The 72,089-nt window shown below is 42.7% G+C and overlaps 1 protein-coding gene across 1 annotated transcript; it reads left to right on the forward strand.

Moving 5' to 3' along the window:
* The first annotated feature begins 14,388 nt into the window (after positions 1-14,388).
* On the forward strand, positions 14,389-50,585 carry cpne7 (copine VII). Its single transcript, XM_048263076.1, has 16 exons — positions 14,389-14,524; positions 15,834-16,518; positions 22,681-22,863; positions 23,215-23,289; positions 26,444-26,518; positions 30,411-30,494; positions 31,616-31,705; positions 32,008-32,106; positions 32,494-32,580; positions 33,302-33,361; positions 34,525-34,658; positions 46,152-46,206; positions 47,214-47,265; positions 47,631-47,761; positions 48,291-48,527; positions 49,230-50,585. Exons 2-16 carry the CDS (start codon positions 16,342-16,344, stop codon positions 49,365-49,367), a joined length of 1,677 nt encoding a protein of 558 aa, XP_048119033.1. The 5' UTR covers positions 14,389-14,524; positions 15,834-16,341; the 3' UTR covers positions 49,368-50,585.
* Positions 50,586-72,089: the final 21,504 nt, after the last annotated feature.

Genomic DNA, 72,089 nt, shown 5'->3' on the forward strand with positions numbered 1-72,089 from the left:
TATAACCTGGCTGTAGAAGTGCAATCCCAGACAAAGTTTAAGTCGTGTTAATTCCACTGTTCCCATCGATATTCAGGCTGTCTTCCTCAGTCATCTCCATGGTCAATCTGAAACAACAAAAAATAAACATGAGCCATTTATTCCTTTTTGAAAATAGTTTAAGTCACAATTACACTCGTTTTTTTTATCATCAGTGATCCTGTTGGCGTTAGCTGTTACCAAAATAGGCTAGTTATTGTGATGGCTGTTTTGCTCAAGCTAAGCTAGTAGCCTAGCCTATATTGCTGGAAAATAATAGTATAACCTTACAGTAAAGTTATCAATCACTTCGTTTGCTTATTGTTGTCTCTGAATAAACCAACAGAGATAAAAAAAGAAAAGCAGAGCCTACCTTGAAAAGTTGGGCTGTCCTAGTCCAGGCTGGCAAATCATGTCAAAAGATTGACAGTGAGCAAACCAAAGATCCTTGATTAACGTTACTGCTTGGACTTCTGCATGCGTGGCAAGAATATGGGGTTGTCTCATAGCACTGTTTGATCTGACACAAACAACAATTGACTACTTTTACCACTGCTAGGTAATAATAAAAATAATGAAACGAGCATATGATCAATATTGAGCCAACTATATCTTCTTTTCCAGCCTTACTGTAGAAATGAAGTGGCCATGGGAACATAGTGCACCCCCATGGTTTCTAAATTTGTGCCATTCCAAAATACCTTTTTTTTCCTTTAGCAGCCAGTTGACAATGAAGTAGGGAAAGGTCAATTTAGTAGAATCAGCACCTTAATTAATATCATTACCACCTGGGTCTGCTGTGAACAAATGGTCCTTCGGCTCATATCCGTATCACAGGTTTGGGCCAAATCGGTGTTTTGTATTTTAAACGCATCTCCTGACTTCCAGTTGAGTTGCGGAAATTAGACCTGGGACAAATCTGTAAACCGGTGATAAAACAGCATTGCCAGCAGAGCTGAAACCTGTATCAGGAGCAGACCTGGCCCACAGTCAGATACCGTATGTCCGCTACAGGTGGATCTAATGGCTTTTATGCGGATCCGGCCCAAAGGAAATTGCTATCTGGGGGAGTGCTGACAGGTATGGTTTAAACCAGAGAATGTCTAATAAGGGGAGAACTGCCACTCTCGGAAAACTTCCGGTTTCTGAACTGGTTGCAGTTCCTTCTGTGGTTCCACATGAGGGCGCTCGTCCACGAGTGCAGAATGCATGGAGGTCTATGGAGCTGTACCCCTCAACTTTTCTCGGGATATAATTTTTTTTCAAGTAATTTGAGTATTGTATTCGAAAGGGGAGGCAAAGAAAATACACTTGGTTGAGTATTATATTTTTTAAAGTCACTTAATTGTTCTAAAAATCCTTTAAAATGTGTCAATGACGTCATTCATTAGCACGCTAGCGTGTTATGTGCAACAACGACCCAACCTGTAAGAAATCAAAAGGACATAAGTACTCGTTCATTCAACTTTTGACCTATAACCCACGTTGAAGTTAAACTACAATCAAATCTGAGATTTGTCAACGACAATCAGGTGAAAGAGACAAATTTAGCCGTCTAGCTCCATTGACTCCCATTCATTCTGCACTCATGGCGATCGCCCCCAGTGGAACTCTGGTGGAACTGCATCCAAAATTCGGTACAATGGGACTTAATACGGAGTGGCAAGGCTCTCCGTAGACGGGCTCTGGTTTAAACACTCCAACTTTTCAGGTAGCCGACAGGCTAACCTTTAGCATTTCCGACATTGTATGTCATTACATAATGCAGCTAACATTAGCCTACATGCTGCAACACAAGTATGAAATATATTATGTTTTAGGGGGTGAAAAAAAGGGGTGAAAGCCACTTTAAATCGGGTCAGTTTGTGGGTTTTGTAAGGGCTAGCATGAGGGACAAGACCTACAAAGTTGTGGTGAGTTAAGCAGGGAGGTTGGTAACGTTAATGCTGCTAGCAGTGCTAGTTAACATTAGCTAGGCTACTGTAACCTTCATACTGTATGATTCATATCAATCATTAACCTAGGAATACTTTGTGCATTTAATGAACATTTTGTGTAATAATTCACGGCAAATTAATAAACTGAATATGGTGGTCCAAGAGCAGACCATGCACCAGTCCATGCATCAGCCCGACTGAGCAGTGATGAAAGCATAGGATGAGACATTACGAAGCACTGCCGTTAATGTTAACCGCTTTCACACACACACGATATAAAATACACGGATAAATATAAAATTCAATATCAAAACACTATTATTTACACGATTACTCCTGAAATAACTGCTACTAACTGCACAATCACTATATAAAAATCACTGTTTGGAGGAAAGGGTTCGCGTGCTGTCGCCGGTTGGAAATGGCAAAATAATCGCGCTGATTTTGCCTATATTATTCAGTGAGGCAGCGGTGGTTTATGGGATGAGTAGTTCCTTCGCTCGGAAATGAAAATATGTACACAGTCTTGTACCTTTGACTTTTTTTGGATTTTCTCTTCGTTTTTTCACTCGAAATGATATGTTGTATGCTTATGAGTTATGCCGTAGCTGGTTTACATGCTGTAAAACTCGGATACGGATTTTTCCAAACGTCAATGAGACAAATGAATGGGAATCTTACATCCGGCACCTAACCGCATTTTGGCTGTGGGCGGGACTGTGCAGCTCTATTTGCTCATGATTAGCCAAAACATTGACTTTTGGTTTGCCTTGTAGGCTAGTGACAATGGCCCCACATTTCTGAGATACCCCTACCGGAGGTAGAACCAACAATGTTTTTCCTCATCTCTAAGGTCTCCCATATATGAAATGGATTCTTGGCTAAAAATATTTCACTGCTAAGATTGTTAAATTAACAGATATTGTTATACACCCCAAAACCAAAAAAGGACTAAAATATAGCCTGTCCGTATGGGAGTTAAGGCATATAAACTAGTGCAGATCAATCACACAAGCTCTGAGAACTTTGAAACTTGGCATGTTTATAGTCAGGAAGTTGCTTTACCTACTAGAAAAGACTGGATGTGAATATCTTGATGTATGGAATGAATAGAGACATGTAAACACATACCTAAAATAAGCGGACATGCAAAAAATGAATATCTATGCAGAATGTTTTCATTTACTTTGTGGCTGCTTTATCATAGAAACACATATGATGGCTTGTTGGAAAGGTGGGGTTGTTCTGAATCCAACAATACCAAATATCTACATATAGTATGACGAATTAGGGTGTTCTGTCACTCAATGTATGAGGTGTCCAAAATGAAAGAAAACGGAACACTGGCAAAATACAGTCTTTATTTTCAAATTAAGTTATAATAATAATAATAATAAATTAAATTTAAGTTCAAATCACATTATCAGTGGTGAGAAGAATGTTGACATTCATTGTTACTGCAAGGTAAGTTACATAAGGTAAGTGCTGCTCTATATTTACATTTAATAATGATACATTTCAGTATTAAACAATTCATATGAAACACAGATCCAATTGAATCAGGTTAACATTGGGATGGAACACCTTTATTAAAATATTTATATTCACTTGAATTTTGTTTTGGTCAAGTCATTACTGAATAATGTAAAATAATATTGTTAGCTTTTGTCTGTCCAGACCAGCAATGGACAGTAGAGCCTACACTGCTTACTTCACCCCTAAGTAGCTAAACAGTTGTAGAAACTACTTTCCCTAGCTAAGAAAGTATAAGTATAAGTATATATGCTCTTTTGATCCCGTGAGGGAAATTTGGTCTCTGCATTTATCCCAATCCGTGAATTAGTGAAACACACACAGCACACAGTGTACACACAGTGACGTGAAGCACACACTAATCCCGGCGCAGTGAGCTGCCTGCAACAACAGCGGCGCTCGGGGAGCAGTGAGGGGTTTCTGCCTTGCTCAAGGGCACTTCAGCCATGCCTACTGGTTGGGGTTCGACCAGTAGGCATGCTCAAGGGCACCGTGGATGTGGGCATGGGAGAGCAGTGCTCAACCACTTCCCCTGCCTTTTTTCCTTCTGGGTAGGAGATCGAATCGGTAACTCTTCGGTTACATGCCCGAACCCCTAACCAGTAGGCCACGGCTGTCTCCAGTACCAGAGACGAGGTCCTTCGGGCAGCTTCTTAAAGGCTTGATGAAGATGTACATCTTCAAATTCTTTCATGCCCAGATCTCTTTGCATATGATGCCAAATACCATAAAATGTGCCTTGTACATTACTGTACATATCTAAACGAAATATAACAGCAGCCATAGAAAAGAATAAAAAAAGCAGACCAATGTCTATAACAAAGCCTTTATTAAGCTCACTGAAGACATTGATTAGTATTGTCCAAAGATATGAAAGTGAGGACTCAATTCTTCGACTCATACTAAAGACCATTGCTGAGCAAGAAGGTGTGTCCATAGTTCAACACAAGAAATATAGATCCTGGAAACTAAAGGAAAAGCTGATACAGCACAAAGACAGGCTTGCATTTGTTCCAGGTCCAAGACAGTCAGATCTGATTTGCTCAGATAGTATGACCATATTGTGTACTGAGGGAAGCTGCTAAACTCACAGACATAAAATCCAAATATTACACAGGGCTGCAGACATATTGAGGAAAAGCATGGATCAGGTAGAGTATGACAGTGAGTAATATGTCAACAGTGACTGTCTACTATGTTTCCAATGCAGCAAATATGTACCCAACATCCTGTATGACTTTGTGAATTGGTGTGTTGATTACTGTAACATGCCCACAGAGATTACCAAACGTGATGATGACCCAGCTTCAAAGGAGAATCTGTGTGTTATCGCAATTTGTCATGATCTCATTGAACAGAGCTGTCACATCCATACGCCAATCACACTGGGACTTCCCATTTTGATACATCATGAGTTTGGTAGTAAGACAGTCATCTGACAGACAGCTAATTTGTAATTTGTATTTTAGTATATTTTTATATATTGTATTTAAGTGTTAGTTAGTATAATTTGTATTTTAGTATATTTAGCATGTTCTTTATCTTCTACTGTCCTTATTGCTTAGTTGTGTTTTTATATTATATACTTTAATTACTCTTTCTGCTGTTAAAGAATGTGTTTGTGTTGTCTGTATGCTGCTGAGACCTTGAATTTTCCCCTGGGGATCAATAAAGTATCTATCTATCTATCTATCTATCTATCTATCTGTGGCACTGTGTTTCCTATACAGACATCAGGCACTTCTCACATCTGTTGCAGCAGACCAGATATCAAGGACAAAGAGTGGTGTCTACTGTACATCCCAACTGGCCTCACTGGAGTTGCTGAACATGGAATTTTTGATGCAGCCATCAGCAACTTTGACCAAAATGAAGACACCCTGGATGTGAAGAATGGACAAAAGAATGGACAAAATGTACCTTTAAACTTTATCTCCATTCATATCAAACATGTTTGAGGTGGTGAGGGACCTCTGTGGAACCTGTGCTATAGGCATTTATCTGCTGTGGAGACTTGGCCTCTTCGGAACACAACGACGCCATAACATGAGTTGTATGCTTTTTTTCTTTTCTATGGCTTCTGCTATATTTCATTTAGATATGTAGTGTGCAAGGCATTTTATGGTATTTGGTATCATATGCAAAGAGATCTGGGCATGAAAGAATTCAAAGATGTACATCTTCATCATCTTTGGTTCATCATCTTTGGTTTTGACTCTGAAGAAGACGCATGGGCGTCGAAACGTTAGTCAGTTTGCACTAATAAAAATCACTTTAAGCATTGAGTGCTCTGGTCCTGCTCATTGGCTCTTGTTAGACCTTGGATCTCCCTTTTTATCTTCATCAAGCCTTTCAGAAGCCGCCCGAAGAACCATGTCTCTGGTACTTGCGCCTGTTCCAGTTGAAATTGCTGTCAGAGGTTCTGGTTTAGAGCTGGCCTTCCCACAAATGAAACAATCTCTCCATATTTGAAATTATGTTGTGTCAGCCCTACTCAACATTTGCAACTTGCTACTGCTCACTGATTTTTGTTTTACTGCAGTAGTTCGCTCTACATGATATGAAACTTTGATTTTGGAGGAAATATCATTTGTATATGGAGTTTTGTGGACATCACCATATCTCTCTCTGCTAAGCAAGGGTAAGTATGTGTTGGAGGCCTTCTACTGTGGGGTTTTGGACATAGGGATCTTTTTCCAAATATTTTCCACAAATGATACAAAGCTGTGGATGCAATGTCTGTAAGAAATTCTCCATAATTCAAGAGACTAGTGAAAAGGAAAAATGATATACATTTCAGATATTTCATTGAAATGCAAATCAAGTTGAATTACACATGCAACATTAGTCAGAGGGCTTAGTACTCTCTTAGCTAGGGAAAGTAGTTTCTACAACTAACTGTTTAGCTACTTATGGGTGAAGTAAGCAGTGTAGGCTCTACTGTCCACTGCTGGTCTGGACAGACAAAAGCTAACAATATTATTTTCCATTATTCAGCAATGACATGACCAAAACAAAATTCAAGTGAATGTAAATACTTTAATAAGGGTGTTTCATTCCAATGTTAACCTGATTCACAGATTGGATCTGTGTTACATATGAAATGTATCATTATTAAATGTAGATATAGATCAGCACTTACCTTGCAGTAACAATGAATTTGTCAACATTCTTCTCACCACTGATAATGTGATTTGAACTTGAGACTATATTTTGCCAGTGTTCTGTTTTCTTTAATTTTGGACACCTCATACATTGAGTGACAGAACACCCTGATTTGTCATACTACTGGTATTGTTGGATTCAGTACAACCCCACCTTTCCAACAAGCCATCATATGTGTTTCTATGATAATCCCTGGCAAAGCAGCCACAAAGTAAATGAAAACATTCTGCATAGATATTCATTTTTTGCATGTCCGCTTATTTTAGGTATGTGTTTACATGTCTCTATTCATTCCATACATCAAGATATTCACATCCAGTCTTTTCTAGTAGGTACAACAACTTCCTGACTATAAACATGCCAAGTTTCAAAGGTCTCAGAGCTTGTGTGGTGATTGTCGGCACTAATTTATATGCCTTAACTCCAATACAGACAGGCTATATTTTAGTCCTTTTTTGGTTTTGTGGTGTATAACAATATCTGTTAATTTAACAATCTTAGCAGTAAAATATTTTTAGCCAAGAATCCATTTCATATATGGGAGACCTTAGAGATGAGGAAAAACATTGTTGGGTTTAGTTCTACCTCTGGTAGGGGTATCTCAAAAACTAAGCCCTTTCTGACCATTTGTCACTAGCCTATTGAGCAGTGATAGCTTTTAGTGCATGGGGTTGAGGACCAGATAACTTTCAGAACAGATAGGCCTACACAAAACCTCTATTTCCTCCACTTTAAACATTGTTCAGTGTTGATCCAACCATGTAGACTAATCATAGCTTACCTTTAACTAGCACTCATCAGCCTTATATGAAACTGTATTCTCATAAAGACCTCTGAAGTTCGCCTACAAAAAAGCTGCTTCTCAAAATCTTTGAGATCCGGTATCTGACGATTTTTCCAATGGGAAAATAACATGGGGAATTTGAATTGGCCTATCGCACCTGTTAAACTCTCGCTGGGATGAAAAAGTCTGAAATGCAGACGTTTTCCTGAACACACTTTTGCCCTCTGCCTTTGAGTGGATACTGTCAGAGAATGTCTACTAGTAGACGGGCTCTGATACTGTGGTCTCCGGTAAGTGTAGACGGCACACTTTGTTTTTTTTTTACCCCAGAGCTAACTTGCAATGCAACTTGGTAGGCCTAGTTAGCTTCAATTAACACCCGGATCTACTTATTTATATGGGCAAAGATGGCCGTTTTGGTTTGGTAGGCGAACTTCAGCAGTAGGCCTACAGAGGTCCAATGTCACTGTGAGAGCTGGACAGTTCTTCAGTCAGCAGGTGGTGCTAGAAGCTCACTTATGCAGTATAGATGTTGTAAGACAGCCACTCTGGAGATGGTTCTCATTTTACATGAGTTGAGTTGAATCAATGTGAATGTGATTTATTACCCCCACCAAGGTGCACATGTTTCCAATTCGGTTTGTTTGTCAGCAGGATTACATATAAAACTACCAGGGCAATTTTCATGATACTTGGTGGAGAGGTGTAGCATGCACTGAGGAAAAACCCATTACATTTTTTATTTGAATCGGGTGAATTATTTTTCTCTTTCCTTAACATTGCAGCATAAAGCATTCGTCGTTGGTGGAGTTATGCGCTGTCCAAGTGCCCTTTAAGTTGATCGTATTATTTTTCCCATTTTATCCATTTAAAATGTAGGCTAGGCCTAGCTATAAACCAGAATGGTCAATCGGGACTGTGGTTTTCAAGAATGTAATGTTATTTTGATTTAAAAGCTTTGCGCACACATTGCGCAGTAGTAACAAGTGTCCATATAGGCCTATTTTGTTTTTCATTTCTATAAATAAGAATCCGTTTTGCCACAGGATGTAGCCTAGACCACATTTTGGGTTCTGAATACTTACCTTGACCATTGGTCATCACCACGGAAACTGCGCTGCTGTGTTTTCGTGGGTAAATGTCAGAAGCGGGAGATATTAGTTGGTCTATCAGATGGAAGGTCTTCATTCCTATGGCAAACATAATATTAAAACAAGCTGTTTGCAATGAGGAACCCTGGAAATGTCAGACATTTATAAGCCTGTATGAATTTTGCAGCTTAGCTACTCCTTTATGGGAGTGTTATAAAATTATCTTTTACTTGGACAAAGACGTTCGTTGTTTTCATTTCATTTAGCCTCTGAGAAGGGACTCCAGAGACCTGAAATGTTTGTGGGTCCATAATGCAAAGCTCATATTTTCATTCAGTGTTCACTATTTGAAGAGGATATATTCTCTGTATCCATTTTTAAATCCTAGATGTTAGCCTTGAAAAGACGTAGCCTGGCTGACACTAGAGCAAATTTGAATGTGATTCAAAAAGATTCATCTTGTCTCCAGGCTACAGAAGAGGGGCATTTTATATCAGAAGCAGTGTAATTTCTGATGTCTGACATGCATTTACTTGTGTTTTTTTTTTGTCTTTTCTTTTAGGATTAGATATTCAGCACCTTGGGGGTTTTTTACCCATATGCAATGCAGTGCATCTTTACTTGGGATCCTCAGAAGCCACATGTTGAGTGCACTCTACAGGCCCTGACCTTTCTGTGTCACCTTTCTTTTTCTCCCCATGCAGAATGTCTTCGCCATCAGGCACTGATGTACCTTATTTTTCTCCCCAAGCAGAATCTTTTCCCTATCGCAACACTTCATGAAACCCTGCCTAAATCTGTAAGAAAACAAGTGTCACACATTTTGAAAAGCACACAACTGATGCTGATGTGCTAGCTTTTCACAACCTGTATCAGTTTAATAACCTTGCAGTAGCCTGATTTCATGCATCAAGTCTATTATAGCTTCCTGAGAGTATATCAAAACACAATTTCTTCATGACTATATTAATCCTAAGTGACATGAAAGGAAAAATGCTGAAAAATTTCAGACTGCTTTAGGTGAAATGATAACAGGTTCAATGTCAGGAATCTGGAAGCAGATCAAGGAGGTTTGGCAGATACTGCTTTGCTAATACTAATAATAGTTTGAAGTGGAAACTTTAGATAACAAATCAGTTGGGTCAAAACAAGTCCAAGAGTTCTTTGTTGCCTTGAAATATTTATTTTTGTTCCACCATACTTTGCACTGCAGTAGCCTACATCTGATTGCACGGAACGGGAAAGATCAGGTAGGTGTTGCACTGCTTTGCTTTTATGCTACTTGCAACAAGCAGGGGAAAACTTAGAGCCACTTGATACATACAAATGCACCTTTAATGTAATAAATACAAAAAATAACAGAAAAGTGACTGCAAAGAGCTTCCCTTGCAGCAGAAGGAAGTGTCTAGTCGCAGGCTCAGTAGCACAGAAATTCATCTCCTACTGTCGATAAGTAGCAAAATCAATCACAATACTTAAGGTCAGTGAGAAGTAAAAGAGTCACCCTCACGAGAGGTCAACACCAGTAATACTGATGGCCCAGTAGACTACCTCTGATCAGCTGTCAGTTGAGTGGCAGATAACCTGCTCAGTGGCTAGAGCTGTGACCTCATCTGTGAAGTTGTGTGGAGTAGCACACAGGGGCAATGGGGTGACCGTGAAGGGCATTGAATCCTCAGCTGTGAATTCAAGAAACCACAGTGAAATCCAATTCTGTCCAACAGAGGTAGCTGACATAGATTTCTGTGTTTAGCAGAGGGACCATTACCACTGGAAAACAGTCTGGAATCAATGAGGCATTGGGATCATTGCCCAAAAAACCCCACATGTAAATCAATTTGGCAGAAATATCTAGGCACATGGGAACAAGGCATGGACAGAGTTACATATGAGATTATATATATATATATATATGTCCGCCCTATTTTCCCATTGTCCTCCTCTTCACAATTTATGAATGAGATTTGTCATTTTGGATAAGTAGATATGCTAAATTGGCACCCACATATAAATTTAAGTAAGGCACAAAAATGATTCAATGAGATGATTCAAACAGGTTGTTTTTGCTCTAGTATTGTATATTTTGTTGTTTGATGATCTTGATATCTCAATCTGCCAGTTAAGTCACAACTATTCAGGGTCATAGTGCTTTTAATACCCAAGTGGGTCATGTGTGACTGGCATAAATGTAGATCTGCACAGCCCCACACACACACACTCTGGAGGGTTCCCCCACACACACACTCTGGAGGGTTCCCCCCCCACACACACACACACACTCTGGAGGGTTCCTTTAATCTGTGGCCTTTGTGCTCCTGTTCTGTGCTTTCTGGGTATGAGAGGTGCTACAGAAATGGATGCATAGTCAAAGCTGCCGATCAGTGTGTGTGTGTGTGTGTGTGTGTGTTGTTTGTGTGCCACCTCAGTGGATATGCCAGATGGTTGTGGTTAAGGGGTGCAGTTTGAGGGAGCTCAGGTGGTCCGCCTCGAGCGCTGAAGCTTTCCACTGCTGTCACATTCCCATGTTGGAGTAATGAGCTGAGGTTGCTTTTTAAGTTTGAGTGCAGTGAAGTGGAGTAATGGGGGGTTGTTTTTATTTTTAAACCTAAAACTATTAGATGTTTATACTCAAACAGTGTCATATTGCAAGCACGTATGTAGAGTGTACTGTGGGTCTTTTGTCTGATATCAGTTTCTTTTTCTTTCACCTGTAAAGCATTACAGATTATATCCATTATGGTGATTCAACTGTTTTAGTAATATGCCATTCTAGTTTTCATTTCCATGCTGTTGACTGTTCTGTTGTCACAGGACTGTTCTCTGTCACTGCTGTTTTTGAGGTGCAGGTGTCTGTGATCTGCTTGCAGGCTCTTATACCAACTGACAGCTGAAGCACAGACATAGCCAGGAGGTTTATTCGTGCATCTTTGCAGTCCTAGGCTTGTATGCCTGTGACCCTGCTCATCTAAACCCCCATAGTACGTCATCACTCTCCTGGTGGTGGAAATGACTCTGTGTCAACTGCAGACCTTTGCTTTATTTATCTCTGAGGGCAATGAGCTTCAAACCCAATGTTGATGGCTTCTTACCTACAAGACACAAGACATGAGCTGTAAAAACATGTGTCCAGTTGGAGGTGAGTGTCCAGTTAGTAAATGAACAAACCTGGCTGTGTGTGCAGGAAGGAGGCTGTACAGGAAGAAGAAAAGGAGTCTGCGTTGTGCTGAAGCAAAGCTGTGCTATTTCCCTTCCACGAAGCCAAATGTGTTGAACAGGGGAATAAAAAACAGTTCACTAAAGCAGATAATTAAACACTTCACATTGGAGCTAACATTTGACAATGAGGGGCGGTTTAAGTGACTAACCAAGTCTGCCTGCAAAGCACCGATTGGTTCACATCATTGCTGATACCAGAAGCCATCAGCAGTGGGCTTTCACTTTGCATTGTAAGAGCCACTTAACACACATGGTAGAGAGGAGGACCCCTTGAATTAGCAAAGCCTGCATGAAATCAGCAGCACTGCCCAGTGGCCACAATAAATGCTTTTTTCCTCTGTTCAGTGTTTTTTTGTCTAAAACTAACAAGCTACTAGTGAACAAGTTTGCACTGGCCAAACACAGTTACAATGAGAAAAACTAACTTACTTGCCAATAGATGTATTACAGGGGATATGACCGATGGCATCCTCCTGCTCCTCTTATATTTCCACAGGATATATGAGCATATACAAGTGACAAAATGAAATTGAGTTTTAAAAATTACTTAACACCAAAAACATACCTTTGTCTTGCCAGTAACGGACATACAAAAATGCATGACGTGGCTTTATAAAGAGGTTTTGTATATGGGTATGAATGGAAGCACATGCTTATTCTGAGCTGGGTCTATTGATGTGCTCTACACACATTTCATCCACCCTCTTTTTACAGGGAAACTGGATGAGATCAACCTATGGACAGACACTTTCCTGAGACTATGGCTCCAGGTCATATACTGCATATATATACTGTATATACTGTGTGGTGTGTCATGCACTGACCATCCACACACATGGAAATGCAGGAAAGAGTGAAGGATGCATTTGTGTTATGTAACTTGGTCAGATTGTATGATCCCCGAGATGCTCAGTGGGTGGACTGCAAAAGACTAAGCAGAAACATGCCTGGCTTTCAGCACGCATGTGTGGGTGTTTCCAACGAGGTGCTTGAAACCAGCCAGAATGTAGTTTTCCGAACAGTGATGCTGCTGTAATCAGAGGCAATTGTTAATTTTATTTGGTTCCTGGCCAAACGTGTCACTTCGCTAGAGGAAGAGATGTGCACTTGAATTCTGACGAGCGTGCTGGAATAATTGGTGCTTTGCAAGGTTTCTGTGGATCTGTATGCTGTTGAGATAAGAGCAGAAATATCTTGGAGTAGAGTGGTGGAAATTACTTATTTGCATTTCCCAAGTTCCTTGTTTTTACATGGGTCAAACTCTGGGCACACACAGACACACACACACACACACACACATACAAAAATCCTTTGTCTAATTCCCCTCTTCTCCCCTAACACTCTGCAGGAGGATGCCCAGCTGTCTTGACTGGCACATTAAGGATTTCACACCAGGAGCCTGTTGAACTATCATGGGAGGATAACCTGTCCAAATCCATCTTCGTATAAAGTCGGGATGAAATATCTTACCCTGCTTCCTGACCATTGCCACAATCTTTCGTACCAGAACTTCAATGTCAAATTCCATTGAATCAGGTTGCGTTCTTGGAGAACTTCCATTCAGATCTTACCAGCTCCTCAGAGCAGTGCTGACTTCTCTGTGACCCACCAGAACCATGCACTACTCAGTCAAAATTACCATCATGGAAAGCACTGAGCTATGGTCTTTTTTTCTGTTGAAAAAGCACGACTACCATTCACTGATCAGATGAGAAACTCTTGATTTATCAACTATCTATCTCAATTGTTTGGATTGTGATAGTCGAGGTTTGGCATGGCTGTACTATATATGCCAGGGTGAAAACATAATTTAGTTGATACATTGTTTCCCAACCTTAGAGTCGGGATCCCGTGTGGGGTCGCCTGAAATTCAAATGGGGTTGGCTGAGATATTGGGTACCTTAAAATTTACCAGTACATTACATAAGAATATACATTGAATCAAATATCAAAAACCTCATAAAACTAGGGATCCTTCATTACAATCTAGTTATGTAGGTTGGATTGATTTAATCATGCTTGAAAATCAACGGACCCGACTGGGTGTTAACAGCAGAGATGAGATGCGGGCTCTCACAACATGTTGTGAATGATTGGGGCCAATGTTTTGTGACATCAAAATAGGGTCACCTGCCAAAAAAGGCTTCAGAGTTAGTTGGTATATCAACTGAATGTAAAATGTAGAAATGAAATGATAGCATGTAATATCATCACATCACACACAAAATAGTTCTTGAATCACCTTCAGACACAGACGGAATTTCCCTTTTGCACATTGAAATCAACTGTGAAGACAGTGAGAAGTGGAGACGTTTGCTTTGGTCACTCATCTCCACTATTCAAGCAATGTAGACTAAAACCCATAGGGTTGTACATCACTATCTCAGCACAGGATGACCTTTAGGTAACCCCTTCTTTAGCATTCCTATGTGTCTGAATAAGCACGATTACAAGGTTTTATTGGCAATTTTATGCTGCTAAATATTTAAGCCCTAAGCGAAAACGTTTCCATATATTTTGAACATTTTGTCCTTTATTCAGACTAATGCGTAGCTGATATGGCATTGTCAACGCAATCTCAACGTTGCCCTCCAGCGAAGCATGACGACAGAGGCATCATCATCACCACCCTACCACCACTGTGGATGCATCTCACTCCCAGGCTTCGGTTTTGTCACACACCCCTTTCTCCTTTTCTCCTCTTCCCTACTGAGTTTCTGCATTATCACAGGGCTGTTGGAAAGCTCTTAAACAAGTGCAAGTTGTGGAGACGGCAGCAGGTAAGCACTGTTTGGAAACTTCTACATGGAGATCATAATAGCCTTTATTCAAAATGAGCGTTGGTGCTCAACGTTACTGTAATTGTTAATAAATCTGTTGATTATTAAGAAGCGAACGAACGGTCATTATGTTTGAATTACAATTCCACTTACTCAAGGCGGTATGTCCTACTGATGTGTTTTAATTCTGGAATGAAATATCGTGCAGTTGAGAGGCATACATTGTAGATGCTTTTATACAATGTCACTGTAAACCACTTATGCAGGACTTTGACTAGGGTGCATGAAAGGCTATATAGTCAGCAGGTCTCTCGACTAAAATAACCAGGAACTTGATGATGTTGAAATGAATCTAGAAAGTGTTTCGCAGTCAAGGATTTTTGTTTCTTCAGGTTATATCCAACTATGCAAAGAAGGTTTGTAGGCTACACATGCCATCATCCATTTCGTTGACTTAGGCTATGACTTAAATTACCCACCGCTGTTCAGGAACGCTAAATGCAATCATACAGCCGTCCTTTAGGCTACTACAAAAGTTTTCTTCCTTCGTCAAACGATAAGTTTTAATCGAGTTTAATCGACAGTTATACTCAATGCATTTTGGCTGGGCACAACGTTCAGGTTCACGCATGTGGCTCTGGCTTGTAGTATCAATGTGGGTTACATATTGCAAGAGCTGTAGGCTGCATTCAGAATACAAAGTGGCATTTCTGTTTCTGTCTGATTTAAACTAGATTAAGTTCTCATTTGACATACCATGGTGGGCAGAGGGGAATCATATAACATTAACCCATGGGCAGTGCTCAGATAAAGACTTTTAGCACTGAGGCAGTGATGGGAGCTGTCTACCCGTAGGGTGCTGAAATAGCGATAACGCCCTCTCCAATTCGCCTGTAGGTCTAGGGTGGCTTTGACTACTATTTTGGAAATGTGTATAGGCGTATCGCAAGTAAACAGGTTGTTTTATTTTTTTATGTACTGCAGATGTGTAGCCTTCACATGTTTACTGAGCGAGAGGGTGGTTAGCCCTTACGCCTGCTTTTAAATGTGATTGATTTCAGCAGTTTTGCACGTAGGCTATGCCTAATACCCTCGTGTCAACTATGGCTCACGTAAAGAAAATGTTAATTATGCTAAATATACGGCAATCCGTGTCAAAGATACAGATTATTTAACATATTATTTTTTGGGGTGAAAAGGTTTCTTTTTGCTTGTTGAAAACACGAATTAAATGTAAATAAGACGTTCTTTATAACCATCCTTAACAAGCCGATGCCTGTTTTGTTTTTGTACATGAATGAATGTTCAGGTCCCATCTGTGGATTCAGTCCAAGGAGAATACCCATTATTAGGCTTCATGGAGCCTTTTCCTTTTGTCTTGCCAATAACGGATATCTGAGTTCCCAAAACTGGCAGAAGGTTTGCTGCTAATCTGAGATTCTTGTTGTCATCATTGCTTTGCATTTGCTGAACCCAAGACCACTCTCTACTTTAAATGATTGACTTTTAAATTAAGCGTCAACAGACATGACACCTGTTTGCCATCCTGGTGAATGACTTCAATGAAGACTAATACCTCTTTGGAAGATTCAAATTAACAACATTCTCCCTTGCCTCCATTAAGCAATTGATTTTTGCCCCCTTTAAACTCTGTGGATCTTTCTGCATGTAAGTCAGTGAAGTTTCCTCAGCCTCTAGCCTATCAGTGAACCGGCTCCCTACTAGATCCCTTGTAGCCCCTGAGTGGAGCTCTCCGTTACACAACACTGAGCCTCTCAGCCCCCGCTGGACCGTTCCTCCACCCTGCCTGATCCAGGATGAGTGACTCACCGGATGCCACCTCCCCTGGCGCTGCGCTCACCGGCGTCCCCTCCGCCGTCGTGTCCAAAGTAGAGCTGCGGGTCTCCTGCAAAGCCCTGCTCGACCGGGACACCCTCAACAAGTCTGATCCTTGTGTCATCATCATGGTTCAGAACCAGGGGCAGTGGACAGAGGTGAGTGAGGGTATATGCTCAAATATGTTGAACATTTGGCCTGTGGCAGCAGAAATTAGGTGTCTACATTATGCAGAACTGTGTAATTCATGAGTAACATTGATATTAACATAATGTGCATGAGTGGGTGAGTGGCGACCCACTCATTCCCCTAAGTAGATGCCAGTTTATGCCATTGTCACTTGGCTTAGTCGGCAGTCTCATGGTGGAAGTGGGTTGCTCATATTTTGTTGTGCCATGTCAGAGCAGTCACAACGTTCTCGAGGCGTGCTGTCTGCACTCTGTGCTGCGGTGGATAACAGACAGCACTGAGATTTGGAGTGCGAGCCCGTCTGCGAGGCACGTCAGACTGAAGGATGAAGTCTTAATCCTACTCCCATTATTTTAGCAGCTGTGCCTTGTTCCATAGTGCACAGAAAACATGGTGGAACCGTGGACAAGTGGCAGCCAGCTCGGGCTTGAAGGAATGCCCACTTATCTCCGCAAATTCATACTTCCCAAAAGTGATGCACCTAACTCAGTCAGCAAAGTGGCACAGCAGTTTGCCTATTGTCAGCCAGGTTTACAAAGCCGGTTAAATCTCCGGTTTGGTTCACCTCGCCTGGCTTGAGTTGGAGCCCGGTGGCAATTACAATGTCTTTGTTTTTCTTCCTCTCTTTCTCACTGTCCGTCTTTCTTTTTCTCTGGCCACTTCATCCCACTCTCTGTTTCTCTCTCTCTCCTTTCCTCTCTCTCTGAATACATATTCTTTCCTCTCACTCAAAAAGCACTCACTGAAATGCCCATTTTGCACACATCTCTAAATATACTCATTTGCAAATCAAAGGACCCTTCAGAATGCATTGAAGATGACCACATTCAGTCTTTCTCTATCAGTGGTGTCCTTCAAGTTTATGCAGATATACTTCTCCATTGACATTTTAAGCTTCGACATTTCAAGTGAGGACATTCTGAAGTTGTGAGAGTCAGGCAGTGGTCATCCTTTATATGCTTTCCAAATGGACACCCTGGGTGGGGGATAAGTATATCTCTCTGATGTCTCCCTGGAAATACATCACAACTGCAATTAATTGAACAACAGAGCCATCACCACCACCCCTGCCCCCATCTCAGACACTCCAGTAACCCCCATCACTTGTCGAATGAATATTAAGTAGTTCCTTAACGAGAAATGGCTTAACAATGGCTTAGCAATAGTCTTACGTCAGTATCATGAATAACAAACAGATTGGTTGTTCTCTGTAAGTTTCCTTCGTATAACACTATAACTAAGTCTGAACAGTAGGCATGCTCCATAATTTGTCACTATACCTGATTATACAACACGCAGTAGTTTCCCCTGGGAATGCCATAGGCTGTCACTTTCCTGTGCTCCCACTTGGAATATCTGGGCCCCACAGACTGGCTTTGTTCCTCTAACCTCTATCTACATCTCAAACAAGATGAATTGCAATGTGTGTCTCAATATTCAATTAATTGGGCCATGTTTCAGGTAGAGCAGCATGTATGTAAATCGGCATGGTTTGGACGGAGAGAGATAATGAGCCGTGGCAATTAGTGGGCTCCCAACAGTTAGGTTTCAAAAAGCAACGTCTGCTGAGGAATGTAGCTTGGGGATTAGCTCTGACCAATAGCTGGAGTTTGTGGGGGTCTTTTTTCCAAACCTAGAACTTCTATGTTTTAATGAATTTAAATGAGCAAGGGCTCTGAGGGAGAATTGTGAACGAAAGTCTCCTAGTGCATTGTGGGATGAGTAATGACTTCATTCTATATTCGCTTGATGATAATAAGACTCCCAACATGACGAAATGGAGAAAATGAACCTGTAAGCAAACAAAATAGACAATGTGGCAATTCAGTGGAGCAACGCTTGTCAGCCGAGCAGGATAATCAGATTCCAGGAGCCACCTGGCCCCATTCTAAAGAACCTCCAATCACTGCCACAGATGTATTTGCTCATTTCCAACCCTTACCTGTCTATATAAACACATTTTCTTTTCAAATTAGCATATGCTTTCCAGAAGATAATTAAAAAAACAGTTCAACTGGTAGGGCCACCCCCCTCCCACGACTGATTTGATATTTCATGGCATAACTGAATGTCAGGTAGTGGGGCGGGTCACATGAGGCTGGTGAGCCTGTGGTCTTTCCTCTCCACTGAGCAGTAACACATCTGATTACAACCAATTAATCATGTGAAGCCTGCGATCAGCTGACTAAATGACTGGAGTCAGGTGTGTGTCTGAGCGCCTGAGCAACCTCCTGTCCCATCCACTGATTTGCATGTAACACTGTCCACTGATGAGATAAATGGCAGTCTATGCACCCTCTGTTGAGTAGGCGATGCAGTTAACTATGAAAACACCAGTGATGATAAAGACGATGTGTAGATAATGATTTACAAAAGCACGCAGTTGGAACTGGAGTGGGTGATGTGCCGCTGTAACAGGTGCATATTTAAGGCAGCGGAGTTCGGGCAGAGGTTCGTGTAAGTGTAATGGCCGGGTGTGTGATTATCGTTAAAGGAATTGCTGCCTTGTGGTGCTGAGAGTTCCGAATCGAACAGCGTGAGAGTGCCAAGATCATCTTTCGCTCACTCGCTCCCTCACTCACTCCCTCACTCGCTCGCATTTCCCCTCCTCTCCGCTCTGCACTCTCTATACAGCATGGCCACTCTCATAACCCTGTGCAAGAGCTCTCAAGGGATTACTGAAATAAGACTTGAGTATCTCAGCAGCTCTGTACACAGTGCTATTGCACAGTTTGTCCTCAGAATTCTGCTATTAACAAGCATTCACTGGTGTTTTTGCATTCAATTGATTATGCAGAGGCTTGGTGGATATGTGTGGATGTCTTTTCCTATACTGTAAAACACTGAAGAAGGAGAATCAGAGAGAAATTAATTTAAGGCTGAGAGGGAGTTATGCTTGGGGCTTTGGCAAATTCCCAGCTGAGGGCAGAGGAGCCTTCAGTCAAAGTTATTGAACATCATTTTAATGGCATTTGATGGCTGTTATTGTAGCTGAGCAACATGTGTGCATCTACAGTATATGGTGCAAGTTGGAAACACAGTGAAAGTGTCCGTTAATCTCTGTGTTAAAGCAGACGGGCGTTTTATATCTGTGATATCCTGAAGCTGACTGAAGAGAACATGCTGAGATAAATATGTGTAGTGAATATGGTGTGTGTTTGTGTGGGGGTGGTTTGTGAGTTTGTGTGTATGTGTGTGTGTGTGTGCATGTGTGTATCTGTATATTGTATGTGAATCTGTTGTGTGTTTATGTATGAATGTGAATGTCTGTGTTTCCACTGGGATTGCAAGAACAACACAAGCTTCACAGTCGTATGCTTTGTTTCACTGTTCCACTTGGCACTGTTGTTGTGATGTAAATGACTGAATCAAGTTTAAAAAGAGAGAGAAAGAGAGAGCTGTGTCTCTAAGCTGTCTCTGCCGTATCTGATCGCTTTTCCTTCTTTTGTCTTTGTAGTCACTTTCGTCAGCAGCATAGCTTTAGTCTTCTGACGTGACTCTCCTCATTAAACCCTCTCAACTGACACCACTCAGCTCTGTAAACTTCCGTCAGACCCCCACAAGCCCCTGCAATGCACCCCGCCCCTCCCCCCAAAAAGACCGAATTGGATTCCTCTCGGCCATGTGCCCTTCTTTAATGACTTATCCAGAGACACACACAAAAACGAGGCTGCCGCGTTTGAAGTCGCCAGTGGGACGGCGAACGTGAGCCGATTCACATGGACCCCTGAGGTTCCAACCCGCGTCAGCCACACATACACACACACACACACACACACACACACACACACACACACACACACACACACACACACACACACACACACACACACACACACACACACACACACACACACACACACACACACACACACACACACACACACACACCCTTCCCTGCTGCTGTTGCCACCCGCGGGCTGCAGGCTTCACAGAGCCGCTTATGCCAGCTTGGACATCACACAGACATGACTGTGGAGTTACAATGGGTTTGGTGGTTGGCAGAGAGAGGGGAGAGAGAGAGAGAGAGAGAGAGAGAGATCATTCATGTTTTCTCTGATGTCAACACACCTTTCACACCACTTTTCCCCTCCTCTGGTTTCCAGTTCAGGATCTCAGTTTCCATCCTTGCCTGGATCTTCGGCTATTTTGATACATGTGGTGGAAATGGGAAAAAAAGCTACCGGTGTCTGAAGAAGCCTCTCACTGGTGACTGGTGACAAAAAAGTCCTCTAATAAAGTTTAAGGGTATTCAAGCGGATGTGTGCAAGAAAAGCAATTATCCTCAGAAACATAACAGATGTGGGCGGAAGAATTTGGTCTCCGATGATGCCAGTTCTCTAATTAAAATGCAGAATCAAAGTGATTTTTTTTTAATCACCGCCTACTTCCACTGTAGCATATCCAGTGCAAACATGTCCTGTTTGATAACAGGGCAGAGCACCCTCCAGGCTGTGTCAGTGCAGCGTCCGTGCTCCAAACACACAAGCTACTCAGGGTGAGCAACCTTCTCTTGTGCTACTGACATGAGTTCAGTTAGAAATTGGGCATTCTATTGCACAACATACACACACACACACACACACACACACACACACACACACACACACACACACACACACACACGCACACATTCACAGACACACACACTCACACACACACACACACACATTCACAGACACACACACAGTTTTGCATCCTCGCACACAGTGTATACTGAACACTATACTGTCCAATTATGAAACTGGGAGAAATAATACTGTAGCGCTCAAATACAGTCGAGCCTCTATTGGAGAGAGCCATGTATGGGGCACACTGCGTAGTCCAGAGAGGCTGCTGTGACCACTGACAGGTGTGATGGAGGAGACTCATTCTTCTTGATGCCAGTTAAAGAGAGTCGTTGGGGATTTGATGGTGTAGCAGTCATGCCGTTAGTGAGATGAATGGACCGAGCAGTCCACTGAGTACTATAATGTAGACATAGAGAGGATAGCAAATGACCTTTCTGAAAGCATCTGACAGCCCATCTGATAGACTTGTAATAATTTACATAATTTAATAAGAAAACATAGTTATTGCGTTGTTTATATGCAATACTTGAGTAAGTTGTGGAAAAAGGCATTCCTGTTTTTCTGCAGAGTGATGTAAATTAGTTAGATAGATGTTTTAAAGTGTATAATGTGAAATATGTAGCCTATTAGTTATGTAGTAGTCAAAGTCATTTGCATAAAATTCACCAACAAAATGTTTTTTTCCATGGCAAAATTTGGAATTTAATCAGGAACATTTGGTGACACAATCCAGTGGGACCCAATCACATTTGGCAGCGAAATTGTGTGATTACCCTCTGGCCTTGTTGCACTCTCTCTCTTTCTCTCTCTCTCTCTCTCTCCTTTTTATATCTCCTTCTTTCCATCTCTCTTTCTTCCTCCTTTGTGCCAGGCTAGCTGCCTGGTTGGCAATAATACACAAAGACAGGTCAATGAGGGAAGCCTGACAGCACATAGGTCCAGACAGGAGGACCGCCGGCGGTGATTGGCTCACCCCTACATGCTAAGCTCTCCAGAAGCCCACCCTAAGACGTCCTTTATCCCCCCGCTGTCCCTGCTGTGAGAGAGGAATGTTCACAAGATTAAGGCCTCATCATTCAACAAATGTGGCTGACAAACACATGCAGGCGAGCAGTCTGTGAACGTGGTGTGGTGTGAATGATAATGGATTAGGTGTTCTCTCTGGCAAGACCATATGGAGATTGCCATTGAGTGAACTGATTTAGAAGGCTATGAATGAATACAGCAGGCTGTTTCCCCTTTTGTTATACCTTCATTGAAAAGCTGGGAAAGACATTTCATAGGTATACACTACTCACAAAAAGTCAGGGATATTCAGCTTTCGGGTGAAATTTCAGGATGAACCTAAAATCCACTATAACCTTTACAGGTGAACTTATAATGTGACATTCTCTAAACTTTTGAATGTCCAACAGTTCAATGTTTCAGTACTTTCTGCACTGAAACATTAAATTTCACCTGAAAGCCAGATATCCCTAACTTTTTGTTAGTAGTGTATTTTGATTAGGGAATAATTGAGAAGAAAGGTGATATTCACAGAATCTGACGTCTATGTTTCAGTTCGACCGCACAGAGGTGATCAAGAGCAACCTGCACCCAGTCTTTGCCAAGGTGTTCTCGCTGGACTATTACTTTGAGGAGGTGCAGAAGCTGCGCTTTGAGGTGTATGACATCCACGGAACCCACAGCATCGGCACCCGTGATGATGACTTCCTCGGAGGAGTAGAGTGCACACTAGGCCAGGTAAGCCTTACCTGGGTGTCTTACTTGAAACAACTGTTCTGTAGCCAGGTAAACATCAGTGTTCTTCCTTACTTAAAAACATCCTGTGGGGCACTGGGGAGTAATGGATGGGTTTCCTCCTAAAAAGCTTAGGGGACATAACATTGTTTTTAAGCTTTTTTGGTCCCCTAGGGTCCTATTGGTCAGAAGGGTCTGCACCAGAAACAAGACTCAAAAAGTCCATTTCAAATTCAAATTATAATTCACCTAAAAAAGAGAGTGATTTGTCATCTTTGATCATGAAGGGAACACAAATGAAAGACATATGTGCTGAGATTTCGATTGAAAGAAGATGTGTGTTCTGACCTACAGATCGTGGCTCAGAAGAAGATGATGAAGCCTTTGTTACTGAAGTATGGGAAATATGCTGGAAAATCCACAATCACTGTAGGTTTGGTTTTCATTGACTTGTCTTGACCTTGATGGAGTGAGTCGTAGAGAGCCTCTATGCAATGACTGGTGAAAAAGAGAGAGATGGAGAGAGATTTTCCAGAGGTTGTTAAAAATGTCACTAAAAATATAATGGAAAAAGGCAAGGAGTCACCATCAATATGCAAGGAGCTTTCCAACGATGAAAAGTTGAGGTTGAATCAACATAATATATCCGGGAGGAGATGTCAGCATGGAAAAGGTGACACTGAATCAACATGGATTTTCACAAGGCCTTTGTATGCCTTTGAGTAATCACAGGGGAGTCCTTATCTCTCCTGTAATATAGGTGCTCTCTCTCTCTCTCTTTATCTCTTTATCTCTTGCTCATCCTCTCTGTCTGTATTTTCCATCACACCCCACCCCACCTTATTCAAAGTCCCCCATGACAGAGCTGAAAGCAGATATGTAGCCTTTAGCACACTTGATTAAACATGTGGTAATATGGCGCCTGACAGATTCAGATATTCCCCATGAAACACACAGCTGCAGACTCAGAGCGGGGGCCAAACGCGGATTTGTTATTGGGGATCGACCCCTCTTGTTGAGGTGGCTGGTTTTGGAGGATGTCGCGCCAGGGTTAGCTGGAAGCCATCAAAGCAAATTGGAACTGAACCAGGGGCCCACGCAGTCAGGTTAATAAATTCAGGGATTAGAGCGAACTCGAGTCGTTTCCCCCCCCCCTAATGTGCCTTTTCTTCTCGGGCCTGATAATAAGCCTCCGATTAAAGGAGCCGAGGTGATTCATCACCGTGGTTGAACTTGTGCCTCAATGTGCCCCGCAGCTTATCTGACGCATAATGAGCATAATGGTCTCCCTGTCATTACATATGAGTACACTCCTAGCTGAAGACATGTATCTGATCGTTCTCACGTGCCGACAAGATGCCATTATTGGAGATACAGGTACAGTGGCTCCTGTCGCTATTTGGAAAAAGCTGTTTGGAAAATGGCACTCGGATAAGTGAGGGTGCACGGATGCTGCGTCTCAATTCTGCCTCCACAGGGCTGACGAGCCCACCGTGACATTGGCCGGCTGGGTATTTCAGGCTAAAGATAATTGTGGAAGATGCTGACGAATATCATGCACAGCAGGTGCAGCTAGAAGCAGCATGAGTGTTATTTTGTGGCGGGTCCATTTATATTGTGAGGTGCTAACTCGTACTCATGCCAAAGCATTAGTAAGATTCCAGGTCACTGTTGGCACCCTTCAAATAGGACTAATTTTATGTGATTTCTTAATGTATTTATTTTTATGGTAACTCAGCAGATATGCTTCATATATAATTCAGTGTATAATCAATGTTTCTTACTATCTTGAGCTAATACGGTATGCTGGGCATACTGCAAATTAAATCAAACTTTTTTTCAGCACTTTAGACACCGAATGGGTTCTGCTCTGTAGATTTTATGTAGAGTTGATGAATGAGCACATAAGGAACCGATGGTTTATATGTATATGTATGACAAACAACAGCTTGTTTAATATTTCTGCATATTTTAGACTGTAAAGTTTTATCCACCTTCCTCTGGTTGCTCCATTTACCGGCCACATAAAGTCTCAGAGTTCTCGTTTGTGTGCCTCCTCCCTATGTCACAGACAACTTCTTGTCCTCAGTTCAACTCTTAATAGCTTTATATTCTCTCAGTGATATGACTGAATGAGTAGACTTCAGTATCTACAGTACATGGCTGAGTCCAGCTCCCTCTGCAGAATTTTATACTAATTTCTCGCTCTCACTGATGGGTCACATTTCTTCTGTTTCAGTCTGTCTTTGTCTTTTCCCTTTCCCTCCTCATCTCTGTATGTATCAGGCCACTGTCTCATCCCTGCTCTTCTAATTCAGATTTGTATTCTCCATGATGATGATGGTAATGGTGGATGTGGTGGTGGTGATGATGATGATAATAATGATTTATTTTTTTTGCCAGATACGTCTGGAAATGTTTCATTATCACAGAAAATACATCCAATTACAGTGACGTAAAATAAAAAAATATATTTTTATCCATACACTAATTACAATAACTAAATACATCAGTTAAATCCCTTCAGTGTACATTTGATCATGGCTCAAGCTCCATATTTAGTTTTAGAATGGCCTGATCCACAAAGGAGTGCTTCAGTATAATCCTGTTAAACCATGGAACACTGTATCACCAGTTTGGACAATTCATATTCAAGAAGAATAAAATAAGAGAAGTCCACATGCACCAAATGCTCTTAGCCACTCCAAACTCTTTCCCTGTGGTGCTGTGTGATGAATCCTTCTTGATCAGAAATGGGAGGCACATGGCAGGTTGTTTGTTATTAATGGTAACGCCTGTTAGGCAGTAGTCTACATAGGAGCAGATGTTGGACTGTGTACAAATATTCTGGCACACTCCCAAAAATGGGAGAGAACATCAAAGAGCAGTTGAGTCCATGCAGCCATTCAGAAGCGGATATTTTTATAGTTGTAATTGAAATCGATGGACCAATAGTATTTCTTTCTCACATTATATTGGGCCATTATTTTTGGCCGGTCTTAATGTGTTAGCCTACTAAATGGGAAAGGGATTGACTTACTATCTCTCCATCATTTTCTTATCTTCCTTCTTTCATCCCTTCTTGTTTTACCTCGATAATAACTGTAATGTTTAACCTTTTTTTCACATTTCCTCAAAGTAGGATGACTTTTGCTGGGTATTCAGATGTCTCATGTCTGTGTTCTACATTTTACTTTTGTCTGAGGTATTTTGTTGGAAGAAGGGAGAATCGATTCTTTGATCATCCAAATAACTGAATTAGCATAGCAAAGCTTTCATGTACCCCTGAACCTGTTCACTTTACATTTTTTTCAGAAGTAATACAGCCGGTCCTCAAATGAGCCCAAAGACATGCAAAGACAGGAACAACAGAGCAGTAATGATTTTCTAGACTGAGGCTAAGAACTTTTTATCCCAAATTAAGAATTCATACTCTGTGCATCTGATATTCATAATACCTAACAGCAGCATTCTGCAGTGGTACCGTTGGGGGATGCACAGATGCTCCATCCGCAGTATGAGAGAGATGAATCATATGAAAGCATTGATGAAACTTCTCATTCAGCCTTGTTTCCACATCTAGGTTCATGCCGAGGAAATCTCCGGCAACAACGGCTACGTGGAGCTCTCGTTCTGCGCCAAGAAGCTGGATGATAAAGTAAGAGCAAGACACTTTCTTTCTTCCCTGCCATTACACAATTGGCAAGGTTATTCGTAGATAAGCACCTGCTTAGTGCAGTTCCACCCCCACCCCGTCCCCACCCACCACCACCACCACATACCAATGAGCCAGGGCTACAATGAGGATGGAATTGATTTCCCTTTTTCTTCAGGTCATTGATAATTTATTACTCGACAATGAAGTGCAGAAGTGTCTGAGTTCCATCCCAGGAGCTCCGTGCCAAGCAGCATCTGATAAATGGACAGTGGATGGACTTTGAGTCACTCAGTGTGGATGATGAGATTTAGAGTGGGGACTTTGCCCAGTCCTGCAAATGGGCTTAGTTTAGATTGGCAGCACTTGATGACAGAAGCCAGATTGGAATTGAGTCATGTTTTATTTTTTATTTCACTCTTGGTCCTACAGTATATTTCCTGATACAGTACAGTACTGTAGTGTGAGCATCGTCTGCAAAAGCTTTTCTACATCTAGTATTTCTTTGGATTTGGTTATATATGTTTATGCTATTCTGATGGTTATTCCTGCAATAGTTTCCTTTGCCGTCAAATGATTGCCTCACAAGCTCACACACAGGTGATTGTTCCTTTGCATCAGCAAGCTAAGGTGTGTGTGTGTGTGTGTGTGTGTGTGTGTGTGTGTGTGTGTGTGTTTTGTGCATGTGTATTGATATATGTCTTAAGAGATGAGTCTGAGTCTTACGAGATGAGCATGGTGAGGTAGCTGGCTGGCACTTCACTCTGTGTGCAAACAGCGCCTCCCACACAAGGCCTCCCACAATACACCACTGGCCCTGAAGTTCCGCAGGTGTCTGTTCATCCCCTGGCGCCTGCCCGCTCTACACAAACGCCTCTGCACTTCACCACCCACACATTCTCTCTGCAATTTCCTCTCGTCTGTGTCTCTCCATCACTCTCTTTCTCTCTCTGTTTGTCTCTCTCTCTCTCTCTCTCTCTCTCCTTCTCCCTGTCTGTCTCCATATGATTTTCCCTCCTTTGTTGTTACTCCATGTGTCTTGCTTTGCTACATCCCCCCTTTCCACTGTTCTGTTTCTGTAACAGTCATTCTGCAGCCCCCTCCATCAACCTTTCATGATCAGCTTCTCTCGCACTCTTTTTCTTGCCTGGGGCTGTGACTTCATCTGTGGTATTACTGGGTAAAAACACACTGCTGTTTTCTCCCCGTTTTTCTCTCTCCTTCCTCTCATTGCTGAGTTTGTGCATTTTAAGGGCAGCTCAGACAAAGAGCGTCAATATCCAAGAGACACACTGGACTTCTCAAGTCATCCCTAAGACCTCATAAAGCTCAGAGTAGATGGAGAAATCAATCCAGTGTGCCTTTTCTCTGAACACGGGAGAGACTCATGGATATAGCACTGTGGCTTGACTGAGATTGAAATGTTTGTTTTGGAGCGGAGCGCCTCCGAATTTGGGAGCGCAAACACAAACACCCTGATCACCCACACACACTACTTCAGGCGGTGATTTCATAATACACAAGCCTGGGACAATATTTGTTCTTTTTCTCGCAACCACATTCAGTTATATCTCCTTCTTTCACTCTCTATCTGTTTCATTCTACCCTTCTTTCCATCGGTCTTTGTCTGCTCGCTGCTCTCTTTCCCCTTGTTCTCTTTCACTCGCTCTGAGACCTTATTGCAGGCGAGTTTTATGTTGCACAAGTGGCCTCTTTCATGCTGGCATGGATGGATGCATCATAATGTGAACCTCCATTACTTTCATGACGGTTGAGATTGGGCATGCTGCATCTCTGATGACAAATGCAGAATTGTGTCTCAACACATCTGAACACTCTACCATGCCAAACCAATCTCGGCCTAAATGATGGAATATCAAAACTCACAAGATTGGACAGGCAGTAATGGGAAATTCAAATTCTGAGAGAAAATACAAATGAATCCTGCCTCACACATCCAATCTTTGCCCTCTGAGTAATTATTTTTTTCATATTTGAGCATCATTATCATCCACTAGTCTAGTCCCCCCGCCCACAAATTGCCTTCATCTGTGGAAGGCTTTGACTAATGGACACTTCATCAAGAGCTTGGTAGTGCTCTGTATGGATGTGGTCTGCTCTCTCATCAGACAAGAAATCCTCTGTTTTCTTTTCTGTTGTTTTCCCGTATTATTACCAAAACTTTGTCATTTACATTGATGTCACTGCTAATGTCAGTGAGAGGAGGAGCAAGACTGTGAGTGATATTTTCTCTGGAATACTGAGCTCCATTGCCAGGCCCAGAGCATCAAGGGGAAGAGACCATCTGCTTACCAGCAACGCTCACAAAGCATGGGAGAAAACGCGAGCTGGGCCTCTGTCAACAAAACAAAAGCATTTCTGTCAAAATTAGTAGGGAAGGAGGGAGAGAGGAAAGGAGGCAGAGAAGCTAAAAGTGAGTGATAGAGAGACATCAGGGAGAGGAGGAGAGAGAGAAAAGATAGCTTTGATGAAACCGATTGGCAGATTAATCACTGCACCACAATCTTTGGAAAGGATCTGTCTGTTCCAATGACTTTGAGGATATCGTTATGGCAAGTGATATGACTGAAATAGGCGATGCATTATGGAAAGCCCGCACATCACACACACACACACATCACAAACATGGCTCCCCACGCTTCCCCTCTTACATCATCCCATTCAGGCCCAGTGACATCATTTTAAGGGTCAGCACCCCCACTGTACCGTAATTTCCCAACTATTAGCTGCAGCTTATACATTTATTTTGCAAAATTACTTCAGCTATGAGGTTAATACACGGGGGCAGTTAAAATGGTATTAATATGGTTTTGTTTCTTTTAACTTGCATAAAACACTGTCCTGCAGCTTAGACACAACGCGGCTAATACACACAAAACTACTGTAGGCAGGAGGGGGCCTCATCTAATGGGACATTGACCATCGTCTGGCCTGTGGCTGGCTCTTATTGCTAACGAAGCTGTGACCTCCTCACTTCCGCTGTGGTTTTCAGAGTGGATCCGGCCAATCAGTCGGCAAGCAGGCGGTCCTGAACCTGTTGAGGTATACTGTATGGAGGCGATGATGGATGTGGAAGAGGGCTTTTGCATCCAGGGCGAGGCTTAAATACGGACAAATCACTTGACTAAATCAGTCTGCACTCAAGCCACTGGGAAGTTGTTACCTTGACAACGAGATAGGGGGACTCCTCTTTTTTCTCTGTCCCTGTGGAGATGCATCAGGCTAATGCAGCGAGAAATGGGAACATTAAATGGCTCATTCTGCGGCCCTCTGCTGTGCTCCTCTCCCTCTCTCTCCCTCTCTCTCTTCCTCTCTCTCCCTCTGTCTCCCTTTTTCTCACTCACTCTATCTCTCTCTGTATTTGTCTCTCCCTCCCTCTGTTCTCTTTCTCTGTCTCTCTTCCTCTTTCACACACACATACATGGACACAATACACACACACATAACCGTCACACCAAAACTCACGTCTGTGCACATACACACTCACAGACAGACAGACAGACACACACACACACACACACACACACACACACACACTGCAGAATCAATTGACCCATGTGCTTACCGCTCTTTGAGCCTGACTTGACGCCCTGTATGAAATGATTGTTTCGCACCAGTTTCCTGATTTGATTTGTCACAGCGATGAGGGGAAAGCTGCACCGCAGCCGGGAACAAACCGTGTCAAATTAGCACAGAATGTATTTAGCTGCCCGCACTGAAGATCACATGCGATAGCCTTGCTCAACACAGCCCCCCTCATGTTCCACTGCTCCGATAAGGACTGTTTGGTGGTGGGTCTGATATTTCACACATTATTATTATCATTATTACACTAAATAGATGGTGTTTTTTTATCTCTGTGACCATATTGCAGGATCTTTTCAGTAAGTCAGATCCATTTTTGGAGATCTACCGGATCAACGATGACGGAACTGAACAGCTGGTCCACAGAACCGAGGTAAGGGGTGCCATATGTGCCTGTTATTGCTCGTCCCTGCCTGTCACTTTCATGTTCAAAAAGGTTTTTTGTCCCTCCTCCAGGGCTCTCAGGTTTTGAGCTTATCTTGGAGTGAGATTTGTTGGAGAGGTGACATATATGCAGACTAATATGCAAGCCAACTTATACATTTGGTGTTATGCCTTAATAGGCCATTAGATGACATGCTACTAATATGCATGCTAACTTGTTCATTTCTCATTACAGTAATAGCCAAAGATTGATAATTAGATACCATGTAACATGCATACAGGAAAACCTGTGTGTGTGTGTGTGTGTGTGTGTGTGTGTGTGTGTGTGTGTGAGAGAGAGAGACAGACAGAGAGAGAGAGAGAGAGAGAGAGAGAGAGAGAGAGAGAGAGAGAGAGAGAGAGGGGGGACAGGGACAGGGGGAAAAAGAGAGATTTTAAGAGGTGTATGTTAACAGAGAATAGCATAACATCAAGGACAAAGCCAATGGCTAGATGATCAATACATTTGCAGGGTCACTTGGAGAGCATTTATCAGGACCATTTCACATATATCTGACTTAGTCCTCTTGTCCTCTCTCTTTCTTTCTGTAGTCTTGCCTTATTACTACTACTCTGTAGTCTTGTTAGATGATTAAAGTCATTATTCCTTAAAAAAATGGTGTTATTTGTTAGGCCTATTTTAGGTAGCTATTTTATGTCATTTTCATGCAAAAGGTAATCCATCGATCATTACATTAATGCAAAGTGAAATGGTCAAAATATTAATTAATTAAGTCAATTAAACGTCAGGTATTACTGTATTTCCTTTGCAGTTCAACCTTTGTTTGGGCTACACTGTTTCAGCCTGTCTCTGATTTCCTCTATAGGCTATGAACTAAGACACCAATACATCAGGCAGAAAGTAAAATGGTGGTGCATTCATAAATGAGTTAGTTAGTGAGAGAAAAGGCATGTGTGGCGTGTGAGATCTGTCAGTTGAGTGTCTCATGGTCAATGCGTAAGACTTCTCTGGCTCTCACTATGCAGTAATGTTGCTTTACTCCACTGTTCCTGTAGTCATGTTATCTTTCTACTGCTCGCTCACTCGCTCCCTCCCTCCTTCCCTCCCAGGTGATCAAGAACAACCTGAACCCGGTGTGGGAGCCCTTCAAAGTGTCCCTCATCTCGCTGTGCAGCTGCGATGAGGACAGGAAGCTGAAGGTAAGGGGGAGGCCCTGTGGGTCGGCCCCGGCTGCACATGGTGGGATGATTGGCCACTCTGAGCCTCAGAGAGAAGCTCCCCCGAAGGACAGCCTCTCTCTCTCTCTCCCCCCAGCCAGCGCAATCAGGAGTGGGGCGCAGCGCCCAGAAGAAATAAAGGAGAGCCTGTAATAACCACAGAGAGGGAGCGAGGGATGGAGGGAGGTGGGGGATCGATAAGTGACCCGTTGAATGAATCGATAATTAGCCCATTTGCACAAATGGCTATCTCTCTCTCTCCCTCTCTTTTCTGTGTTATTCAGTGCCTAGTGTGGGATTATGACTCCCGGGGGAAGCACGACTTCATCGGGGAGTTCTACACCTCCTTCAAAGAGATGCAGAAAATCGGTGGAGGAAACAAGGTCAGAAAGCGCACACTCGGTCTCTTCTCTGTGTCTGATGTTTGTCACCCTTGGTGTGGCTCTCTGTGTAGTTTGCCCATTTTTGTGTGTGTGTGTGTATGGCTGGAATGAAAGAGATGTTAAAGGTAGCTGTTTTCTGTGTCTGTGTGTCTTTGTGTGTGTGTGTGTGTGTGTGTGTGTGTGTGTGTGTGTGTGTGTGTATGCCTGTGTGTGCGTGTGTGTGTGTGTGTGTGTGTGTGTATGCCTGTGTGTGTGTGTGTGTGTGTGTGTGTGTGTGTGTGTGTGTGTGTGTGTGTGTGTGTGTGTGGTAAGGATGAGCTGGAAGGCAGTGTGGAAGGCTCAGCTGTCTGTCTGTTCACTCTCTTACTCCCTCCATCTGTTCTGAAGGTCACATGGGACTGCATCAATCCCAAGTACAAGCTGAAGAAGAAGAATTACAAGAACTCTGGCTTGGTCATCCTCAGTGACTTGAAGGTGAGGAGGAGAGGAATACCCTGTGGTCTGACAAAAAGCAAGATGAAAAATGATGGACAAATTGCACACTGGGGCAATCAGCTCAGCAATCAGCTGGCCATAAAATAACGTGATAGCTGCAAAAATCAACTCCCACCTGTCAGTGACCACAGACACACACACACACACACACATACACACATACACACACAAACACACACACGCACAGTATCATCATCATCATCATCATTATCTTCTTCTACAATCACTGTAAATATGGACAGAAGATGTAGTCCTTCATTGCCACTACCAAACATGAGCTTGGCTTTCAGGAGAAAATCCTGCTAATTGACAGATTGAGATATTTGCTCTCATCAGACCCAGGCATTTCTAGATGCCTAATCCCATTCACACACACAGGCCAATTAGTACAACTGGGCATCTAAGCCCCTGTTCTACATTCAGCCCAAATAACTCAAATAACTCTGATTAGTGGGAGTTTTCACTGCAGTGCTATATCTCTCACAACATTTACCAGTCTGTTTAATTCAAGGTCATTCAATTTTAAAAATTCTGCTTTGTTCATTGGAATGTGAGGATCCTTTGATCCTCATGTTTCTATTATAAGATATTAAAATACAACCCCCAGGATGAATGTGATGGTTACAGAATAGTTTATGATTAGTCATAACATTTGGGGGGCGATTTATATTTACATTTTTCTATTTTCTGTCCCTCACAGCTTCACAGAGTCTACACATTCCTTGACTACATCATGGGAGGATGCCAAATTCACTTTACAGTAAGTACAGAACCTCCTCACATCATGCACACCACTGTATAGAAGAGATGCTGAGACTTTGTCTTGGATGCACTGCTGCTGGCTGAGCACATTTGATTTGCTTTGGAGAGCCTGAATGTCTTTTCCATCCCCAGAATGGCTCATTTGTGCCTGTGTTCACTTAGCGAGCGCTCCTGTCATCAGCACGCGGCAGCTGTTTGATTTTAAGATGGCACTTACTAAATGTAACACATTAGGGTCAGAATAGTGTGCTTTTCATCTAGGGGGAGAAATCACATCTCTCCCACTGGGTGGCTCATGTAGATATGAGTGTGATGCGCTGGTGAACAGAGGCTGGGATCTCCCCGAGGACTTGTTCCCAATTGAAGCCATATCTCAAAAATCGCTCCCCTCACTCCGCTATCACACATATTTCACTGCTCTGCTTACCTACTCGTAAACATGATAGAGAGATACCTGCATATGGAGACCCCTCAGACAGGAGGTGGCATCAGGTGGTGTTAAATATAGTGGAGGAGGAGGAGATTGGCGCTAGACCAGACACATCTATAGATGTCCACCACCAAACAGCTTATTCCCTAAGCTGGTCATAATTGATCAAAAACAGAAATTGGCGCATCAACTAATCTCTACCCCATGTGTCAACCAGATGTGTGTGTGTGTGTGTGTGCCTGTGTGTGTGTGTGTGTGTTGTTTGTGTGTGTATTATGTATATTCTTGTGTACTGCCGATCACTCCTGTATGCCGGCATGTCTCTCTACACATGTTGTTTGCAGAGTTGTGTGGCTCATGGTATTAACATCTGCTTGATGAATAAATGTAAATGCACTTGCCCTCAGCTGTGGCAATTTCCATATTGCCCCTGTTTAAGTGATTTATTCAGATAGTACTGGAGTGACTGCAGACAGAATACCCCACTCCATCTCCCACAAGCCTGCATATTCTATCTAATTGGTCATTATTATGTTGGTTAGACCATAGCTCTGTTGCCAACATGATGCGTGACTGCAGCCGCTATTGTGGTTAATGGTAATATTGTGCAAATGGCTTTTTGTTGTTATGGCAGCAATTATCTTTGCATGGAGTCGTGTCAGGGCTTTTTTATGCCTTCTAATCAATGCTCTTCAGACCAAGTTGTTGTTGCTGTTGTTGTTGTTATTTAGGTTGCTGTGGATTTCACTGCGTCTAATGGCGACCCACGCAACAGTTGCTCCCTTCACTACATCAACCCATACCAGCCAAACGAGTACCTGAAGGCTCTGATCGCTGTCGGCGAGATCTGCCAGGACTATGACAGGTGAGCCGCGGTGTGCTGTGGAGACGCCGAAGATCTCTATCAGCACGGACGTGCACTCCTCTCATGTGGAAAATGAAAGAAAGTGTATGTGTGTGTGTGTGTGTGTGTGTGTGTGTGTGTGTGGTACATCACCTCCTTTATGGTGACTCTGTGAATCTGACTGCATTGGATCTCTGAGGCAGAATAAGATGAAAGTGAAGGGGATGGAAATGAGGTGCCTTTTATCTGCATTTACCTTCAGACACAGATGCTTTTGTCCAACATGCCATTCACTGTAGGAGCTGCAGATGTTTAAGATGAGAATATGTGACTATGACATTATTGTCATCATCCCTTCTGAGAAATTATACAGATGAGAGTGAGAATGAGAGAGAGAATGAGAGAGAGAGAGATGTATCAAAGCAACTCTGTATAGAGATTTCCAATGTGAGATACATCTTGACCCAGCGTGACCAGCAGCTGAGTGGTGAATTAATTGGTGCCTGACCATTTTTCATCAAAGAAATTAATTCATGATTTTGACATATTATTGAGTGACATTTGGTTCAGATGAATTCTCTGAGGAAAAGTATATTGGTTTGAGCCATGCAGGGTCATAAATGCCTCCAAATATAGATCAGTGAATGAGAGGACTCAAAAGTGTTTCCTGTCAGACATGTCATCTATGGAAAACTGAACTCTACTCTCCCTGAGGGACCCAAAGGAAGGTAGATATCTTGGGTAATCCGAAGATGATTACTACTTATGCAAAATTGGGAGATATGGAGTGTCTGTGCTACTATTTCAAAACATTTAATGGGACTGAAGGTTCAGTAGGCTATTGTAGTATGTGGTATTCACCATATGGTGTGCAAACAAACCGATAAACAAGCTGTTGTGGCAAGCAGTCATGGGCTCTCCCAGGACTAGAGTGCCTCTCTGCCAACACCTACGGCACCATCTCACTTATCTGTGTAACTGGGAGTGAACGAACGAGAGTGCATATCATCACTCCGCGAGCAGACGCTGGGGAAATCTCCAATTAAATCTGCTCTAGGCAGTGTTGCTATCTGAGACAGTGTGTGTGTTCCTGAGTCACCCCCCCCCCCCGTCTCTGCCAGCCGTTGTTGTTGTCGGTGCCCCTGTTTTCAGTGTCGGGTCACTAATGGGCCAGCGACTTCCTATGGTGGAGAGTGGCAGCGTGGGCTGATCAAATGCCAGTGCCCGCGTGTTCCTGCTCTCCTCCTGGTTCTGTGGTCGCCCCTCTCCTCCCTGCTGAAGACAAGACACTCACTGCCAAAGCCTTGTCAGGATGCCCAGCTCTGGGTGCCAGCGAGCAGGAGCTTATTACGTGTCAGCAAAGCAGCCAGTCATCCAAACAAGAGCCAACGGGAGGCAGACACTAACAATGAGGGGGCGGGGGAGAGGTGTTTACCTGAATAGACTGCACCTGTATCCTAACTGCATGTTCTCTGGTCCCGTGATATACCTTGACATGACATGTGTGTATCTGTAATCTTGTTATATGTTGACAACATTTCCTTGTGGGAATAGTGTAAATAGTTTACTTTTCAGTTCCTTTCCTCCAACCTACCAACCTTATTCTTGTAGCCTATGAAATCTGAATGAATGCTTGTGACTTTTTTTAATGAGCTCCTGTCACTCTGGATTTCCCCCCAGCTCCTCTGGGTTTGCCTACTTCTATACTGCTGATGTTCTTATGAGCTAATGTACACGTGGCACGCTGCTGGTGGGTGTTTTCAAGGCAGACGCCTTTTAGAAACTCATAAATTACCGGCTAAACAATGCTTTACAAATTACAAATTAGATTTGTTTCAGAGAGGAGATCCTCTATACTGACGGCACAATGCCAAGTGAGGATCCACTTAACAAATGGATTTTCATGTTTAATGGGACGGGGAAGCTACTGGTTTGATGAGAAATCATAGCGGATGGCTTTATTGCATTACAGATGCCTCTTTACTGAAGCAGATGCTAGCGCATGGCTAGCACATGGCTAAGACAGGCAGGAGAGCAGGCAGCAGTGTGTTGTGGTGTTTCTCGGAGATCTTGGCAGAATGTAGGCAAGAAGAAGCCCTCCAGGGTTGAACACCTACCGTGTGTGGGATAATCTTTTTGTCTTTATCTTTTGAGGAGGTGTGAGAGCATTTAAACCAGGTGATCTCTGGAACAGGTAGAGAGAGCGGAGTGGGATGGGATGGAGTGGGTTTGTTTATACCTGTGGGCACAGAGGTGCAGAGCTGCTGCTTGCCAACAGTGGAGGTGTGCTGTGCTTTGCTATACTGTGCTCCCATGACTATGAAAACAAGCCATTTTGGGAATATGAAGGATAAAACTAGGATCAAAACAAATTTGGTATTGCAGCAGCAAAATAAGTCTAGTGCTATTCTTGGAAAAACATCTGTGCATATGCTACATAGTGACAAACTGTAAAATACAGCATAGTTATTCACTATAGAGTGAAAAAGCCCTAGCCTTGTTATTATGACCGCCGCGCAGCGAAGCGGCGGTCATATAGGTTTAGTCAGATTTTTTATTTTTTTTTCTTTTTCCCAAATTTCTTTTGCCCAAATTTCCGTCAATGATTCCCGGGACACTGAAAGACACTTGGTGGGCATGTAACCCCACATGGATAGCATGGAACCATCGTTTTTCGTTTTGATCTGTAGCCCCCTCGCTGGACTGGACCCCCCAAAAGGAGGGTAGGGCAGACACAGTTCTCTGTGAATATCTTGAGAACTGTAGGGCCTAGGATGACCAATTTTTCCCTCAGATGTTTGCCTCCAGGGGTCATGTTAACCCATTCCATGTGCACACATGTGCATAAACAGATACACACGCACACACATACATTTACAGTAATCATAATTATGACACATACTCACACAGTGGACATATGTACGCATGCATGCACATGCACAAACACACATACGCAGGCAAACACACAAGCACGCACATACACACACACACACACACCCACACACATAAACATAAATTTGTACACGCACACATGCACACAATTCAAGAATTTTTCCCGTCATCTACTCCCTGAATTTTTGGTCATTGATACCCGGGACACCGAACCACCGGGGTACATGAAATTTGGTGGGTATGTAGCCCCACTAGACTTTTACGGAAAAATTTCATTTCGTCCCCGGGGACCACCACCAACCCCGTGCTGGGCCCCCTGAACCGCAAAAAAACCCCAGTTTTTCCTAAATAACTACCTGGCACTGAGGATGAAGAATCTTTTATGGTATGTTGGTCTCAAGGGCCCACATCAACCTGGCTCATAATCACTCATTTGTGATTTGCACCCCCACCCCCCGGTAAAAAATGAAAATGCAATATTATTCTGCTTTAATCACCCCTATCTTCAGTTAAGATGTTCAGAACTGCACCAAATTTTATGTGTATGATTGACCTGGCATTCTCGGGGGTATGCCAAGTTTCGTGTAGAATTTCATCCATGGGGGGTCTAAAAACTTAGGTTATGTGTACATTTAGTGACTGTACACTTATTGGCCTGTAAATGGCGGTGCACACATATACACATGCACACACACAGGCACCCACATACTATCGGTATTAGAACGGCTGATACATAATTACAAATTCAGTAGGATTAAAAGAAAGCCAAAATAAATATTCATCATCATCATCATGGCTGCATTTTCAGTATTGGCGAGAAGTAGTCGTTTGTCCACTAGATGGCGCATCGTTGCAGTGAGACGTAATTTTGTTGGAAGTTAAAAGTGGGTTGGAAAAAACAATGGACGCTTCATACAAGGACTGTAATTTACCGCAGCAAACATCTAATAAGGATAGGACGATGTTCACATGAAGTGTAATTCCCATTTCTTCTTGAAGCCGAAATAAATCTGAGGATGTTTATCGGACATGCTTGGTTTTTACTGCAGGTACGTTAATCTTGTATTATCAATAAGGACCTAGGTAATGTTACCGTTAGCATTGGTTGAGTGATGGAGGCATTTGATTTATTGCATTTGTAGAAAACTATAAATGCGGTTATACCAAGCAAATGTATAGCAGCACTGTTTGTATCTTTCGACTGTCATTTATTGCACGTGCTACAAAATCATTCTGTGCAATGGAAGATTTACCAACGTTACACCGGTCTGATACAGTTTTGCCTATACATGCGTGAGACTGAGACGCCTGTTTATTTTGTTTTAAGTGCGTGCAGGGTGTGAGGGGAATCGATGTGCTTTGATTCCAGCTTGGTAGTTGTAGTCTGTGAAATTAAAAAAGCACGCGTGTGTGTGAAGTATCCAAACAATGACACCTTCATTTCATTATGGTTGCTTTAGCAAAACACCTTAAGCTACTGTGTAGTGGGTCCCATTTAGAAGTGGCTACTTCATTCGCGCTTTCCTTGACTCATGGAGCTGCGTGAATGTTATCACAACTTTTAAGCCACGATATGACAGTTTAAGTCCGCTTGATACTGTAAGGCGTAAGCCATTGGTTTCCAAAGGAGATTTTATTTGTGTCGCCAGCATAGCCTATTGACAATTTATGTTGTAAATAGGCCTACCTTATAATCCTACCTGTAGCTTAGGGAAGCTAACAGCTTTCTATTAGGATCTAGTTTGTTAGTTACCGTTTTGTCATAACTCCCTGATGCATTTTTGCATTTAGAATAGCCAGAGCGTGTATATCTCAATCGGAAAATTAAACAATATCGGGTGCCTATGGACTAGGCTGGGTGAACCCAGCCTGTTCTGCCCGCTATTTATTTTTTGATTTCTTAAAAGATTGAGCTTGGTCTGATGAAAGCCAGACTAGCCATGGACCTCAGTTAAACAATGCAAGGGAACATGAATCAGCCTATATTTGCACTAACAATAACGGACAAAAGCTCTTCAACTTTAGCCCGATAAAATGTGTATGAACAGTCTAGCTTAATGCATTTCATCAAGGCCCATTTGGACATGTCAGTTATTTGCACCACTGGTTAGATGTAAAACAGCATTTCGTTTCAGACTAGGCTACTGTTACTTAATTTGTGCATTAACAATAACGTTTCAGACTACTGTTACTTAATTTGTGCATTGACAATAAAGTATTACATGAACTAAAGATGACTAAAATCTTATGTAGAAGAAGAAACATTCACAAAAAATCCATCCATCCAAAAATGACCTTTGTTTTTTATAGCTGTTGAAAACAGCATGGAACTGACAGAGATGTTTTTGTTTAAAAATACATAAATAAATAAATAAATAAATAAATAAATAAATAAATAATGTTATGCTGATACCTTTTGCTTTTCCCAAATACAATGTAGCCTACAGGTGTAAGTGACCTTTCATCAATCCAGTTGCAATGGATGAACTGTGATGAACTGCCCTACTTGTGATTGTTTAGAGATTTTAAAGGTTTTATAACAATACATCTACATCTTCTTTGGCTATTCTACAATCTATTCACCTTTTCAGCACCTGTAGGCTACTTTCTGTGCAGCCGCACATACACACTCAGGCATGCCAAACAAGCATACACAAAAGTTTCAAGAGTGGGGGATGGAGTAAAATATGGAGACAAATTGAAGTGTGATTTATTTTCGCGGAACAGATGTACAGGACTGAGCGACGGTCATATTTTGTACCGCTATGCGGTACATCTAGTTCACTATAGAGTGAAACATCACTATAGCCTAGTTATTCACTATAGAGTGCTCCAGCAGGGAAGTGGATGGTGTACTATGTAGTGTGACAGTGGATAGAATAGCTGTGTATAGGAAGTGTAAGAGCGGGAGCAGTAGGAGCACCAATTTGAAACAAATGTTTTGTAAATGCTACAGTGTTTTGTGAAGAGGATGCAAAAATTCAATTTGGCAAAGGAGAGGTCTGCCAGTCAGACAAATGCACAAGACATAAATGAGAAATCTAATATTAGGTCTGTCTAATAGCAGGCCCATCCATCAGCCACTGGAGCTTTACAAAACAGTTCAGTTGCTTCCTGAGTTCTAGGAAGACTGCTCTTCTCCGACACAGACTCAATGCAGAGAGTTCTAACTTTATGTGGAGGGAACTACAGCAGGGCACCTGTTGCTTTGTGTGCTTCAGGAGTCCTTAGCAATAGCACTAATGAACCCTATAACCCTTACCTGAATAGACAGACCAAACACTAACTATCCACTCCTGGGGTAGCATAGGCCAGCCTGTCCTCATGTAAGGAGAAACTGTGTGTGTGTGTGTGTGTGTGTGTGTGTGTGTGTATGTGGTGTGTGTGTGTGTGTGTGTGTGTGTGTGTGTGTGTGTGTATGTGGTGTGTGTGTGTGTGTGTGTGTGTGTGTGTGCATGCATGCGTGCGCAAGTCTTTGCGCGTCTTGGCGTGGTGTGGTGTGTGTGTGTGTGTGGTGTGTGTGGTGTGTGCGCAGCGTGTGTGCGTCGCGTGCGTGCGTGTGTGTGTGGTGGTGTGTGTGTGTGTGTGGTGTGTGTGTGTGTGTGTGTGTGTGTGCGCGGTGTGTGCGTCGTCGCGTGCGCGCGTGCGTCGCGTGTGCGTCGTAAGGCAGGTGTGTGTCATCTCCAGATGTGACCTTAGCAGCACTTCCTTCTTCATCTCCGTGGTCCACAATTGGATAATCTGGGAGACTTGCGAACTCTACTTTTATATATATATATATATATATATATATATATATATATAAAAGCTATAGAGCTGGATTTGATGAATCTCACACATTGAAGTAGATGCCTGAATGCCCGAGCAGAATGCAGCCTTTGATGCAACAATGAACAGAAACTAGATGTACCGCAGAGCGGTACAAAATATGACCGCTGCCCATGAACGAAAGTCCACGAAACTTGGCATGCATTCAGAGGGTGTCATAATGATCCTAAACTTTCAATTTCGTGCAGTTTTGACCATGTCAGCCAGAGATATTGTGATGAAAACACCTAATGTTTTGCTTTTTAATTTTTAACTAGGTGGCGCTATACATGAAATAAGTGGTAATGGGATAGGTTGACATGCCCCCTTAAGACCAACATACAAAAAAACGGTGGACCTCCTAGGCACTACGGTTCTCGAGATATTCACAGAAAACTGTCTCCGGCCACCTACAGGCCAGTTAATGTATAGTAACATAAAGTAATTTATTGTGTGGCCCCCATGAACGGAATTCCACAAAACTTGGCGTGCATTCAGAGGGTGTCATAATGATCCTACACTTCCAATTTCGTGAAGTTTTGACTATGTTAGGTCACAGATACCTGCGATTACAACACCTCATTTTTACTTTTTTGTGTTTAACTAGGTGGCTATACATGAAATGAGTGGTTATGGAATGGGTTGACATGGCCCTTGAGATCAACATACAAAAAAAAAAAAAGGTCCTCCTAAACCCTACGGTTCTCGAGATATTCACAGAAAACTGTGTCTGCCCTACCCTCCTTTTCGGGGTCCAGTCCAGCCCGGGGCTACAGATCAAAACGAAAACAGGAGGTTCCATGCTATCCATGTGGGGTTACATGCCCACCAAGTTTTGTGTACCCGGTCTTACAGTGTCCCGGGAATCCTTGACGGAAATTTGGACATGCGAAAAAGAAAAAAAGAAAAAAAAATCTGACTAAACCTATATGACCGCCGCTTCGCTGCGCGGCGGTCATAATAATGCATGAGCAGCAGATGAAGTAGAAACATATACAGCCCACTCAAATCCAGCAGCATAACAGTCAGGACGGGACAGTGATAATATGGCTATTGTGTGCCTCAGAAAAAAATACACTTTCTTTAAATACTGCAGATCATCTCAATCAAAACTAGATGTACCGCAGAGCGGTACAACATATGACCGCCGCCCAGTCCAGCACATTTTTTCCACAAAAATAAATCACGCTGAAAGGCCTATATGATTCTAACTGTCTTATGCATTATCCACACTCAATTCTCACTGGTATCTGCTAGACAACAAGTACCAAAACATGATTAGTTCATAGATTTCACATGTAAAATTCATTTTATACAACCCCACCCCCATCTTGCCTGTTCATAATTCTGAGAAATTCTTGAATTGTGTGCATGTGTGCGTGTACACGTGTATGTTTATGTGTGTGGGTGTGGGTGTGTGTGTGTGCGTGCTTGTGTGTTTGCCTGCGTATGTGTGTTTGTGCATGTGCATGCATGCGTACATATGTCTACTGTGTGAGTATGTGTCATACGTGCGATTACTGTGAATGTATGTGTGTGCGTGTGTATCAGTTTATGTACATGTGTGCACATGGAATGGGTTAACATGACCCCCTGGAGGCAAAAAATTGGTCATCCTAGGCCCTACGATTCTCAAGATATTCACAGAAAACTGTGTCTGCCCTACCCTCCTTTCGGGGGGTCCAGTACAGCCCAGGCTACAGATCAAAACAAAAAATGATGGTTCCATGCTATCCATGTGGGGTTACATGCCCACCAAGTTTAAAATACCCCGGTCTTTCAGTGTCCCGGGAATCCTTGTTGGTGTACGGTCACTAAATGTACACATAAATTATTTTATTGTAAGGCCCCCCATGAACGAAAGTCCACAAAACTTGGCATGCATTCGGAGGGTGTCATAATGATCCTACACTTTCAATTTCGTGCAGTTTTGACTATGTTAGGTCACAGACACCTCCGATTACAACACCTCAAAAAAAAACAGAAAAAAAAAAATCTGACTAAACCTATATGACCGCCACTTCGCTGCGCTGTGTGTGTGTGTGTGTGTGTGTGTGTGTGTGTGTGTGTGTGTGTGTGTGTAAAAGAGAGTGAAATGGAAAAGAAAGGTCCGGGCAGTCTCACACATAGTTAAAGTTGTGATGGAGCTAGCTGGAGGTGTTTAACACCCGGAATATTCCACCGAGAGGCTGATGGATTGATGTGCAGATGCAGACGCCCACAGTAACATGACTCACCTTCCCACAAGTCACGTGACCCTCAAACAATGAACTACTTTGCAGCCTCCTGCTGACTCCTGATGCAGTTTATTTGTGCATTTGTTCAGATTAGTTGTCAGAGGTAATGGGTTTCAGGCAGCTGGGTGCGTGTCCTGCCCACTTGCGTGTGTCCACTTCCACACGTCTCCGCTGACTCCCTCAAGCCTCACCGCTGCCACAGTGTGTGTGTGTGTGTGTGTGTGTGTGTGTGTGTGTGTGTGTGTGTCCTCCCTATCTATGTCCTGCGGGGTTTCATTAAAAGCTGGATTAGTGACTTACAGCAGCCCAACAAATCCTCTCCAGTGGGGCACAGGGCCTTTCTGCTGCTCCCTCCAGCAGCTACAGGGGCTGTGGTCATCTCCTAAGAGGCCATAAAGAGCTGCTCTGAGAGGCTGTTTTAAAGGCAATCTGGGGAAGACAGAAAAGCTATCTTTTGTGACAAGTTAATAAGAGCTTCTAGAAACAGCCTCTTGCCTCTTGTTCTGGTACAGGTAATGGAAAGGAAGAGGGATCTATTATTTCTCTCCTCCTTACTGTGCCACACACATGCTCAATTGTACTTCAAAAGTGTGGAAGTACTTTTCAGTACTGGTTTGATTTGATTCTGTGTGATTGTCTTTATTTATGTGTGCGCATGCAGATGTCATGATGACACTAACTGAATATAACTTTTGACCACATTCAACATATATGATCGTTTGAAAAGCAACGTGTGATATTTTGAGGGTGTTCAGTCACCATTTACATGTATTCATTCAGCAGACACTTTTTATCCAAAGTGATATATATACAGTATATGTCATACAAGGGTTAAGTGCCTTGCACAAGGGCACAACAGTGGATGGCAGGAATGTCTCAGGCCACTGCATGTTAGCCCAGCTCCTTAACCACTGCGCTACCACCGCCCTCCCTGACACCACATATCACCGGGATGTGTTAAGTCTGTAATGACATGTAATCTGCACTAATGACTCTGATGTCTGTGCACGAGAGATCGAATTGGTGTCATCGTTTGTCTGTTACTAAACCAATTCTAAAGACCAAACTTTTTTTCATATTAGTTCTTATAGCGGTTATTGACATGCTCTTTAGCTTCCATGTTATTCCATCCCCTCTAAGCAAAATCAAACAGACTGGGAGTTTTATTCCTAATTCGGGCTCTGGGTTTATGTTTCGTGTCCATCGTGACTTTTATTTGATCACTTCATTTAAATAAATTCTATTACGGTCGGGACGCCCTAATGCACCAAGAGGCCGTCCCACAATGCACCAGTGAGGCTTGCTGTTATGTAAGTTTGGGAGGCTTTAAAGTTTTTAGCTGGGGATGCCGGCTCCCTCCCTCCCTCCCTCCCGGCCCTGGCTGATTTAAGCATCCCGTGGCCATGCGGTTAGGCAGCGCTGTATCATTCATCTCTGCCTCCACTCTCTACAGTAAACCAATTTAACAGTAATTGCTCTTGTTAACATCTGAAACTGAAACGCCATTATGGAGATGTTATCTGAGATTGCAGAATGCTGGAGATTTATTTGCGACTTTGCCATGCTTGTCTCAGTCCGAGAAAAAGAGTACTCTGAAATGTCTGAAACAAAACAACAAAACAGGAAACAGGAAAAAAAACATTGCAATGAAAATTAAGCAATACATCAGCAATAGTCTTAATATAATGTGTGTGTGTGCGGTGTGTGTGTGTGTGTGTGTGTGTGTGTGTGAGAGAGAGAGAGAGAGAGAGAGAGAGAAAGAAAGAGTGTGTGAGAGAGAGAAAGTGTATGTGAGAGAGAGAGAGAGAAAAAGTGTGAGAGAAAGAGGAGAGAGAAAAGGAGTGACAGAGAGAGTCGGGGGGGCTCTTCAAACCACGTAGGAGAAAAAGAACATGGACCCTGCAGGTCCACTAATGACCTTCCTCTGTCTTCATATTATAAGAATTGTTAGTGTTGTATATTGAACTCAACTATACTGGCACAGCCAAAGCAATAAAAGGAAAACAAAAGCCCAGAACTTTCCAAGCACTTTGAACAACAGCAACAACTGAAGCCTGCTGTTTAGTGTCTGTAATCTCCCCCAGCGAGGGCCTGTGTTAGTTGTGGTGGGTGTGACAGTGTGCATCACGCTTGCTCGCTGAGTGTCCCCTGCGGCGCTGACCCTTGCTGGGGCTCGTCGTTTCCCCCTCCGCTCCCAGCTGATCCCTGAGCTGAAACCTGCTGGGTGATTAGACGTGTGCCGCCAACATCCTCCCAACAGGCAGCGCAGCCCTACTGTGACTTATTTATTTTCTCTCGCTCTGTTTTTACCTCCATCTCCTTCTACCCTTCATGCTCTCTTTCAGTCGCACCCGCCCATCTCTCGATTCTTTTCCTCCCCCGTATTACTATCTCTTCCTCTTTTGATTTCATTTTTCTGTTTTTGTCAGATTTCTACCCACCCTTGATGGATCAGTATAATTCAACAGCATGGTATGCTGGGTTTGGGTGGAGGTTTCTGTAGCTGTAATGACTTGTTCAGAGTGTCTGAAAACACAGAGTTGATTATGTTGTCTGTTGTTGTTTTTCTCCACAACAGCGACAAAAGATTTTCTGCTCTGGGATTTGGTGCAAGAATTCCACCCAATTATGAGGTGAGCTTTTTCTTCCAGTCTTCAGTATTTTCGTTTATCGATGACTGTCCTGAAAACATTCGTTTTTGTTTGTTTGTTTGTCTAGTGTAGTCCTTGGCTTTCTCCATTATTAATGGCTTTTTTTAATTATAAATGGGTTCTTATCTGCTAGAGTTTTTGCCCGCTCACTGAGTCTCCATAGAGTTTGCTGTGGGTGCATGATTAGTATGCCACTCTTTATGACACAGATCCACACTGTCAAAAGCTTACATTTTTACCCGCCGCGCTGTGCTTCCCCAAATGCCAACCTGCCAACGAGGGGAAGCACAGCCCTGACTGGCGGGGAAAATAAAAGCGAAGCTATGGCTCAGCATGCAGGGCATCTCTTGTGTTGACAGCCGGTTGTCAGAAGATTTGATTCCTGGGAAAGAGTGTTTGTTTAAGGAGATTGAAACAGAGCCGGCAGACATTAACTAGAGCCCTGGCGAAATGCAGACTGAAAAACGAATGAACAGGGTTGTGGGAGAGGCACGGCAGAGCCCTCACGCAGTCAGGCGGTAGCAGGTCAGGGAGGGGAGGGAGGCTAAGGAAACTTTATCTGCAGCCAGGCTCATTTGTTCGGAGTCCCAGCTGAAATCTCAATTGACTCCCCATATTAAATTAAAGCTACAGTAAATTGCTCGTCTCAGGCTGTGGACACTCTGAATTTCAAAGTCTGTCTCTCTGCGAAGTAGCACAGTATGGGCTCAGCAATTAGCCCATGAGGAAATAGATTGTATCTATTGGTTTATGTATCATGAAATTAGATGTAAATTGAGGATGAAGTTTTAATTAAACTATTATTCATTTCCGTTGAAATAATAATTTTATATGTGGTGATTTTTGACAGGTTGTCTCTTATTGTCTAACTTTTCCGTCCATCCAAATATCCCTAGAAAATGACAGTAGCAATTACCAAGCCAGTTGAAAGTGATGTTCATCTTGACTTTCTCTTATTTTTCTCTACTGTGTTCTCTCTGCACCATCAGGTATCACATGACTTTGCAATCAATTTCAACCCAGAAGATGATGAATGTGAAGGTAGATAAATGATGATTTGGTTTTGCAGTGCATGTCTGTGGAAGTTTCCTTAACAGTCCCTCTTTCAATACATCTCTTTTGAAGCTATTTCCACTATGAAACTTCACTCACCAGGGAATGCACTGAGACAGAAATCTATGGCCTTCTTTGAATCTTAATTCGTTCCCAAAGGATTTCTCTCGCTCTTCCTTCCCCTATTTCCCTTCTCTCTCTCTCTCTCTCAGATGCTTTGATCCCAAAATTGCCTACTCTGGCATTGTTGCCCGACCCCGCCCACTGTGGTGCATGAGCAACAGCAGTGTGCATAACAGAAAGCAAGCAGAACTAACTATCTCTTTCTCCCCTCTCCCCCTCTGTCTAATCAGAGATCCAAGGCGTGGTGGAAGCCTACCAGAACTGCCTGCCCAAAATCCAGCTTTATGGGCCAACCAATGTGGCACCCATCATCAACAGAATAGCCAAGCTGGCAGCAGGGGACGAGACCAAAGACGCCTCAGTGAGTGTCCTTCACAGATATGCTACTGATGGCATGCACAGTGCACTGCAGGGATATGGTACATGAGGTAGGAGGATTGAGGCTAATTCAAAGGCAAATGTTTGTCCTTGAGTAAATCTAAGATGGCAAGAAGGTGTTCACGCCTCCAGGCTTTGTCATATTCCTCCTCCTCCGCCTCATCCTTGCGATGGACTTCATTAAATATTTAATCTTCATGATTGCCCCTTCCCCCAGAAGTGATCTGGTTTCTGTAAATGAGACAGGCAGGATCAATGCAGTGAATTCAGGACTGAATTCACTCAGTGTGGTCACCCCCCAGGGGTGCGGGGTCCAGCAATCTACGTTAGGAAGTCTATTCTTAGCCCAGCAGCCTCTATGGCATGCTTCTCTACATGCTGACATACTGAGTCTATCGTCCTCAGCCCGTGGGAGCTCATTGTAACAGGCATATTTGCACTGCTGATTAGAATTGATTCAAGTCCCATTATGTTGAGAAGAGCACTGCATTGATGGTGGCTTTTTATCGCAGAGATATCACATCTTGCTGATCCTTACCGACGGAGTGGTGACAGATATGGCCGACACACGTGAGGCTATCGTCCGCGCATCCTATCAGCCACTGTCCATCATCATCGTCGGTGTGGGCAACGCCGACTTCACCGACATGCAGATCCTGGATGGGGATGACGGGATTCTGCGCTCCCCCAAGGGCGAGCCCGTCCTCAGGGACATTGTGCAGTTTGTCCCCTTCAGAGACTTCAAAACGGTCAGTGTGCCCCCTCGCCTAGATTGACCATGAATCTCCTCTGATTTCCCCCATCTCTCTCTCTCTCTCTCTCTCTCTCTTTCTCTCACTCACCAGGTGAGGCTGAGTAAAAGGGTGAATGAGGATGATGAAACTACGTCAGTTCCAGTCATGTCAGTGCATTAGCTCTCTCTCACCGAATTCTCCAGAGCTTCTGAGGAAAAGCATTAGCCTCGGGTGGGACCGCCGCCAGTGATGGGGCTGGACAGATTGGCCTATCCAACCTGCCCTAGGCACTGATAGCCCAACAGGCCAGAGGCTCTCTGCAAATTGTCCCTAAGACTCATGCCTAATTTTGTGAAATGCCAAAAATTACAACTTCTTAATCGCCTCAAAATCCTAAATTTGTGTAATTCCATTGGGCCACGAGTGCTCTTCTCTACCCTATTGGCTTTGACCCACACATTCAGAAATGGACAGAAATAGCAGCTCATCTGTCTCATTTCGATCCTCTCTAAGCCTCTCCCTGTGTGTGCGGTTGTGTGTGTGTGTGTGTGTCTGTGTGTGTGTCTATGTTTCTATATCTGACTGTGTGTGTATTTGTGTTTGTGTGTATTTGTGTGTGTGTGTGTGTGTGTGTGTGTGTGTGTGTGTGTGTGTGTGTGTGTGTTAATCTAAGCTTCACAGTTGGTCCCTCATGCACTGCTCCCTCTCCCCTATCAGGCGTCTCCCGCTGCCCTGGCCAAGTGTGTCCTGGCAGAGGTGCCCAAGCAGGTGGTGGAGTACTACAGCAACAAGGCCATCGCCCCCATGTGCCTCATCAGGAGCACCCCCAACTCCATCGCCACCACCCCAGAATAACACACACATCTTCAGACGCCATGGGGTGATCGAGGGGTGAGACAGAGGACGAATGCTCAAGTAGGGAAGAGAAAGCCAACTACTCTCCTTTTGCTTTTTTGAGCTTTTTTTCATACAGCATACACACACACACATGCACACACACACACACACACACATGCACGCACGCGCGCACACACACACACACACACACACACACACACACACACACACACATTCTCACTCACACACATTCTCACTCACATACACTCTAAACTCTAAGGTCAGAGGGGTCTTTGTTAAAGCGGATCATGTTGGTGTTCTGATCGGTGCAGGAGCTTCTTGTTTTTGTTGGCTGTCATATTTAAAGGTCGTCCCGTGGCTGCCCTCCCACCACACTTTGCCTCCTCCTCATCAGACTTAACACCCCCCCACTTTCCTCCCCCTCTGGTGTCCACAGGCTCAGCTGTGTTGTGACAGCAATTGTACAGTGGCTGTTTTTTTCTATGACCTTTCTGGACTCTGTGGACTTTACGCTGTAGCTCATTCTTTTCACTCCCGCCTCCGTTCTCTCCTCTGCTCTGTTCTCACTTCCTGTTGAGGCCTAATGCTGTGGAGATTCTCACTCAATATCCTCAGTGAACGTTTCAGTTAATGGCTAAATGTATGACTAAACAGAAAGCGTCTGAGGAACTATTTTAACAATGGCCGCATGTTGATTAAGTCCTGCAAGATCCGACTTGTTTTTTGTTCTGTAACAAGATAGCCCCGTAATACAGTGTACATTTTCAAGACAAGCTTATTTTACTTCTTATGTTTTTTTTCCTTGTTGTTTCCCCTTATAATTGACAAACATCTGTAGTGCTTTATGGTAGTACAAATGTGCCTGATTGTAAACCTCTGTTCTTTACTTTCAAGCCTCCATAGGTACCAAGGAGTTCACACTGTCCTTTTTTATTCAGACAGACTTTTTGAATTCCAAGGAAAGTCTTTTCAAAGGATGAAAGCACTAGGATTTCTATATGAAAGCTGTAGTGGTTCTATTGCACAGTAGAGTCTCTCTGTATGTATCTGTCTGACAAAGAGAATGCAACAGTTGTACCATTGTAAGGACATGTCCTATGTCCTCTCTGGCTAATTCATTGATCAGCGGTTCCTGTTTGAAACAGGAACAGAGTGGTACCAGTATATGTTGTACTGTATGGTGAAACATTTTATCAATACAAGAAATACAAATTTGCTGTGTAATTGAGATGATGTAACTACTGCATATGATATTTATTTCACAGCATTTTCAGTGTCAAACCTACGGAGCATGGGAAGGGTCATTGCGAGATTTATTTGTACTTCATTTTACTAAACCGTGCACTTGTTTTACTAAATTGTGTGCTGATTTTAATTATTTTATCCAATTATTTTATCTAGTTCTTAGGCTTTGTGAACATTTGGTTGTAGCTTGTAGGATTTAAGATAACAGACACATGTTTTTGTAAAATGAGCGCACTTGTTAGTAAAATGAAGTACATTTTAGTGAAACGTTCCCTTGATATAAAACAAATCTCTTAATGTCACCTCCTGGGCTCCATACAAACTACTTGAGAAGATCATGAACATAAAACCACTCCCTGAGTTAAATGATGTGATGAACTCAGCAGACAGTGTTTACATATTTATACTCACACATACTTGATATAGGGTACTGTTCTGTACCCATCATTGTACATGTTAGATTTTGCAGATTATTTATCTGACTTCTTGAAATCTTATTTTTATCTTTGCTGCATCATCGCCACCAACTCGCACACAGCCATTCCACGGCTTCAGGAACTCTCCTCTCATTTGGATTCCTGTCATTCCTTAGCTCATGAAGCTTCGGGCTGACTTTTAAAAAGTTTTCTCATTTCCTCTTGTGAAGATGATGGCCCATAAGCTCATTACATTCAGATTGTCACTGCCATCAGCAATTTATTATTAAAGGAACCGTATGTAAGAAAAATATTTCAATTAATCATAAAATGGCCCTGATATGTCACTAGACATTAAGAAATCATGTTTATTTCAAATACTTATATCACTGACAACAGTAGTCCGGCCAGGATATTGTCATTTAAAAAGTGAAGTTGCAACCCTCAACTGATGTTGATGTTGTGTTTTGTCATGTCATGTTGTGTTTTGGCCTGATGCGCCACCCTCCACCTATCTACTAATCACGAAGTCAGTAGTGTTTCGGCATCTGGGTTGGCAACCTCGAGTCAGGGGGGAGGGGGAGGGGATACACCACTCTTCAGTATTTTGAAAGTGATTGCAGTACCAGTTTTGGCCACAATCTTACATAAGGTTCCTTTAAAGGAGAATTCCGGTGTGATATTGACCTAAAGTTTATTGAAACATGATACCGAGTGTGGACGTATGTCTCATAGCCCATCTCGGCTTGTCCCCTGCACTCCAAAATCTGGCTAGTTAGCCGATGCTACCAACAGCTTTTTCAATAGTGGTGCTTGACGCCGGGCTAACCATGCAAATAAATCACTGTTTTACACCCATTTACGAGGCTCAATGTATCTCCACACTTCATTGGTAGACTTCCGAGGGCCCAGACATTTAAAACGAGACATTGAGAACTTTGAAAAAGCACTGGTAGTTTACTTACAAGACGATTTATACAGACAGTATCTTCACAAAGTTTAAGCGTTTGCAGCCATCTTGAATTTAGTCACGCGATAAATTCGGCGACGGTAAGAATGAACAGGTATGATAAGGGATCAGATTCCAAAAATAATTCAGTGGAAATGCATGGATTCCAGTTGCTGCTACTGGAAGAAACTGGAATCCATGCATTTCCACTGAATTATTTTTGGAATCTGATCCCTTATCATACCTGTTCATTCTTACGCCGCCGAATTTATCGCGACTAAATTCAAGATGGCTGCAAACGCTAAACTTCGTGAAGATACTGTCTGTATAAATCGTACTGTAAGTAAACTACCAGTCTACCAATGAAGTGTGGAGATACATTGAGCCTCGTAAATGGGTGTAAAACAGTGATTTATTTGCATGGCTAGCCCGATGCAAGCACCACTATTGAAAAAGATGTTGGTAGCATCGGGCTAACTAGCCCAGATTTTTGGAGTGCAGGGGACAAGCCGAGATGGGCTATGAGACATACGTTCACACTCGGTATCATGTTTCAATACACTTTAGGTCAATATCACACCGGAATTCTCCTTTAACTCCAGCCCTCATGAGTTACACCTTATCGAGAATGAAGGGGCTCTTGTCGCCCAAGAACTGTAGAATTTGCCCAGATGTCCCAGTGTTCTCATACTGACTTCAAACAATGAGTGTTTCAGTGCCTCTCTGAGTTGGTACGGGTTCCTTTAAAACTATTCCCGGAGGAAGGGAGAACAGGATAAGGCTCTGAGTTTAGTGAGTGGGAAAACAGACAGGACGTTGACTTTGTATAGAATGACAATGGAGCAAATGTGCTATGAACGAATAGTGAATTACATCAGTGCTTCACAAACACTCTTCATGTTGACTTAAGTAAATTGGAAATTATCTATAAATGTTTGCTTTAACTTATTCATTAATTTCAGCTGCATGAAGAAGAAAAAAATCATATATTTCCTCAAGGAATTAAGTCTAAGAACCATTATTTTAACTGAAATGGTAAATGCAAGCAGTGTGCCTCTTCTCTCTCTCTACCCCACTGTTATCTGTGTGTTATGAGTTCTCGGAGGACTGTATATCAGCATCTCTCTCTGAAGTCCCCCCCTGCTGATGCCTCCTGTTGGCGCTCACCGAGGCGCTGTGGCTGTAGGAGGAGAACAGCGCACCATTAGCAGGGAGTCCCAGGCCTGGGGCTGACTCCAGCACAGCGCACCGCCACTCAGTCACTGGACCAACTAATGAGACGCCACACCACACAGACTACTGCCCTTACGTAGGCCTGTCAGTGTGGATGAACACTGAAAATGGATGTCTGAGGACTTATTCCAACCCCTCCCACTGCCCCCTTTTAGGAAAATGGAAAAAAAAGATTTATGTTTACTCACGTGTTTAATGCTTTCTGAGTGCTGAGTCAAGTTGTGTGCTGGGATCTCAGTAGTATTTCCAACCTGGTGTGCTATTTCAGAGATGGGGAGAGGGTGTCCTAGGATGAGCAAGTGAACTGTGCAATATGTTCAGTGTGTGTGTGTGTGGTGGGGGGGGGGGGTGGTATTTTTCCTATCATGGAAGTTTACTGCATGTTTAAATCTGTGGTAACCACGTGTTTTCAGTCTTTTGGAGTATTACCTGCAACAGTTCCAGCTTGCCTCTCCCCCTAAACCCTGTCCTAGTGTATGCTTTTTACCCTGCATTTGGGTCAATAAAACTCTAAACAAATCCATTCCATGACTGTGTTTCTGATGATAATCGTGACCTAAACCTGAGAGGATTTCTATGTGTTTTTTGGGCCAAAACACTTACGATTTTACATTGAGTATCACATGCCATCTATTCATAATAATGTACCTATGAATTATGTACTGTATACTGAGAGGTTGCTCTCTGTATAATAGCTTTTAAACAGAATATGTTACGAACCTAATGAGAAATTCATCAGTAAGATGAGCCTCAGTAGCCATTCTAACACAAACTTGTGATGTAAATCAGAGCGGTCCTGTCCACTGTGTCACAGCCTTTGTACTTGCACTACACTGAGCGCTTGATTGCTGGCGTCGCTCCCAGTATACCAGAGTGCTCTGCCACTGCTTTGAGAACGGCGCTCTTTGTGTCTGTGTGGGAGACAGTGAGCGAGGGCCAGGTGCTGCTCGGAGCAGCAACACAGTCGTGAGTGAGACACCCCAGCAATGTCGCTCATCTCTTTTCTCTCTCTTTCTCTCCCTCTCTCTCTCTGTCTCTCTGAAGCCCCGCCAGACTCAGATCACTGTCACGCCAGGATGGTAAAGCCCCAGCAGAGTAAAGAGAATTAATCAGATGGACGCAGCATGCCAGGCTTGCTTAAGGATTCATTTTCATGACATTAGTGGACTCCCCAGAGCGCTGCACCACGCTGGGCTTTTGTAGGCAATGCGTCAGGTGCTGAATTTTCAAAATGTGCTCAAAAATGTTCTCATATTAGCTGTCAGAATATAAGTGCACTAGGTGGATTTCTCTGGAGTGATGATATATGTATATTCAGCTTACAGTCCTCAACTCCCTGATATAAAGTATGTGGAATGGTTAACTAGCACAAGCCCTCCAAGGAACGGACACTGGAGCGACACTAATGTATATTTAACCAGTCAAAGATTTCAGGCCATCTGATTGGCTGTAAAAAATGTTTTCACTCCACCTAACCCTGCACATGGTGGTCCAGTAAGATGTCCTCGCTGAGGTCTCTGCTTACATTAAAATGCAATTTAGGCGCTGAAGAGGGTGGTTTGGAAGAAGCTCACACATGCCGTCCAGCACTTACGCTCTCACACAAGCCGGGTCCTTGTGGATCCTCCATGAGAATTCACTTAAGGTAATGGAGTTCAGCTGCCGGCTCGTGGATGTCTTCAGAGGGCTCCTCTCCATTTACCTGCCCATACAAAAAAAGAGGTGAATAATGGCGGTTTCCATGGTGACGGCGCATAATGCACTGACTTGCGCAGGCTGGCAGACTGAGTACAGAGACGGACTTGGAGGCTGCTGCATGGGTGTCTCAGGATGATAGTGAGATTTTTACATAGAGACATAATCAAACACCACAAACTCTTAAAGTATGCTGCATTCACAGCTTGGTAATACCTACAAGCATTATAGGCACTCTCTAAAGGCCTGCAAGGAAATGACTGAAAATGTTGCTTAGAGTCTTCAACAGAGTAGCAGCAACTCTAAGCTCCATCCCAGATAATCAAGGCTAGGCTTATTGGTGAAGTGACATTGATGGAGGGATGATCGATGTCAGCGGTGTCTGTCAGCAGGACATTCATTAAGTGTTGGACCAGGGGCAGCAAGAGCCTGCTGCGTGGACAGTCGATGCCTGATGCCTGGGCCAGGAGAGAACAGCGGGATCAGTGAGGGGAGGGGCCACTCATGTTAAATGCAGTCTGGCAAGACTTATTTACTGCCACAATTAAGCAGAGCTCCCAGTACTCCCTAGCAATAAGATGGACTGCCCCGGCTAGAGTCCTGTGAGGCACAGCAGCAGCGGGGCTGACCGTGGGGGCAGAAGCGATGGCAGAGCGTGGCAGAATTTGCACGTGTTGGCAGCAGATCCTAACGAGGAGCTGAGTGATTCCAGGCAGTGGATGGGGGCACTGCCAGAGAGTAATTAGCCATCTCGTCCTCTCCTCTTAGCTTTCCTTACCTCCACTCCTCTATTCTCCTCCTCTCCTCTCTTCACCTCTCTTCTGTTCTCTCTTCCTCCCCTCTCCTCTGCTCTCCTCATCTCCTGTCTTTTTTCCTCCCCTTCTCTCTTCCTCTCCTCTTTTCTCCACTTCTCCAGTCCTGTATTCTTTCGTCTCTGGAGGAAAGGTCCATTTCTTATTTTCTTCCAGCGCCACTCTCTGAAGTTCTCTGACAAACTTAATGCATCATTTTTCATTCTACCCCCCCCCACCTCTTACTCCATTTCCAACTTGCTTTTGTCATTACCTTTCTCCTTGGTTTGATATCTCAGATATTTTCTTTTCCTTGGCATATATACAACAGTGCATCGAAAACATTCGAGTTTATAACTTGAGGCTATATTGTCAGCCTCTAGATAATTATTTTTGAGCGATATATATTCCTGAGCATTGCTCTGGGTTATTTAGAAATGTGTCTCAAGACAGATCAGACAACAGATCAATAATTTGATCCTCACTTGATCCCTGTGAGTGTGTACTGTGGCTGGTGTGTTCCATTATGACTGATATCAACACAGAATTAGACTCGTCACGGAACACTGTGCAGTCCCTGTAGTGTGTTATATTAATTACATGAATTTAGACATTATTTAGAATTCAATTGCAAAACAAAACATCCCATAAAGGGCTGAGGATAGCCAAAATATATGACTATCGCTACTGATGTTGCTTCTGTTGTTGTTACTACTACTACTATGACTACTACTACTAGGTGCTGTCTGCACCTGGCTCTACCACCCACATGAACATTGTAACATTGTTTATACATTTTTGATGCACATATTTTTTGTTAATGTGTACTGAGCTTACAGCTGTATATACTAATTAAAGTTAGTGAAAAAAAGATATGGGCCCCTATCTTGCACCCGGTGCAAGGTGGCGCAAAGCACAACGCAGAGCTTATTCTAATCTTACACCCAGTTAGTGGCGCATTTTTTAAACTTTTATTAAACCTTGCGCCCAGGGGTGTGGTAATTAGCAACATATGGTGTGGTCTGGCGCATAATCCAAAAAACACTATCTTACACCCTCTAAAAATCATTACGCCACTGACCAAGAAAAACCTGGTCAGTGGTCTAGTGAAAGACGCATACAAAGCACAGCACATCAGATAATAGACGAGTGCAGATGCGTGTAGGCTATACTCTGCTAGTCACAAACAGGTTTTAGTAAAGCATGGTTTAGAACAACCTTTTTGCGCCAAGTGCCCGATGTTTGATCACATAATCGCGCCATTAAATTAGTGAATGTGGACTGGCCACACCTTTAATGTCTATAAACTTTACGCCTTTGACCATCCGTTTCTGATCGCCAAAACAAAAAATGAGCTCTCTCATCCTGTTTGTATTCACATACTCCACTAATGGGAAACACACAGGACGGGAGCTTAGAGTGAGGAATCGCATACATTTCCAACAATTGATATAACCATATTTCAACCATGCATTAGGATATTTCACACGCAGATACTTAAGCAATATAGCACGAGTGAGAGTGGGGTTGGTCATGGATATTTCCACGGGTGTTGTTCGGCCGTAGCCACGAGGCCGGAGGCCGAGTGGTGCAGGCAACAACAGCCGTGGGAATATCCATGACCAATCCTACGATCCGCGAAAGTGCTATATTGCTTTTTATACAACAATTCTACAACAAACTAAATAATCTGAAAACACCCCATTATTGTTTAAAAATGTTAATTTCGACATCGTTCTTACGCATCAAAAATAGTTCCCTTTTCAATAGACAGCATCTTGGTTGCTAGGTAACCAACATTCCAGATCCCTTGTTACGGGTCTTGGTGGTTTACATTGTCTTCTTGAAAGAAATGTTGAAAGTCGGGCTGAAATCACATTCATATCTAGGTTTGCTGAATGCATGTTACAAGGACAATGGGCCATGTCATGTAAGGCGGACACATTGTCTGCATTGCAGAACCACTCAACTTTATTAATTTATGGTGAATAAATGTTATATTACTGTGCACAGCCTGACGTGACGATGCTAGCACGTTAGCAGCGGTTAGCTAATTATGCTAACGTTAGTCTCCTCCAAGTGACAATCATATTATACACAATGCTGGCAATGCTAATTTAGCAACAATAAATAAAACAATTAGCATCCTCGTTTATCTTACTTACATTGAGTTGACTGTGTGGCTTAATCCACAGATGTGGTGAAGCACTGTTTCGTTATGGTTTGCTAAGGAGTAACCCATTGCTTGAAATAGTGGAGAGCTGGGATGAGAACATTGTGTCAAATCTTCGCATTGTATCGCATATATCGAGTGATTTATTATTAGCTGTGCAAAGTCTGAGTTGAAATGCCCTGGGATATTCCAACTCATGGAACGTCTCTCGGCCAATCAGAAACAAATAAATAGTTCCATAGAACCCAATTGTTGTATAATGTTGCTCATTGTGTTGTTTCCAATGGAGGGAAATAAGCAGGGAGATGAATACATCAAGACAAATGGCCCATAATATAACAAAACTGACCATGTAATACATGGGAAAACCAGTGTGATTTAGGACTGTTCATTCATAACTCATTATAAGTGTCCCCCAATTTAACTTCAAAGGCGAGCAGAAATATTTCCTTCCACAGTGCTTAAAATGTGTACGTGACCTACATGGCAAATTTTCATTTACTATTAAAAGCTTGTGATGATGGATGCACTTTTATTGAACCCTGCAGCACAATGTTCTTGTGGTGAAGTGCTGGTCTTATCCAATGTGCAATTATCACAGAGTGTCACACATTGTGTTCCTTTAGCTTTGGTGGTGCCACGGTATTGACAGACTACAGAGATGACAGTAATTGGGTGTTATGTGATGGCGGCAATACCCATGTGTGTCGTAAGCATCTTAACTAGGCCTGAGGGCTGTATAACAGGACCTGGCATCCCTGTGAAAACCACAGAGGTGAAACAAGACGTGCTTGTGTCGAGCAAAAAGGATTTGATTATCCCCTAATAAGCACTGCAGAGGCATTAGGCTTGATCATATGCCTGTGTGGTGTTCCATATGTGTGCAGTGTATCCTGTGAGTGTTAATTTGATTGTATATAATAAAATTCCGCTATAGGAGGAGGATTAGAAGAATAGATTTCTAATGCCAGCCTTGTAAATAAAGACAGGATGCATATGCCAGCAGGGTGCATAAGATACAGACAGGTTTTGTATTGGTGGGCAATCACTTGTGAGCCTTTGAGCTTAGGTACCCTGCATTAAGGGATGTAGGACCACTAACGATGCAGTCAAAGTTTAAACAGTTTTTAAAGTATATTTAAACTCTATTCAACTCCTGGTGCAATCAAGGTACAATATAAGTATATATATACTCTTTTGATCCTGTGAGGGAAATTTGGTCTCTGCATTTATCCAAATCCGTGAATTAGTGAAACACACTCAGCACACAGTGAATACACAGTGAGGTGAAGCACACACTAATCTCGGCGCAGTGAGCTGCCTGCAACAACAGAGGCGCTCGGGGAGCAGTGAGGGGTTAGGTGCCTTGCTCAAGGGCACAAGGTTCGAACTGCAACCCTCCGGTTATGCTCCTAAGCTGCCATGGCTGCTCCACTCTTTTGATCCCGTGAGGGAAATTCAGTCTCTGCATTTATCCAATCCGTGAATTAGTTGCAACACAGCACACAGCGTGTACACACAGTGAGGTGAACAGTGAGGGCCTGCATCAACAGGGGAGCAGTGAGGGGTTAGGTGCCTTGCACTTCAAACTGGTGCAACAACACAGGTCCCAGTCAGTGCTAACCAATGAGGCCAGTGAGGGGCACAAGGGTTCGAACCGGCAACCCTCCGGTTACAAGTCCGAAGCGCTAACCAGTAGGCCATGGCTGCTCCGTAGTATAGTATAAGTATAAGTATATATACTCTTTTGATCCCGTGAGGGAAATTCAGTCTCTGCATTTATCCCAATCCGTGAATTAGTGAAACACACACAGCACACAGTGTACACACAGTGAGGTGAAGCACACACTAATCCCGGCGCAGTGAGCTGCCTGCATCAACAGGGGAGCAGTGAGGGGTTAGGTGCCTTGCTCAAGGGCACTTCAGCCGTGCCTACTGGTCGGGGTTCGAACCGGCAACCCTCCGGGTTACAGGTCCGAAGTGCTAACCAGTAGGCCACGACTCCCGTAGTAGTAGTAGCAGTAGCAGTAGTAGTAGTAGTAGTAGTAGTAGTAGTAGTAGTAGTAGTAGTAGTAGTAGTAGTAGTAGTATATTCATAAATAAAGGCTACATAAAAAAAGAGAATGGTACTGCTACATAAAAAAAGAGAATGGTACTGCTACATACCTGGTTGAGGCGACAATTAAAACCTCTGCCTGTCTAGGTCAGAGGTTTTGCTGCCAGCGATGCCTGCCTATCCCTAGGAGGCACCAAAAATTATATAAAGCCCTGACCCACTTTAAGAGAACAATGGCACTTCTGCCACATTAACAACAGTAAAACATGTTTTTTTTTTAAGGCTTAAGGTTTTTAAAAGTGTTTTGCTTTTATATTGATAGGACAGTGGAGAGAAAGTGTGTGTGTGTGTGTGTGTGTGTGTGTGTGAGTGTGTTTTGGGGGGGTCCCCACAGCATTCAACTTTCAAAGAAACATGACCAGAAAATATTGTCCTTTTTTGGAGGAATGCTCAATATTCCCACACCACAGTAACAAAAAGGGAGGGAACATTCCAATGCTCTAGATACACAGACACTCTAAACACCTTTTTGAATATCAGTATAAAACAATCAATAAAATCAACATGAATATTGTTTCCTACCAGTGCATCCGCATCTATAGCCTAGCAGGTCATACTGTAGAGGATCACAATTTTAACTGACACATAAAACAATGTTTGCCACAGGGTGTATAACAACAGTGCAACAGATAATGATTAATAGATACATCCCTTAAGTGAATGAATAGTTAGTAAAAACATGCAGTGCTGTATGGTAAGCTTACAATGTAGCCTCTGTGTCCTCCATGCTTCATGCATTCTGTAAAAATTGAAATAAATGAAGCATTAAAACTCAAGTTGTGGGCATTAAACATGCTCTACCATCACTTCCGTTAGCTGCATGACAGGGGAGCTAACTCAAACCATATTAGGCAGCAGTACCAAGAGAGTATAACCTACAGCCACCAAACTTTTATCACTTCCTGATTTCAGTCATGTGACTTTCCCAGACTTGTGTTGCAAAGGACCCCACAATAACATATGCATAACACACAAATTTAGACCTAGCTACATTCCCATTCAGAGCCTGCTCATATCATGTCCATGTTCATATGCATCCTGCATATAACTGGACCCATTAGTTATTCATTCATACACTACAGAGTACAGACTGAACATATTAACATTAAAAGTCTACTGATGAAAATGATCAATTGATGTGTCATATTTATTACAAATATCTAACCTACTAAATCTACAAAGAATGTAGATGAGAGATGATATTTATCATGCAAATGATGCTTTCATTAAAACTCAGGTCAGGTCATTGGAACACAAGCTTATCACTGATTTTGCATGTTTACTGAAAAAAAAAAAACATTTCAAATTGCCACCTCGCAAATTTCTTTCAGAACCAGACACATGCATTAGTGTGTTATTTAGATAAGCATGCGGAAAGGTCTTTTTTCATATCTCAAAAGCTCAAGGTATTCACTCTTAATCATGGATGGAAAAGTCCCATACCGTATAATTAGCTCTATCTTCAGCATGTGGGAATCTGGCTTTAAAAGACGCCATTCCATCAGCTTAGGAGACAGGCTATCAAAGTGGCAGGAAGGGTAAAGATACTTCAAAAGAGCAGGCAATTAGTTATGGGTGATAGGTGTTAGCGACTGAAATACATGTTTTGGTTTAGTCAGAATGTTAAGGGGAAAAAATAATGTCAGAAATAACTATTTATTAATTTAGAATTTTAAATGATAACCTTTCACCATGGCTCATCATGTAGCCTATTATTTGATTAAGAAACTGCTAAAAAAAATCACACTGAAAAATAAATAGAAGAGAATTAGTTAACCTCAAACTATATAATCCATGATTTTGTGGTCAGCCAGCGCCGTACTAATTCAACAGAACCATACATTCTGTTTCCAGAGCATATGCTTTATCTGTCTATGATCTGCAGCGTGTCTCATGAGCCTACTCGACGAGTAGATTGCTGGTCCACGGAGCCATGTATTTCAATTATGTCCGGCTTCTGTCTGTTAATTTGCGGCACCATTGAATGATATTATGAAACCGCAGACCGAAAGAAACATAAACTAAATATTTCCCCGATCAGAAAATACTTCTTAATGTGGCGTCATCAAATATAAAGGCATAACATTAGGTGGCAGTGATATGAGTGCTCATTCAATGTGTGTGCGCTTCTGCGCAAGTGAAAATGAAAAACCGAGCCACTGTGGAGATAACATGGGTAGGCCCTAGGCTAGAAGCAACGATATTTAAACCAAAGAATGAAGTGGATTCCTGTAACTGTTCATGAAAACAGCATTGCAATTGGATAGCCTACTGCACGAAAGAATTTAAATTGTCACTTGTTGCAGGCCTAACAGAGGTGAATATGTAGCAAGCCTATGGCGATGACCGCTTTAAAAAGCTTTTATTTCACTCGTATCGCCAGACTGAACGCAGAATGTGGGCTGTTGCGCAAAGAGAGAGGGAAATGATAGGCATCTCCGTTAACCAAAAGCTAGTTTTTCTAACATCTCCATTATGAACGTGAAATATGTCTCCATGTAGGGTAGTGTCAAGCAGGTAGGCTAATCATATGCAAGTAGCCAATGTTTACGTCACCTAGCTGAGTTTTAGTAAGACTGCTTGCTTGCTTGTATTTATGTCCCTCCCAAAGTACGTTAAAATGGTTTGTTTAACAGCCAGAATGTCACAACTTTACCGTGGAGGAACCCCCAGGACCCCCACATATGATCTGCACCCCCTCTCAGAAAATCTTGCAATTAGAGCAAAAAAATCGCCATAAACAGCTTTCTTATTTTGTTACTCCCAACTCTGTTGAGAATACATGTTTTTGAGAGCACAAGGCAGAGAACAGAGAATGAATAGTGATTTAAATTATATTATTGCATCCATTTCAACAGTTGCAAAGTTGTGGAAATAGGCAAAGTGTTTTTGTTGGATGTAAGGAACTAAAGGTCTGTTCAAGTCCTATGATCAACCATGGATAAACAGGAAAAATACAAAATACTTGTACTTTTGAATACTTAAGTATTTTTTTAAAGCAAGTACCTCTGTTTTTCAACTTAAGTAAAAATCTGATTTAGAAAGCTGCATATACTGTGCATGTGTCCTTCACCAAAGCCTTTCTGCATACCTGCATATACTGTGCATGTGTGAAGACCCACAATGTATGCCTTGCTGTGCATGATTAGCTTGCTGTAGATATGCATCTTAACTATGTGACAAGTCCCCATGAGAAATAACAGTGGATATTGCAGGAGGGAGGGTCTTAATGTAACCTATTGTCCCTCAACAAACATCTAATTATGCTGTGAGCTCCAAACTCCAATTATTGCTGTCTTTAAGAGATTAATGTCCTTAATTTCATCTTACTTGAGTTTGGTTGGCCCTTCAGGATGACCACTGAGGTCTGTATCCTTTGGCAGTTGTTTAATATTTCATTACCCTCACATATACACACACACACACATTCCTACACACACACACACACACACACAGTCACACGCACGCACACACGCACGCACGCACGCACGCGCACACACACACGCACGCACACGCATTAACTCGCAGTATCTTATCTGAAACAATGCAAAGGCCTCAGAACCGTGTTTAAAACATGAGACATGCCATGTAGAATTAGTAAATGTTTACACTATTGTATTGTAATGTGAATGCATTCGTCGAGGTAAAAGATAATACTGTAATAGAAATGCACATATCATCTTTCCATGCCACTGAGATATGCAACAACTTGTGAAGAAAATGTTATATGTGCATTGAAATGATTTCTGTCAGTAAATTGCTGGTGTTGCATTCTCTGTAATGATATTAGTTTGCTTGTTAAACACCTTACTGATGGCTGTGAAAGGAGCTAAGGAAATACATAAAGCCAGAGAGGGCTCAATGAGATAAACGATGGGACTATTATTATATTACCTGCAAATAAGGCTGCACTAACCAAGTTCAGGGTAACAAATGCATTTATATCTCCCGCTACCTTCTTCTCTCCAACACTTTATTCACTGCTATTCACAGTTCAAAATGACCTCATGTTAGGTTTTAACTGCAAAGCTGCAGTTAACTGCAAACTAAGGTCATCTCTGAGTACTTTAATAGCTGTAATTTGGATTTGAAACCAGAGATGATATGATCTCACAAATAGACACCTATCTCTCTGCACATTCACTGTTTAATTGTAGTGATTTTACAACATGATGCTGATAAATATGCTTCCACTGTATCGAATACACACAATATGCCTTATGAGCATACTATCGTTTTTGTCCCTCTATAACAGTCCATTGAAGTGCATTTTTTACTTGCTACCACCAATCAATGAAAGTGTAAGTTTGTTTGCTTGCATATTTTATACACACACCTGATATTGTTTAGTTCTGCTTATAATGGAAGGTATAAAAAAGGAAAAAGCATGCTACTGTTGGGGTCCTCCTGATCACTGCAGTTCAGCTTCAAGACTGGTTGCTTGTACATTACACTTTATAAGTGATAAGATCATGTTTTCTTACACACCTTCACTTTGTCCTCTACATTAATCCATCAGTTTCCACTGTCTTAAATACACACAAGCCCTGTCATAATATTATCCCGTCAAGTGTGTGTGTGTGTGTCCAGAGCTCAGCTCAATAGTCTTTGAGAAACTTTTCAAAGAGAGTGGCCCTGGTGTTCATGAGAAGTGTGCTGTGCTGTCATCTCCTTTTTTGTGTCTGTGTCCACTGGACCCTCATCAGCAGCCTTGACCTCTGACCCCATCTACCCCGTCTGTCAGCGGGCAGCATGCTCTGTCTCTGCCCAAAACCAGCTGGTACACACACCAAACAAGCCCACCTGTCCAGATGGGGGACACACACTGCCACTGTTCCCTGGCCCCGAGCACACACATGTCACAGTGCTCAGCCTGTTCCACGGCCTGCTTTCCAGCCTTACTCTACTTCCGAGTTACCCTCCACACAATGCGTACAATGTGAAAATGTGGCTTTTATGGAAAAAATAAAGATTTTCCAGAAACAGTCCATATACTGTCTGCAGATATGCCACCTGGCAGATCAAAATTGCTGGAGTGATTGAGCCATGCAGAGGTCATTACCGCAGATGTAAGCATACTAATGACACCGGTGGGTCAGCTATGCAGACAGATGAGGATTTTCTCAGCACAAGAATTCCTTTGTGATACCGTTTCCATGAAATTTAAAAAAAAACACAGACAACAACCTCTCATTTATTATCAACTTCTGCTATGTTTCTCTGGATGTTAAATACACCACTATATATTACTCAACCAATTTCTGCTAAAGTGCACCAATGAGTTAGCAGATATTATCAGGCCTGCTGCCTATTTGCATTGCATGGTTTTGCAGCATGGTAGCCGTAGATATTCGGTATGTCGATTCAAATTAGTGCCGATCATGTTGTGGCTCCTTTCAGGTCACAGGGATTCAATGCAAATCAATCTCTTAAAATGGTCTCTTTTAACCCCCCCCCCCCCCATAGTTAGCAACCAACTTGTCATTGCTGAATTTAATTCATGCACAGTTCACTGCTGCTGACTTGGAGAACTTGGAGCTGAACTTTGTGGACTAGCCTAAATACTGTACGCTTCTTCCGAGAATCAATTTCACCCTCCTGCATGATTAGCTCCGCCGACTCTCACTGGATCTCAGACGGTTCAGATGAGCGAAGGCAGGCGCCATGCTTCTGAAGTTCTTCCCAGGCTTACCCAGGGCAGTGGCTGCTCTCCACCGTGACCAATGGACCAGCCATCTCCAACCCCCCAAGGTACGGTACCACATTTGCAGTGAATAGAAAAACAGCTCACGGCTGGAGCATTTAGAGTTCTCTATCTCCTGAGCCGCAAGTGGGAAATTAATATCTCAGATATTGGTTCTTGTTTTCTATGGGCTTGTTAACAGTGTATCGCTGTTGCACTCGCTAGTCACAAAACATTTCCTCACGCTCACTTTTTCCCAACCATCATCAACCCACCCAACTATAAAATCTGTGTTTTAGGGGTCAAGAAACCCCTTGGTATTAATGTACTGGTCTCTATAGAGAGATGGAGCCTAATGTCTGACCAGACATCCTGACTGCAAACTTGTAAAAATGCTGTTGACCAGATAAGACAGGAAACGTGCATTGAGTCAGCATAACATCTGTTCTGTCCTGCCCACGACGGACCTTCCTGCTAATCGATGCCATTGATCAGCCCCAGGAAGGTTTACATGGCGAGGCAGGGGCAAAGGAGGATCCATAAATTGATATGTAAACCTCTCTGTGAAAACAAAGGAATTGGGAAGGTATCCAAACCGGGCACCTCAGAATGCATCTATAATTCCTGGTTACAAACTTGCATTCAGAGATTACCTTCCTTATCCTGATACCTATCCAAGTGAAACACTTAAAGATGCTATATTATCAATTACAGCCTATCGCTTTCAAACTCATTTAAGCCTGCAGTACTGACAGACATCACTGCAAAGTATCCCCACTTTATCAAGGTCTTCATTAGGAAAGAAACGCTTCTGCTCAATATTTCATTATTCATACAGTACATAAAATGACTTTTGTATAAGTATATATACTCTTTTGATCCCGTGAGGGAAATTTGGTCTTTGCATTTATCCCAATCCGTGAATTAGTGAAACACACTCAGCACACACAGTGAGGTGAAACACACACTAATCCCGGCGCAGTGAGCTGCCTGCAACAACAGCGGCGCTCGGGGAGCAGTAAGGGGTTAGGTGCCTTGCTCAAGGGCACTTCAGCCGTGCCTACTGGTCGGGGGTTTGAACCGGCAACCCTCCGGTTACAAGTCCGAAGCGCTAACCAGTAGGCCACAGCTGGTTCCCTAATATTCACATCAGACAATCATCATAACTATATTCTTGGATTTTTCATACCATACCTTACATACTAAAATATTATGCCACCCAACAAACATCCCTGAAAATTAGTAGAAGTTTTGACAGCCTGCTTTTGCTGCCTGCTGCTGCATAAAAATGAAACAGTCAATAAGAGTTGTCGGCCTCTTAACACATCCATGTTAAAGGCACACTATGCAGGTTTGTTAGCTTAATATGCAAGTTTTTTAGCTTAATTTACCTTAATTTAACAGCTTCAGAGTCATTGGAAAGGTTATATGACTTTTTTCGGGTTGAATGGTGCCGTCACTTCCCCTATTTGAACAACTGTGGGCAGACGGCCTCAGTGTCAGGAGGTATAACGAGTGTAACGAATTGCTTTACTGCATTCAAATAAACATACACGCCAGGCACCGGCTAGAAAAAGGTGCGACGGAGTTTCTCAGACATTCCCCTCATGACAGAGCCAGCGAAAAAAAAAGCAAAACCGAAAAAACAGTAAGTAAATTGCCAATACTGCATAGTTTACCTTTAATGATCAAAACAGTTGAAGATTATAAAAAACATTCCAGCAAGTTTTGGGTAACATGACCTCTCTAAAGTCAAAACGCTGTTTATACTGAACTCCAAAGGCCTGGCATCTGATCAATATTCTATCCTGCATCGCTAATCTAATAGCTCTTTGGTCATAGCCCTCTGACTTTAAAGCACAATTTTACAATGTAGCATAAACCTTACTGCCTTTCTGCTGCTGCAGCGCGGCACTAACTGCAGGCCTGTATTATGCATAAGGAGCGTGATTAGCCTGTATAATGCCTCTCCCTGTGCTGTGCTGTAAGTGGAAATGATTGTTATTATTTGTTTGGCTCTGCTTTCACACAATCAGACTAAAACACTAATCACAGCCCAACAGCAGGGAGCCTCAAGAACACTATGGATCACATCCAGGACACCCTAAGTGGAGTCCCACAGCAACACCACAGAGGGGGGAAAAGGGACCTATTGTCTATACTGTGCTATCAGTCCTGAATTTAGGGGGGATTGGCCCAGTGTTAATTGGCTCTCCATGGACATGGTTTGCCTGTTGTTGCACAGGAAAACAATTTCCGAGCAAAGCCATGTGAACCCCATTCCACACAAACACACACACTGTTCGATATTTTAGTCATCAGGCTAATTATGCTCTCATTGAATGTGTGGAGAGATTAAGGCTTCGGTTGAGGGCGACCAACAGGGACATTAACTGATGGCTGAGGAGTCAGGAAGGACTGCCTGTCTGCTGCCCGACGTGCTCACTGGCTCTTAATTGAAAGATGTGCTATGCTGCATCGGCCCTGCCAATGTTTCTCTTTACCAGGTGCCGGCTCTGAAATTTTGAGGGGGAAAAAAGGAAAAGGAAGTCTTTTCTAAAGCTCCCTTCTTTGGTGTGCCCACTTGAGAAATCCCTCCTGGAGAAAGGCTTGAGTGTGTGAGGGAGGGAGAGAGAGGAAGGGAGGGAGGGAGGCGCTGTGCCATGAGTTGCAGTAGCTTGTAGTATTTCCTCTGTCAGGGAAAAAAGAAACTGGTCAAGTGCTTATCAGACTTATCAAATGGAAGATAAGCACATTCATTTAAATGCCTGCCTATTTGCTCTCTCTTTCTGTTGGTGTGTGTGTGTGTGTGTGTGTGTGTGTGTGCGTGTGCACGCGCGTGTATGTGTGTGTGTGTATGTGTGTGTGTGTAGAAAGGTATAGAAAATGAACTAGACTACATTTCCGGCGGGAACTGCGAAAGTGTGCTTGCCCTGGTCCGGTCACCAACGTGAGCAGACAGTGACATACGCTATGCTGAACCTGGCTTGATCCAAGCATTCTAACAGTGCCTTTCAGTGTTGGAGCAGTGGCAATACCTCAAAAGCTCTATTCAACTATTGCCTTATGGGTGAATGCGTTCGTTGGATTTACCTGTGGCCTGCCTTCAATTTAGCTTCTATGACTAAAATCAAATCAATAAAATAAAACAACAGCAGTGATTGGCTGCAAAAATAAATAATGTCATGCGTCTTGCACCTCTCAAACTGGGCTATCAGGTAACCTAGAGAAAAAATTTAAATTATGAAATATGACTAAGGCATTAAAATGCTGCTTGTTTGTCAGGATACTTTTTCACTGATTTATTTAAAAAATATGAGCTATGAGTGTGAATGTTATATATTCCATCCCCTAATTCTGTTTTACTGGTTTATTTGACAAATAATCTATATGGATTTGCTCTATAAAGACCTTATGTCTGTTTGGGATTGTTTTGAGAGCCTATTGATGTATCTCAGAATAAAGGAATGTCCACAACATTAGTGATGTTTTTTTTTGTGTGTGTGAATGTATTTTACTTAACTCATTGAATGTAGCTGGATACTCGTGTTTAGCAACACCGTATTTTGTGTGGCCCAGAACGACCCAGTGGATCATGAAAATGTGCCAAAATTCACATTCCTTGCTTGTTGTTACATTAATCCCAGATTGCCACTTATCTGAGATGTAAGAGTTCAGTATAGGTTTAAGGTCTGGGGCAGGGATTTGACATTCTGTGACTTCTTCATTGAGGGCTTGCTTAGCAGCACTGTCCGCTTTCTCATTTCCCCTCAGACCAACATGGCCTGGGACCCAGCAAAAAACTACACTCAAGTTCTGGTTCTTTAGACGTTCTAGTTGATCAAGCTCAGCTTTGGTTGTACTTTTTGCGTGACATTAAAGCCTACTGGAAAGATTTTTAAATGCAATTTAATTGAATGCAATTTACTTTTACGACACGCCCACCTGACGTCATCTTCGCGAGCAACTTACACCTACTGACCGGACGTTTTAAAGTTGGAACGGTGTCTCTGTCTCAAAGGGCCTAGGCGCTAAAGCTGACAAAAAATTAGGGAGACGGGAAAAATAATAAAACTTAAGAAGAACAATAAGTGTGCTGCTTTGCAAGCACACTTAATAATAAAACTTAAGAAGAACAATAAGTGTGCTGCTTTGCAAGCACACTTAATTACCGTTTGTGTTGTATGTGTCTCTAGCCATATACTCTATGTTTTGACCAAAACATTTGTGTTGTGACAATAGTAAATATGCACTCATACTCCAAAGATGTTCTAAAAATAATAATAATAATGTTCTGTTATTTTCCCTCTGGACTCTCTGGAATAGTGCACCTTCAGCTTTCCTTAATGGAAAAGACTGAGCTGGAGCAAGTGGAATTGTCAGAATAAGAGACAGGTCCCCCTGAAAACCATAATCCTCAATCAAACACAAGAGCATGACAATGATTGCCCATGTTCTGAACAAACTTTGAACAGAATGACTGCCTATTTCATCTAATTAAAATCGAGGGTTTACAGAGATTGACTGTTTTTAATGAATGTCCCTCTCGTCCTGGAGTAAGGATAACAGGGTAACGAGACTGCATTCCAGGGCGTTGGCCCACAATCTGCCGATTAATTTTTTGTCAAATGATTCTTTCACACTTGCACTTTTGATATAATCTAAATAGCCATTTTAAATCTGTATGAATGTATTATTGCTGTAAAAACAAACCTCTTGTTTCAGATTGTACAATCAATGAAACAAACTTATTAGGTTTTGCAGTTATAGCATCTACTACCCAGCTCTCTCACACACACACCACATTACTGGCTTAAACCTACACATTGATTGGCAGTAAATTATGGTGGATTGTCAACAGCACTCAATCAAGGTATAAAGTGACACTTCAGAATATGAATCTGCCCCCCCACCCCTTCAGGCCACCCATTACTGGACCTGCTCTTATTCTGGTTAGAATGATGCTTATATGCATTCGTATGAAGAATAATTTGGTTGGAGGCTTGACAGCATCCATCTTGCGTAGTCTTAAAAAACAGCAGCAGATAAAAAACACACACAAGCCCCTTGTGAGATTCTTTTTCTTTCCTTTGAGGAGAGTCCCCTCACGATCAGTGGGAGATTTGGAGCAGCTCGTTGGGCTCAAACTGGCTCCATGAAAGAGCCGAATTACAGGAAGGAGTCCCAAAGGGATCTCGCTGGGACGGAAGATGTTGTGAATCACCATGGTGATTGTGTTCCTGGGGATTTGAGCCCCCACTCTGGCGCCTCATTCAGATGTATGAGTCTATAAAGACTTAAAGGGTCAGAGAGAAAATATGAACTACTGTCTGGTTTAGTTCAGTTAGTGCCTGTTAGACAATACAAGCAGGAGAAGAGAGGACACAGTCAAAAGGTTTACTTTAAAAGAAGTTTCTAAAAGCAAGTAACTATGACGTGTTCACCATGTTCAAAACAAAACGCATAGAGCTGGATTTAAGAATTTGAAAGGAGCTTGCTTTTGCTGAAAAAGAAAGTCAATCAATAGTGTGGTGTGGCCAGGATACTGAATCTTGCCCTGTCATGCACTCCGGTCTGTAATGGAATTCTACTTTACTAGTGTGTATGTCAATGCAGCCGCAGGCCCCATGAGAGAGAGACAGAGCGCAGTGGGTCAGTAGAAAGTGACCTGTTCTGGGATCGTCTCTGCGCTATGCTCACATGAACCATCTTAAAGGACCAGGAAGAAATAAAATGCCCACCCCCTCCTCCTCCTCCTCCACACACACACACACACACACACACACACACACACACACACACACACACACAGAGGCCATTAACTACCACTGCTTCAGTGTAAGTATGATACACTGCAGTGGATTCCTCCCATAATGGCACCTACATTAGGGGAGAAGATGACAGGGCTGATTTGTAGCCGGTGTTTTCCGAGCTCTGGTGGGGGGGCTCACCATGTAGCGACGCCGAGCCTGTGGATATTACACACACCACTCACGCGCGTCTCCCAGGCAGCATCCACACAGCTCCCTCCCAGGGTGTCCAACGCTCTCCGGGGGGACATTCATGCATGTGCTCCTGTCACTGTTTCGTGCATCCTTGTAATCTGTAGTGCATGCATTGCACACTGAAAAAACAATGGCAAAAGGAGTGGGGGTGGGGGGTGAAGAAAGACTTGTGACAGATAATACCCAAACATTGAGGTAACCTTAACAAGCCACATTAATGTTGTATAAGTATAAGTATATATATATATATATATATAAGTATATAAATTTGGTCTCTGCATTTATCCCAATCCGTGAATTAGTGAAACACACACAGCACACACACAGTGAGGTGAAGCACACACTAATCCCGGCGCAGTGAGCTGCCTGCATCAACAGCGGCGCTCGGGGAGCAGTGAGGGGTTAGGTGCCTT

The sequence above is a fragment of the Alosa alosa genome, chromosome 14 (assembly GCF_017589495.1).
Source record: "Alosa alosa isolate M-15738 ecotype Scorff River chromosome 14, AALO_Geno_1.1, whole genome shotgun sequence".
NCBI classification, from domain to species: domain Eukaryota; kingdom Metazoa; phylum Chordata; class Actinopteri; order Clupeiformes; family Clupeidae; genus Alosa; species Alosa alosa.

Excerpts from the sequence above, each read along its gene's own strand:
- cpne7 (XM_048263076.1), top strand. The coding sequence starts at position 16,342 with ATGAGTGACTCACCGGATGCCACCTCCCCTGGCGCTGCGCTCACCGGC. Across the intron at positions 34,659-46,151 it reads ATCTGCCAGGACTATGACAG|CGACAAAAGATTTTCTGCTC; the intron begins GTGAGCCGCGGT and ends TCTCCACAACAG. Across the intron at positions 48,528-49,229 it reads CCTTCAGAGACTTCAAAACG|GCGTCTCCCGCTGCCCTGGC; the intron begins GTCAGTGTGCCC and ends CTCCCCTATCAG.